This window comes from Schistocerca americana, chromosome 1 (genome assembly GCF_021461395.2).
Source record: "Schistocerca americana isolate TAMUIC-IGC-003095 chromosome 1, iqSchAmer2.1, whole genome shotgun sequence".
In the NCBI taxonomy this organism is placed as follows: domain Eukaryota; kingdom Metazoa; phylum Arthropoda; class Insecta; order Orthoptera; family Acrididae; genus Schistocerca; species Schistocerca americana.
The window spans coordinates 1074707432-1074779520 of record NC_060119.1 but is presented as its reverse complement, the minus strand read 5'-3'; the positions used below and the strand labels follow the sequence as shown (position 1 = coordinate 1074779520).

The following is a 72089-nucleotide window of genomic DNA, read 5'->3' as shown; positions in this document are numbered from 1 at the left end:
TACTAATGGTGTTTCCATATTTTTGCTCAACCCTGTACTGGTTCCATTTCATCACGGTACTTGCTGTTGATAATATTAAAGGCTCTTCACTGTCATCATCAAGCTTCCATTTCATACTTCTCTGTTCTCTCTCAGGTTTGTTTTTTGAGCAGTGGTTGTATGTTAATAGTGATACACAGTAGTGTAAATAGGTTTCTGTTATACACAGTACTTTTGAAACTGTCTGAAGGTGTTTACTTTACTCTGTGTTTTGTGTTGTACATTTTTGTGATTGCTTACAGGCCTTTTTTACTGTTGTGGAGGTATTTTCACAAATACAAAAGTAATTGGGATAACAAGCCAAATAAACAGTAATGACATTATTACTCGTAACACACCACCAGAGACCACTACCCCTAAAACTATTATACTCAAGAAGTATACTTGAAAAACCTCCAAAATTTTCTAACTGGACTTTTTAATGAATAGTTATTTTCTGTTAGCTGCTTAAATTTTATTGTTCTTTTGTATAAGGGGCATTCAAAAAGAAACGAGCTGGAGGCATAATTTCAGAAACCGATACCTATATGTTAGAAGTACTGGCTCTGGCTGTTGAGACACTTACCCCACTGTGACAAAAGGCAATGAATGACTGTCTCATAAAATTCTAGGGGCTGTGATGTTAACCAGTTCTGCACGTACAGCTGGATGTCGTCGTCCGAGGTGAATCATTATGCTGACCTCCTTTGACCAAGATGGTTCCCTTCTGATTTACTTCCTGCAGCATGGGACAATAGTGAATGCCCAGCATTACTCGCAAACCTTGACCACCCTTCGCCAAGCGATCAAATCAAAATGATCAGGCAGTCTCACCTGTGGGGTCATTCTGCTCCATGACAATGCAAAGCCTCAAATGACCAACATAGTCGCAGCACCCCTGTAGAAATTCAAATGGGAGGTTCTTGGCCACCCTCCATACAGTCCAGACCTCTCTCCCTGTGATTACGCAAGTTTTGGTCCCCTTAAAAAGGCTCTGAGGGGCAAATGATTCACCTCGCATGACGACGTCCAGCAGTATGTGCGGAACTGGTTAACATCAAAGCCCCGGGAATTTTATGAGACAGCCATTCACTGCCTTGTGTCACAATGAAACAAGTGTCTCAACAGCCAGGGTGAATACTTCTAACACACAGGTACTGGTTCTGTAATTATGCCTCCAGCTCGTTTCTGTTTGAACGCCCCTTATACTATAAGCGTATTTCAGTATTGTGGGACCGAGCGAGGTGGTGCAGTGGTTAGACACTGAACTCGCATTCGGGAGGACGACGGTTCAATCCCGCGTCCGGCCATCCTGATTTAGGTTTTCTGTGATTTCCCTAAATCGCTCCAGGCAAATGCCGGGATGGTTCCTTTCAAAGGGCACGGCCGACTTCCTTCCCCGTCCTTCCCTAATCCGATGAGACCGATGACCCAACCAACCAACCATCAGTATTGTGGGCATTTTCTAGTGCAACATTAAGTTGCTCATAATGTATGTATGGACTGCATCTGTGTCGGGTCGCTATTTTCTTCTTGTCATATAATGAACAAATGTGTGTTTTCCATAAAATTTTATAGTTGGTTGTATTTTGACAGCTTATTAACTTGATTCAGGTTTACTTGCATCAAGTTTTATAACATATTTATATACTGGATTTCTTTATGGTCATAATTTTCTTACTGTCTTATATTGTGAACAATTATGTATTTTTTGAGAGATTTGACAGCTTTATAACTTTATACAGAGATGCTGTATGGGTCAAGCTATAAAGTTGTCAGTTCTTACAAAAGATATGTAATTATTGACAACATAAGACAGAGCTCTTCCACCTACACTGTTCAATAAGGTCTCATGTTATCATCCATAAAAATGAGCACAGGACCAAATGCACCCCTGAAAAGATGCATGTGGGCAAGAAGTACAGTGTAACAGTGATGTTGACCAGTGAGTGTACCATGTTCAAAGATTTGTGATGGTGCTAAGTGCATGGGGATTGGGCCAACAAGGAGTGGGGTGCGGGATGTTCTTGAATGGGAGCAGATTCAGTCTGTATAGAAATTCTGGACTTACCCTCATACGGTGTGAGGTACCCAAGAACATTGTTGAATATTGTTGTTTAGGTGGTCCCTCATACGGTGTGAGGTGGGAACATATGATGGACCCAAGAAAATTGTAGAACATAATCGTTTTGGTGGTCCAGTTATAATGTGGGGAGGTATAACGTGCTTGGGTGTGCTTATCCCTATCAATACAAGTGGAGGGGCTCTTGGATATTCAGCAAATGGACTGACCTGCCCACCCTCTGACCTAAGTCCAATCGAACACGTGTGAGATATATTGGAAAGATATATTGCAGCAGATCCATATACACAAACAACCATTCAGAAGTTGTCAACCACATTGGTGGAGGAGTTGAATGTCTTACCACAAGAACTCCTTACCAACTTCCAGACCAGCATGGGGGCACATTCATTACACAGCTTACACTGCTGTCTGTGGTGATCAAACACACCGTATTAAGAACCACATTGCAAATTTTGTAATGTCCAGGGGACCATCATAAATCAGTGTGACTTCAGTGTAATTATTGTCTTTGAATAAAAGTGTCATTTCTGTGTGTCTCATTGTGGATTTCTTTCACTTATCTTCTGTGCTAGATGATAGCAGTTCTTACTGTGTATTGTTCAAGTTTCATGAAGCTCTGTTACATGGCAGTGACGCAAAATGTGAAATTTACTTTTGTCCTTATGTTTTGTACAGCAGTGTGCTTAGAAAATGAAAATGTTATGGCATTAACAGCAATCCTCTTTCATGGGTGGAGTCATCTCCTCATAACAAGGATCAGAGGATTAAATTGCTGATGGAGCCCCTAGAACCACTAGAACAAAACTAAACTAAGACTGGGGGAACATTAAATGCAGAGACCATCAAATTTTGATATGGATTTGGTCCTATTCCAAATCTAGATAATTTGCCTTCAGACACTTTTGAAGGGCTGTCAAAAAAACCCTAATGTTATTTAGCTGTTCCATAGGTCTGCCAAGCAATGAGCTCACCCTGCATGTAGAACATGTCAAGTAATTTTGATTATGAATGTTATAAGACCAATAAATTGCAGTTCACAATATTATTGTTACAAACATTTACTTGTACAATTCATACCAGTATCATACTTTGCCAGGCCACCAGTGAATGTACTGATGTAGCACATACACAATATTAGTAGACTAACATTATATGGAAAACAATTACAGTTGGATTTAAATTAGTTGGCATTTGACCTTCAAGGTCCAGAGTTGCAACTGAATAGTAACAAATACTGTCTGCAGTCAGCCACTGCAGTGCTCTGCTCTCCAAAGCATTAGAAAATTGCTTTTAAGTCTCATGTGTCCTTAAGGGCGGGAAAACTGGAAATTCACATACTGTATAAATCTCCATAGTTTGTGTAAGCATGTCAAAAACTTGTTCAGTTGGTGGAAATGATATCACATTCCTCAGGAGTATTAGCAGTAGGCAGACATCAATATACCCAGATTCTAAGCAGGGTCCAGTCCTCATGAACAAATAACATATTCAGTCCAAATAATATCCAGATATAATCAGTATATTGCAGGGTTGTCATCAGTACTTCAGTTGTCTGTGGAGATAAACACATTAGCTGTCAAACGGAAATGAGAATGGCACTGTGGTCACTTGGTCTTAATTGTCCATCTGACTGGCTCGTGTGACCAGCCATCCAAAGATGCTCTGCTGCTCACCCTCTGAACAAAGGTGTAATAAGGCATACTATTGATAGTATGGCATCATTCATCAGTACGTCCCTTGGGATTACAAGACTGAGAGTGACAACAACACTGAACTTACAATGAAATATGTGCATGTTCATCAGTAATTTTAAACTTTTCAAAATTTAGGAACCCACCTATGGTATTACTTCGTGCTTTGGGCTTGCAGTGGTAATACTTCCACTTTCTGTTAGCAAGTAAGTACCTTTGTATGGCCACAGTTGTGATTTTATTTCACTTTGACCAATAATTTTAAGTCTAGCCATCCTATGAACATGGAAATTTTCAAGATATTTTTTATTTCCTATGTAAATGTTTTATGTATGGAAGTATATTTTATGAAAATAGCTCTAAAACCAGTAACTTTTTTGTTACAGTTGGTACTGCATATCAGACACAGAAGTTATGGAAACATCACTGACAGAAGTTCTTCAAACATCTGCATACATGCTATTCTATAACAAGTGTCAGACGAATTAGGAATAGAATCCTGTCTACAGACATGTGTAAGATATTTATTTGTAAAGCGGAAATGTGAAAATTTTTTAAAGTGTAATTATTTGTACTTAAAATGTATTGAAAATATTTTGAAGGGTAAAATGTATGTCTTTGCTAAATATATGCCATGGCTGTGTGAATTTTGAAATGTTTGTTATTATTACCAGGGAAACTGTTAAAAAATTGCTATTAATCTACATCTACATGGATACTCTGCAAATCACATTTAAGTGCCTGGCAGAGGGTTCATCGAACCACCTTGACAATTCTCTATTATTCCAATCTCCAGTAGCGTGCGAAAAGAACGAACACCTTTATCTTTCTGTACAAGCTCTGATTTCCCTTATTTTATCATGGTGATCATTCCTCCCTATGTAGGTCGGTGTCAGCAAAATATTTTTGCATTCGGAGGAGAAAGTTGGTGATTGGAATTATGTGAGAAGATTCCGTCACAACAAAAAACGCCTTTCTTTTAATGATGTCCAGCCCAAATCCTGTATCATTTACATGACACTCTCTCCCATATTTCGTGATAATACAAAACTTGCTGCCTTTCTTTGAACTTTTTTGATGTACGCCGTCAGTCCTATCTGGTAAGGATCCCACACCGTGCAGCAGTATTCTAAAAGAGGATAGACAAGTGTACTGTAGGCAATCTCCTTAGTAGGTCTGTTACATTTTGTGTGTCCTGCCAATAAAACACAGTCTTTGGTTAGCCTTCCCGACAACATTTTCTATGTGTTCCTTCAAATGTAATTTTTTCGTAATTGTAATACCTAGGTATTTAGTTGAATTTACGGCTTTTAGATTAGACTGATTTATCATGTAACCGAAGTTTAACGCATTCCTTTTAACACTCATATGGATGACCTCACACTTTTCATTATTTAGGGTCAACTGCCACTTCTTAAACCATTCAGATATCTTTTCTAAATCGTTTTGCAGTTTGTTTTGATCTTCTTATGACTTTATTAGTCGATAAATGACAGCATCATCTGCAAACAACCAAAGACAGCTGCTCAGATTGTCTCCCAAATTGTTTATATAGATAAGGAACAGCAAAGGGCCTATAACACTACCATGGGAAACGCCAGAAATCACTTCTATTTTACTCAATGACTTTCCGTCAATTACTACGAACTGTGACATCTCTGACAGGAAATCACAAATCCAGTCACATAACTGAGACGATATTCCATAAGCACGCAATTTCACTACGAGCCGCTTGTGTGGTACAGTGTCAAAAGCCTTTCGGAAATCGAGAAATACAGAATCAATCTGAAATCCCTTGTCAGTAACACTCAACTCTTCATGTGAATTAAGAGCTAGTTGTGTTTCACAGGAACAATGTTTTCTAAACCCATGTTGACTGTGTGTCAATAGACCGTTTTCTTCAAGGTAATTCATAATGTTCGAAAACAATATATGTTCCAAAATCCTGCTGCATATCGACGTTAACAATATGGGCCTGTAATATAGTGGATTATTCCTACTACTTTTCTTGAATATTGGTGTGACCTGTGCAACTTTCTAGTCTTTGGGTACAGATCTTTTGTCGAGTGAATGGTTGTATATGATTGTTAAGTATGGAGCTAATGCATCAGCATACTCTGAAAAGAAACCAATTGGTATACAGTCTGGATCAGAAGACCTGCTTTTCTTAAGTGATTTAAGTTGCTTCACTACTCCGAGGATATTTACTTCTACATTATTCATGTTCGATTCGAATTCTGGAATATTTACTTCATCGTCTTTTGTGAAGGCATTTTGAAAGGCTGTGCATAGTAACTCTGCTTTAGCAGCACTGTCTTCGATAGTATCTCCATTGCTATCACGCAGAGAAGGCATTGATTATTTCTTGCAGCTAGCATACTCCACATGCGACCACAATTTCTTTGGATTTTTCTGCCAGGTTTCGAGACAAAGTTTCACTGTGGAAACTGTTATAAGCATCTTGCATTGAAGTCTGTGCTAAATTTCAAGCTTCTGTAAAAGATCGCCAATCTTGGGGATTTTGCATCTGTTTAAATTTGGCACATTTGTTTTGTTGTTTCTGCAACAGTGTTCTAACCCGTTTTGTGTACCAAGGAGGATCAGCTCTGTCGTTTGTTTATTTATTTGATATAAATCTCTCAATTGCTGCCAATAGTATGTCTTTGAATTTAAGCCACATCTGGTCTACACTCATATTATTAATTTGGAATGAGTGGAGATTGTCTACAGGAAGGTGTCAAGTGAATTTTTATCTGCTTTTTTGAATAGTTATATTTTTTGCTTATTTTTTGAGGATTTGGGGATTACAGTTTTTCTAGGATTTGGGGATTACAGTATTCAATCTCGCTACGACAACCCTGTGTTCACTAATCCCTGAATTGGTTTTGATGCTCGTTATTATCTCAGGATTATTTGTTGCTAAGAGGTCAAGTGTGTTTTCACAAACGTTTACTATTTGCGTGGTCTCATGGACTAACTGCTCAAAATAATTTTCAGAGAATGCATTTAGCACAATTTCAGATGATATTTTATGCGTACCTCCAGAATTAAACATGTATTTTTGCCAACATATCAAGGGTAAATTAAAGTCACCACCAACTATTATCGTATGAGTTACATACGTGTTTGAAATCAAACTCAAGTTTTGTTTGAACCATTCAGTAACTGTATCATCTGAATTGGGAGGTCGGTAAAAGGATCCAATTATTATTTTATTCCGGTTGCCAACAATGACCTCTGCGCATACTAACTCACAGGAAGTAGCTACTTCAATTTCATGACAAGTTAAACTACTGCTAACAGCAACAAACACACCACCGCCAATCATGTTTAGTGTATCCTTTTGGAACACTGTTATGTTATTCACAAAAATTTCAGCTGAGCTTATATCCAGCTTAAGCCAACTTTCAGTGCTTATAACGATTTGAGCATCAGTGCTTTCTATTAGCACTTGGAGCTCTGGTACTTTCCCAACACAGCTACGACAGTTTACAGCTGTTATACCAATGGTTCCTGTATCTACGTTCTTCCTGTGTTCAGCCTGCACCCTTTGTGACTGAAGCCCTTGTTGTGTTTTCCAAAGACCCTCTAACCTAAAAAACTGCCTAGTTCACGTCACACAGCACCTGCTACCCATGTAGCCGCCTCCTACATATAGTGGACACCTGACCTATTCAGCGGAACCTGAAACCCAACCACCCTTTGGCGCAAGTCGAGGAATTTGCAGCCTGCACAGTCGCAGAAGTGTCTGAGCCTCTGATTTAGACCCTCCACTCAGCTCTGTACCAGAGGTTCACAATCGATCGTGTCGACTATGCTGCAAATGGTCAGCTCTGGTTTCATCTTGCAAGCAAGACTGGCAGCCTTTACCACTTCTGTTAGCCACTTGAAACCAGAGAGAATCTCTTCTGATCCAAAGTGACATACATCATTGGTACCGACGTGAGCAACCACCTGCAGTTGGCTGCACCCTGTGCTCTTCATGGCATCCGGGAGGACCCTTTCCACATCTGGAATGACTCCACCCAGTATGTACACGGAGTGCACATTGGTTTTCTTACCCTTCTTGTCAGCCAAGTCCCTAAGGGGGCCCATAACGTACCTAACGCTGGAGATCCCAACTACCATTACTCCCCTCCTCTGTGACTGCCCGGATCTTGCAGGCTGAGTGGTTTCCTCTGAAACAGGACAGGCGACAGCATCTGGTTCAGCGACAGTGTCAGCCACAGACAGCACCTGGAACCTGTTTGTCAGACAAACCAGGGAGGCCTTACGTGTGGCCGCCTGGGAAGTCTTTCACCACCTGCTTCACCCCGGAGTGACCTCCCACTCGACCACATGTGAGGGGTCAGCCTCAGTGCGAGCATTAACTGGGTTGGCCACCGGTGAGGACTGATCGGAGGACTTGGACGTGCTGATGTCCGTTGGATCCCCACGGCCAGCCCACAACAGTGGTGCCCATCCACTGCAGCCTCAAACTGAGTAATCGAAGCCATCACAGCCTGAAGCTGAGAGCAAAGTGTCACCAACTCGGCTCGCACCCGCACACAACAGTCGCAGTCCCTGTCTATACTAAAGACAGTGGAAAACAAAACTATTCAGATAAATGGACTATCAGCGCGTGCTACGTAACTCTACTGTAGACCCTGACGAAAACACAGGAACTGTATCTAATAATATGCAGATATTCAAAAACCTAACTACCAAAGCACTCAGGTGAAACTAAATATTTTGCCTCTGATTAGGAACTTATAATATGTCACAAAATTGGTTTACTTTCCGACAGAAACGAAAACGCGAGAACAGTGGCTATTAGATATAAAATCTGCACGCAGAAACTCAAGAAACTAAACTATTAAAGCACACAGAAGTTAGGAACTTGTAAATGTCACAAAAGCAGTTACTTCACTGTTGCTGTGTCTGTCTCGGTCGGCTACTACTGCCTGACTGACTACTGTCTTAAGAACACTCATTGCTAACATACCAAGATGTGTGTGCTATATAGTGCATGAATGTTGCCTTTGTCCAGTTGAGACTATTCATGTAGTCTTCCGTAAAGAAAATATCGTCATATGCTACTACCAAATTGTCATTTTCTGGCGCCAATCCTCTCCCATATCAATCTTTGCCTTCCTATCAACCATGTTCTAATTACAGACAGCGTAGAAACCTTTCAATTGGACTACAGTGACAGAGAAATGGGGTGCACATTCCCATCTGATTATCCTGATATGTTTTCTAATGCTTCCTGAAATTGAATGCTTTGAATAGGACACAGATAATTTCCTTCCTCTACCTGACTTTGCCCTCTACATCTAAAGACCATTGCAATATTACACGTAGACTTACTTCCTTTTTTTCTTACCCTTACAACTGATCTCACTTCTCTGAACATCATGTGACCACTGGTATAGAACTTTTAAGTGTTACAGGGTTTAGGTTAGCATCTCACTTTTGTAGATCACAAATGGAGAAAGGAGGAGTTGCCACATTCATCAGGAACTGTCATAAATTTAAGAACATAGACATTCATAAATTTTGCCTAGAACAGTATATGGAAGTATGTGCAACAGAAGTAGAATCTAACAAAAAATCCTTCATAATATTAAGTGTATATCGAGCACCTGCAGGTAACTTTAATCTGTTCGTAAACCACCTTGAAGCTGTACTGGCCCATTTAACAACCAAAAACAAAGAAATAGTGGTTGCTGGTGATTTCAAAGTAGACTTCCTTAAAGACTCTCCAAATAAGAACTTATTTGAGTTAGTGACACTATCATTCAACTTAATTCCCTCCCCCCACTAGGGTAGCCAATTGCTCACAAACAGCCATTGATAATATCTTTATAGAAAATTCCAACGAACAAAATTATATTACAAAACCAATAGTCAATGGCCTCTCAGATCATGACAAGCAGTTGCTTCTGTTAAATGTTAACACTGAATAGGGTATAAAATCTGTTAAATCTGAGCTCAAGGGGGTAATCAATAAGCCAATAATTGATTATTTTAGGACACTCCTCAGAGACATTCACTGGACTGATGTTTACAGTGCTCTTGGCATGAATGAAAAATATAACTTTTTTGATAATAAAGTGCTTACCTTATTCGAACACTGTTTTCCCCAAAAACTTACCAAGGTTAGAGCAAAGTCTGCAAAGAAGCCATGGATTACTCAAGGAACAGGGGTATCTTGTAAAACAAAAAGAAAACTGTATCTGTCAATCCGAAACAGTTCCGATGTTGATGCTATAGCACATTACAAGAAATACTAAAGACTGTAATACGGACATCAAAGCAAATATATTACAAGGGAAAGATAGTCATATCAGATAACAAAATAAAGACAATATGGGATATAGTGAAGGAGGAGACCTGTAGAACCAGACATGAAGAGGAACAAATAGCCTTAAGAGTAAATGATACATTGGTGACGTGTGTATAGTGTTGCAGAACTTTTTAAGAAACATTTCATAACTGTTACTGAAAAGATGGAGTTGTCAGGTTCTGTAGATGCTGCCATGGAATACCTCAGACCAGACATTTCAAGTAACTTCCATAATACGAATTTGACCCTCACTACCCCAGCAGAAATAATATCCATCATAAAATCTTTAAAATCAAAAACATCTAGTGGGTACGATGAAATATCAACAAGCTAATTAAAGAATGTGATTGTGAGTTAAGTGACATATTAAGCTATCTGTGTAGCCAGTCGTTTATCAGTGGAATATTTCCTGAATGGTTAAAATATGCTGAAGTTTAGCCACTGTTTAAGAAGGTAGATAAAGAAATAGCATCAAGTTTCTGCCTAATTTCACTTTTGCCAGCATTCTCAAAATTTTTAGAAAAAGTAATGCACAATCAGCTTTATAACCATCTTATCTCAAATAAGATACTGTCAAAGTCACAGTTTGGATTTCTAAAGGGTTCTGATATTGAGAAGGCTATCTACACTTGCGTGAAAATGTGCTTTATTCATTAGATAAAAAATTGCAAGCAACTGGTATATTTTGTGATCTGTCGAAGGCATTTGACTGTAAATCACAATATCCTTTTAAGTAAATTAGAATATTATAGTGTAACAGGAAATGCTGCAAAATGGTTCAAGTCTTGTCTTTGGCAGGAAACAAAGGGTTACTAGGTTATTAGGAAAGAGACATCTATCAAGCTATCAGGCATCATCCAACTGGGAACTAATTACATGTGGGGTCCCACAAGGTTCCATTTTATGGCCCTTACTTTTTCTTGTGTTTATCAATGACCTTTCATCAGTAACATTACCAGATGCCAAGTCTGTTTTGTTTTCCGATGGTACAAACATTGCAATAAATAGCAAATCAAGTGTAGTCTTAGAAAGAAGATTAGCTAATAAAATATTTGTGGACATTAATTGCTGGTTCCTAGCCAATTCCTTGTCACAAAACTTTGAAAAAACACACTACATGCAGTTCAGAACTTGTAAGGGGTGTCACACGAGTATATGCCTAACATATGATGACACACAGATAGAAGAAGTGGACAGTGTTAAATTCTTGGGATTACAGCTTGATAATAAATTCATCTGGGAAAAGCACACCACAGAACTGCTGAAGTGTCTTAACAAATCTCTATTTGCAATGCAAATTGTGTCAGACATAGGTGATATAAAAATGAAAAAGCTGGCATACTATGCTTACTTTCATTCCATAATGTTTTATATGGGATTATTTTTTGGGGTAATTCATCAAGCCAAACTAAAGTTTTCCGGGCACAAAAACATGCAGTAAGAGTTATATGTGGTATGAACTCAAGAACATCCTGCAGAAGCCTGTTTAAGGAACTAGGGATACTAACTAAAACTGCTTCCCAATATATTTAATCTTTAATGAAATTTGTCATTAAAAATATATCACTCTTTCCAACCAACAGCTCAATTCATGGAATCAATACTAGAAATAAGAATAATCTTCACAAGGATTTAAAGTCTCTTAGTCTTGTACAAAAAGGTGTGCATTATTCAGGAACACACATTTTTCAATAACTTGTCAGCAGTAATAAAAAGCTTAACAACCAATGAAATTCAGTTTAAGAGAAGCCTAAAGGATTTATTGGTGGTCAACTCCTTCTACTCCATTGATGAATTTCTCAGTAGAACCAACTGATTTGTGTGTGTATATATATATATATATATATCAATATAATGGAAGGAAACATTCCACGTGGGAAAAATTATATATAAAAACAAAGATGAGGTGACTTACCGAACAAAAGCGCTGGCAGGTCGATAGACACACAAACAAACACAAACATACACACAAAATTCAAGCTTTCGCAACAAACTGTTGCCTCATCAGGAAAGAGGGAAGGAGAGGGGAAGACGAAAGGAAGTGGGTTTTAAGGGAGAGGGTAAGGAGTCATTCCAATCCCGGGAGCGGAAAGACTTACCTTAGGGGGAAAAAAGGGACAGGTATACACACGCACACACGCACATATCCATCCACACATACAGACACAAGCAGACATATTTAAAGACCCAATATATATAAGTACAATATAACTTCTGCACAATTTCAGTGCAGTAATGTGTTCATTGTAAATGAGTATAAGTGTGTGCGTGTGTGTGTGTGTGTGTGTGTGTGTGTGTGTGTGTGTGTAAGTACAATCTAACTTATGCACCATTTCAGTGCAGTAATGTGTTCATTGTAAATAAGTATTATAGTAGTTGTATTACATGTTCATTACCTTATAAATAAATAAATAAATAAACTTTTTTTATTTTAAATTCAGTGCATTAGTATTTGTAAAATAGTGTTCATTAAAAAATGACGATCATTTCACTTGGGACCTGTTTGAGTTGTAAATATTTGTCTTGTATTGTTGTTTTTCTGACATGTTCTACATCCTGGAGGACCTCCTCACTACGGAGCAATTGGAATGAAAGTAAATCTAATCTAATCTAATTAGAAGCTGCCATATATCCCCACCTACAACATTAAAGGTAGGGCTACACTTGTGACTCCTCACATGATATAGCAACTGGTCCTTTATTAAGTACAGTATTTTCTGCATTGGGAAGACTACCATACAACTTGTAATGCATATGGAAGAACACACATGAATGTACTGCATTGGGAATATCCAGGATGCAGTTGTGGATCAAGCACTCACGATACCTAAGTGCTTGTTACTTCACAAAGGCTCCACAAGATCATCCACAATACAGCAATTTTGTGAATTGTGGAGATAGGATCTGGCCTTCCAACATATCCTTTCAACTGTCCACCCTTCCAGACCCAGTCTAAACTTGTCTTCTACATTTCCCTTGCTTCCAGTCAGTGTTCCCAGCTTTACCCCTTTTATTTCTTTTTCTTCTGATCAGCCTCTATTTCTGTTCCATTTTGTTTTGCAACCACACTCACCCTTTTTTCTACCATCTCTGTTTTAACTCTTCTGTCACCTGAATTTCTTTTTGCTACTTTTCTCTTCTCAACTGTCGCCTCTTGCTTTTTGATTTTCCTTCCTCCTCTCTTTCCTTCTCAACATGGTCTGGCCTTTCCTCCTTTCTCCACATTTTTCCTACAAAAATAGGTTATTACTGTATAGTCTTCTGTATTCAACATTATGATTGAGTGGGCTGTGTCAATCCACAAATCCATAGGTCCAGGATCTGATCCCCAGTCAACAATATGATATTTTCTTTCCCTTATTGCTTCATTCACCTCCGGCAATGATTTGTTCATGTGAAAATTGCAAAGATGCACCACAGTTTAGAGTCTATGTTAAAGTGTAAGTCCCTCTTTAATTACCTGGGTAAGTCAGTTAAAAGGCTGGAGAAAGAAACGACATACGACTGCAAACAGGGCCATGCTGAGTAAAGCGCTATAGTGTTAAAATGACCTTCAGGTTGATGACAGCTTTATATCTCACACATTCAACACGTCAGTTCCTGAACTTCTGCTGTGCTCAAACACATTAACAACTTCCATTTTACCAGGCAATAAATTCATTAATTTTAATTGTATCAAAAGGAAAATTAACTTGCGCAAACTTTCAAATCACAAGGAGACTAAATGGGTGATCAGTATTCTCCATCAGGTGGCAAAATGCCAAGTACTGCCAATAGATACATAAGCAGAAAGAAAGCTATCCTGGCTTTTGAAACTGTCAGTTCCGTCCTCAGGGAGGAAAGAGGGAGACCAAGAGACAAATACAGTAGGTAGACTGAGAAGGATTTAGGATGCAGTAGTTACTTGAAGATGAACAGGAAAAGAGTAGCATGGAGAGCTACATCAAACTAGGCTTTTGACTGAAGACCACAACAACATTACTTTATATATATATAATAGAGGGAAAGGGAAACATTCCACGTAGGAAATATATATCTAAAAACAAAGATGATGTGACTTACCAAATGAAAATACTGGCAGGTCGACAGACACACAAACATACACACAAAATTCAAGCTTTCGCAACAAACTGTTGCCTCATGAGGAAAGAGGGAAGGAGAGGGAAAGACGAAAGGATGTGGGTTTTAAGGGAGAGGGTAAGGAGTCATTCCAATCCCGGGAGTGGAAAGACTTACCTTAGTGGGAAAAAAGGACAGGTATACACTCGCACACACACACATATCCATCCACACACATACACATATTATGTCTGCTTGTGTCTGTACATGCGTGGATGGACACGTGTGCGTGTGCGAGCGCACACTCGTCCCTTCCTCCCCCCAAGGCAAGTCTCCCCGCTCCCGGGACTGGAAAATATATATATATATATATATATATATATATATATATATATATATATATATATGATTATAATAGAGGGAAACATTCCACATAGGAAACATATATCTAAAAACAAAGATGATGTGACTTACCAAACGAAAGCGCTGGCAGGTCGACAGACACACAAACAAACACAAACATACACACAAAATTCAAGCCTTCGCAACAAACCGCCGCCCCACCAGGAAAGAGGGAAGGAGAGGGAAAGACGAAAGGATGTGGGCTTTAAGGGAGAGGGCAAGGAGTCATTCCAATCCCGGGAGTGGAAAGACCCACCTTAGGGGGAAAAAAGGACGGGTACACACTCGCACACACACACACACGTATCCATCCACACATATACAGACACAAGCAGACATATTTAAAGACAAAGAGTTTGGGCAGAGATGTCAGTCGAGACAGAAGTGCAGAGGCAGGTCTTTAAATATGTCTGCCTGCGCCCGCACATGTGCGGACGGACATGTGTGTGTGCGCGAGCACCCCCCCCCCCTCCTCCCCCCCCCTCCCCCCCCCCCTCCCCTTCCCCCAGGCAAGTCCCCCCACTCCCGGGACTGGAACAACCCCCCTTTTGGGGGGACTTGCCTTGGGAGGGGGGGGGGGGAGGGACCTAAAGTCTTTAAATGTGTCTGCTTGTGTCTGTGTACGTGTGGATGGATATGTGTGTGTGTGCGAGTGTGTACCCGTCCTTTTTTCCCCCTAAGGTGAGTCTTTCCGCTCCCAGGATTGGAATGACTCCTTACCCTCTCCCTTAAAACCCACTTCCTTTCGTCTTTCCCTCTCCTTCCCTCTTTCCTGATGAAGCAACCGTTTGTTGCGAAAGCTAGAATTTTGTGTGTATGTTTGTGTTTGTGTGTCTATCGACCTGCCAGTGCTTTCGTTCGGTAATTTTGAAAGCAATTGGTCAAGAACCTTTGGAGATTAAACATTTTGAACAAACCAGCATTTACATTTTTATAATGTTTCCCCTTTTATTACATATATACCAGGTGGTGTTTCAGTAAAGTATATTTGGTATTTTAATGCAACATAGTGTCAAAATTTCAAAGCAATCCATGAAGATCTTTCAGAGATTGCAGATTGTTCCATGTATACGTCTTCTTGGGTACACCATTTAGAAAAGTTGTTTTGACTTCAAACTGATCGAGCTTCAATTTTTCTGCCAAAAGAGTTCAAATTGTATCATAATGCATGACAGGTCTGAAAGTTTCTTCATAGTTAATTCCATGTCTTTGTGCGTGTCCTTCGGCCACAAGTCGACCCTTGAAGCAAAATTTCCTGTTTTCTGCAGTTTTCTTCTGTAAGAACCACCGATTTTGCAAAATCTGTACACCACTTGGACGCTCAACTAATATCCATGTATTATTCTCTTTCGGGGGCTTCAATCCTTCATGAATGGCCTCCAGTAATCCTTCATGAATGGCCTCCAGCCACTGATTTTTATTGCTACACTGCAAAGCTTCTGCTTATGAGCTTGGATCCTTGTCTCTGGATGATAGGAGTTCCAGCCGTGTACACATAATCTCCACTGGCCATCCATTCTTGTTTCTTCTTCTTGCTTTTGCTTCTCACTCAAAACTTTGCTTCTTCCAGAACTGGATACCATATCCAAATCTTCTTCCTCCTTATTACTTCCTCCGGAACTTGACATTGTCTCCAAGTCTTCTTCCACTTCACTTTTTTCTCTCATCATGGCTGACAGCTTCTGATTACTTTTTCTCATCAGAAGCCTGGTTAGGGTGACCCTGTTAAACAGTGTCTTTACCAGCAACTTCAAATTCAGCAGCACTGGTGTGTAGATTGCATACAACTCAAAAAAAAAAAAACCACCACCACTCTGTCTACAGGCCACAAGTGGCCCATCAGGACCATCCGACTGCCGTGTCATCCGTATCATCCTCAGAGGAGGATGCGGATAGGAGGGGCGTGGGGTCAGCACACCACTCTACCGGTCGTTACGATGGTATTCTTGACTGCAGCCGGTACTATTTGGTCGAGTAGCTCCTCAAATGACATCACGAGGCCGAGTACAACCTGGAAAATGGCAACAGCGCATGGCGGCCTGGATGGTCACCCATCCAAGTGCTGACCACGCCCGACAGTGCTTAACTTTGGTGATCTTACGGGAACCGGTGTAGCCACTGCGGCAAGGCCATTGCCCGCATACAACTCCAGGCTTGAATTTTACATCATGACTTAGTACAACTTTTGTTTGAGATGGAATGCAGACCCAAAAACCATCTCTATTATTTACGTACCCCACCAGATGTCCAAGCACAACTTTGAATGAAAATTCTTATTCACATGCACATAACGTTCTGTTCCAAAGATTCTCAGATGATCCAGGTTGCCTACTGGTCAACCATACCACAGTTCATATGGAGGTTTGCTTTCTGTAGAGAGCATCCCAGTGTGATTAAAAAGATATGCAGCAGTATTGCAAGCTTCTGGCCACAGTTGCTTTGGCAATTTACTGGGATTCAACATAAAACGTGCACACTCCAAAACAGTGTGATTTTCTCTTTCTGCAACACCATTTTACCGTGGTGTGTGTGGTGGAGTGATGCAATGCTCTATACCTCTGCTTGCCAGCAATTCTGAGACTTTCTTATTATAGAACTCTCTTCCTCCATCACACCTGAACTGGTTGACAGCATGACCATTTGTCTTGGCTTCATTCAAGAATTGTTCCAGGACTGTGCTGACTTCACCTCTTTGCTTAAGAAAGAAAATTTTATGGAACTTGCTAAAATCACCTTTGAAACATATGTAATAGCAAGCTTTTCTGAGAGACTCTGTAGACAGCATGGATTTGTTCACCTGTAACTATTGGTCAATTCATTCTATTCCTGAATGGCAGCCTATGCATATTTTTGAGTGCACATCCATCACAGAATTCTTCTTTGCACCAATCGACATTGATGTTCATCTGCTTCAAGGTACATTTTATGTGCTGTTTGTGTTGATGTCCAAATCTCTCATGGTAAACTTGCAGCATATCTGACAGTGTCACAAAATTCACTTCAGCAGGCTGTATTGATTTAATGACACATGTGTCAAGAACATAGAGACCATGGGTGACATGCCCAGTCATCACTGTTTGCCCAGTCGCTTTGTCTTCAATTTCAACACTTTTGTCACCAAGTCTAGGGCAAAAACCTCTTTGTGCAACTGCTTTGACAGAGAACAAGTGAGCACCTGCTTCAGGAACATAAAGCACATATTTCAGTGCACCATTTTTCTGGCATTATTCAATTGCATTTGGGTTTTTACAGTTCCCTGTCCACCAGCCAACATGCTCACACCTTTTTTCCCAATAGAAATCTTTTCAGGGATGGCGAATTTCGTATATGATATGAAATATCGTTTATTTGGAGTGATGTGATTTGTGGCACCACTGTCACAGGACCAACTGCCAATTCCAACACAGTTTTCGATTGAAGCACTAAAAACTTGTGACAAAAATGCAACATTATTTTCCATATTCTTTTTGGAATGATTGATGCGAAGATTATCTTTCTTTTTCGTTGGACACTCTGCTGCCCAGTGGCCTACCTGCCCACATTTGTGACAAGAAAATCTTCATTTTGCGCATTCAGTATTCTTTTTCGATTTTTCAGTACCAGTATTGTCACTTTTGTTTCACTGAATTTTCTTTTTAGGGCAACCGTGTGTAACAAACTCAACTGGTTCGACCATACTTTGATCATGCAATTCAGTTGTGCACAATTTTTAAATCAAAAGGTTCACACTTTGATTTTCAGATGGAATCGTATCCCGCAGGTCCTTGAAATTGTCATATTCTTTACCTAGTGTGGAGAGAATTTGGCCATTTAAAGTTCTTTCAGACAAAACAGTTTCATTGTGCTTCTGCAATTTGTCATTCAAATCCAAAAAAGCTTCTGCAGTTTTGCGATGCATGTGCTAATGTCCTCTTTGGCATCTCGTTGAACACAAAAAAATGCTTCTATCAACATGTTCAGACATTGTGTACTGCTTTGTTCGAATTGTGCATGTAACTTATCCCAAATTTCAGTTGCACGGGTGCATGTTAACACAAGCTTGGCAACAGATTTTCCTAACACACTCGCTAGTCAACTTTCTGCTTTGCATCATCTTTCCACCAATGCTGATGTGCCACCTTTTTCTCAGCGATTGCATCGTGTGGCAATGCAGGACACTCCTATGTACCATTTACGATGTCTTCAAGCACATACGCTCATAACAGCATCGAGATGTGCCATTTTCACTTCACCCAGTCTTCAGGTTCTTCGAATTTTTGTACTTGTATCTTGTAATGACAAAAAACGGCTGCCACTTTCGTCAAACACACAAACAGTGGGCAAAATCACATTGTTTTAGTCACGAGCAAAAAATTAGTTCATGGCTGTTCACACACAGTCTGGGCCCTTTAAGATTATTTATTTAAAACAGACTACACAGTGCATAAGATCTCTCTCTCTCTCTCTCTCTCTCTCTCTCTCTCTCTCTCTCTGACACACACACACACACACACACACACACACACACACACACACACACAATAGGTTCAGTTTTGTGACAAAGACGAGCACCCTCTGTTCTACTGTCCCAAGATTCTATTGTACACATATGACAAAGATATGAAAAACTAGCATTACACAGATGTTACAATACACTTCATTTTTCTTTTAATACTGACAGTTGGCAGCTCCCCACCTGTATATATAAGAAACTCGAGTTTACATTAAAATTACAGACAGAGTTGGTGCTCAGTACTTACCTGAAGGAAGTGACCAGTACTTACCTTAAAGAAGTGTCAAAAGATGTATTTAAAAGTGAAAAAAACTGTTCCTAGCTTTTGGTACCACTAAATCCTTCCTCAGGGAAGAAAGAAGGGTAGCTAGGGGAAGATTAGAAAGAGTAGGAAATCATTCAGATCCTAAGAAGTTAAAGCATTTCCACAAATGCTCTGCAATGAGGAGGAATATGTAAAACAAGGAAAAGGTAACCACTGACCTATAGCGGGAACACTTAGCAGAAAACAGCATTCACACTAGCTTTTGAATGCTAGCTCTTTTTCTTGCAACCCCCCCACCACACACACACACACACACACACACACATGTGGCCATGGCAAGACTATATAGCCTTGCTGTGGCCACAGAAGTGCGTGTTCAGGTGCCTGTGTGGTTGTGTGTGTGAATGTGTGTACTATTGTTAGAAAAAGAGCTAGTGCTCAAATGCTTATGTGAATGCTGTTTTCTGTTATGTGTTCCTGTGCTCCACACATTGATCTGCTTAGAATCTCTTAGCGCAACATACCTGAATACATTTACATCACAAACCATATTATCATTTGTTCAAGTCTCTTTTAGAAATTCTGATTAATTTCCTTTGCAGAATACAAGAGTAATTGTGGCTGAATGATAGCATGGTATTTTCAGTGAGTCACGTGACTTGTTACAACTGAGTCACTTCTTTGTCTTCTCATTGCTGAGTGGCGCTTACAGCTTTTTCCCCAACTGTACCTACTGGCTATTTCACTGCTGATACACTACTTATTGGTAAGTTCTTAGGTGCCAAATCAGATTTAGTTCAAGAATGTGAATATTGTTTCCATTAGACTACTTCCTCTACTTTTCTTAGTACAATATATCAAGTGTGTATCTGTGTTGAGTGGACAAACATGATGAGTCCTTGTGCGAAATGTATAGGGGTGTGTGTGTATTGATATTGTTGATAATAAAAATGCAATGAAAGGAGTCTATGAAGCTTAACTCTTGCACATAATATATGTATCTTGACTAGCACCACTCTAGCTGTCATGCTTAAAGTCTGCATCTGACAGATTTCTCTCAACAGCATTACAGTCCCCCAGTGTGTAAGATATTAAATAAAGGTTTTATATTAAACCTAAGACACTGGGATACAGTGACCAGTAACTGAAGACAAGTACCTCAACGACCTTTGTACTAAAGTAGTGGTGATGAGGATTTTCTCACCACTAGCATTCAAACTGCTACCTCCAGGTCAAGCATTGCTGCTCTAGCCGTATGGAGCGGCATTGACTAATGAAGTAAATTGGAAAAAAATAAGCACAGTAATTTGCCTTCAAAGCAATTAAATCATGCCATTGTTGTTGTTGTTGTGGTCTTCAGTCCCGAGACTGGTTTGATGCAGCTCTCCATGCTACTCTATCCTGTGCAAGCTTTTACATCTCCCAGTACCTACTGCAACCTACATCCTTCTGAATCTGCTTAGTGTATTCATCTCTTGGTCTCCCTCTACAATTTTTACCCTCCACGCTGCCCTCCAATACTAAATTGGTGATCCCTTGATGCCTCAGAACATGTCCTACCAACCGATCCCTTCTTCTGGTCAAGTTGTGCCACAAACTTCTCTTCTCCCCAATCCTATTCAATACTTCCTCATTAGTTATGTGATCTACCCATCTAATCTTCAGCATTCTTCTGTAGCACCACATTTCGAAAGCTTCTATTCTCTTCTTGTCCAAACTATTTATCGTCCATGTTTCACTTCCATACATGGCTACACTCCATACAAATACTTTCAGAAATGACTTCCTGACACTTAACTCTATACTCGATGTTAACAAATTTCTCTTCTTCAGAAACGCTTTCCTTGCCATTGCCAGCCTACATTTTATATCCTCTCTACTTCGACCATCATCAGTTATTTTGCTCCCCAAATAGCAAAACTCCTTTACTACTTTAAGTGCCTCATTTCCTAATCTAATTCCCTCAGCATCACCCGACTTAATTAGATTACATTCCATTATCCTTGTTTTGCTATTGTTGATGTTCATCTTATATCCTCCTTTCAAGACACTGTCCATTCCATTCAACTGCTCTTCCAAGTCCTTTGCTGTCTCTGACAGAATTACAGTGTCATCAGCGAACCTCAAAGTTTCTATTTCTTCTCCATGAATTTTAATACCTACTCCGAATTTTTCTTTTGTTTCCTTTACTGCTTGCTCAATATACAGATTGAACAACATCGGGGAGAGGCTACAACCCTTTCTTACTCCCTTCCCAACCACTGCTTCCCTTTCATGTCCCTCAACTCTTATAACTGCCATCTGGTTTCTGTACAAATTGTAAATAGCCTTTCGCTCCCTGTATTTTACACCTGCCACCTTTAGAATTTGAAAGAGAGTATTCCAGTCAACACTGTCAAAAGCTTTCTCTAAGTCTACAAATGCTAGAAACGTAGGTTTACCTTTCCTTAATCTTTCTTCTAAGATAAGTCGTAAGGTCAGTATTGCCTCACGTGTTCCAGTGTTTCTACGGAATCCAAACTGATCTTCCCCGAGGTTGGCTTCTACTAGTTTTTCCATTCGTCTGTAAAGAATTCGTGTTAGTATTTTGCAACTGGACTTATTAAACTGATAGTTCGGTAATTTTCACATCCGTCAACACCTGCTCTCTTTGGGATTGGAATTATTATATTCTTCTTGAAGTATGAGGGTATTTCGCCTGTTTCATACATATTGCTCACCAGATGGTAGAGTTTTGTCAGGACTGGCTCTCCCACGGCCGTCAGTAGTTCCAATAGAATATTGTCTACTCCGGGGGCCTTGTTTCGACTCAGGTCTTTCAGAGCTCTGTCAAACTCTTCACGCAGTATCACATCTCCCATTTCATCTTCATCTACATCCTCTTCCATTTCCATAATATTGTCCTCAAGTACATTGCCCTTGTATAGACCCTCTATATACTCCTTCCACCTTTCCGCTTTCCCTTCTTTGCTTAGAACTGGGTTTCCATCTGAGCTCTTGATATTCATACAAGTCGTTCTCTTATCTCCAAAGGTCTCTTTAATTTTCCTGTAGGCGGTATCTATCTTACCCCTAGTGAGATAGGCCTCTACATCCTTACATTTGTCCTCTAGCCATCCCTGCTTAGCCATTTTGCACTTCCTGTCGATCTCATTTTTGTATTCCTTTTTGCCTGTTTCACTTACTGCATTTTTATATTTTCTCCTTTCATCAATTAAATTCAATATTTCTTCTGTTACCCAAGGATTTCTACTAGCCCTTGTCTTTTTACCTACTTGATCCTCTGCTGCCTTCACTACTTCATCCCTCAAAGCTACCCATTCTTCTTCTACTGTATTTATTTCCCCCATTCCTGTCAATTGCTCCCTTATGCTCTCCCTGAATCTCTGTACAACCTCTGGTTCTTTTAGTTTATCCAGGTCCCATCTCCTTAAATTCCCACCTTTTTGCAGTTTCTTCAGTTTTAATCTACAGGTCATAACCAATAGATTGTGGTCAGAGTCCACATCTGGCCCTGGAAATGTCTTACAATTTAAAACCTGGTTCCTAAATCTCTGTCTTACCATTATATAATCTATCTGATACCTTTTAGTATCTCCAGGGTTCTTCCATGTATACAACCTTCTTTCATGATTCTTAAACCAAGTGTTAGTTATGATTATGTTGTGCTCTATGCAAAATTCTACCAGGCGGCTTCCTCTTTCATTTCTTAGCCCCAATCCATATTCACCTACTATGTTTCCTTCTCTCCCTTTTCCTACACTCGAATTCCAGTCACCCACGACTATTAAATTTTCATCTCCCTTCACAATCTGAATAATTATAATCTGAATAATAATAATCTAATCATGCCATAGTTTACAAAATTTTAAGGTAATTTATTTTTCCAGTGACAATGTGAATGCAAAACATATGAGTAAATACAAACTTTGTCATAATCAGCTTTGGTCATAATGCATTTGGTATCCACCAAGTAAATTGCACTGTACAAAAAATTAAAGGATCACTTTTTTGAAACCCTGTAATTGTCTCCTATAGTGACACATAAGTTTAAAATTTGCCTCAGTGGTGGCTACAACCTCCCTCTGTACTAGTGCAAAAGCTTTGTACCCTGCAACATCACCCTCAGGCTCAGTGATGCTTCAGGCTGCAAGATGTCGACAGATGCAAGAAAAAGTTCATTTGAGCTGTAAGGGAGGGGGGAGGGGGGGGGGGGCAGCATGAAGAGCACCCCTTTCCCTGAGACATTGATTTTCACACAGTTCACAGTTGAAAACAACATTTCGTTGTGCAATGAGGAAAAGGAAAAAGTTTTTTGACAACCTTTAACATTGTTGGCACCCTCCGTCACTGCAGCCCTTCTCTAAGGGTATTGTGGGGCTGCATCACCACTGAATGTGATTGCACCCCTTTAGAGTGCAGCAAGACCACAATTATTGCTCTTGTATACAGATAGGAATCGCAAGAGATTTTTCAAAATCATTTGATGAAATTTGAATGATATCCAAAGCAGCAAAGGGTACTTATGCTTTTTCAGCCCTTCTACTTTCCACTGTCTTGTGGCATAATCACAAAGGAATGCAACATCAACAGGTCTGTGAATAAAGTGGCAAGACCCCACAGTTTGGCAATACCCTCAGTGCCACCCACATAACTTTGTTGAGCATGCTACAAATGTCTCTGTCAGAAACTTCAACACCGATTCAGCCATGCAGGTGCTCTAGTACCTGACAATAGGGAAACCTCTCCCAAGAGGTGCCAAGTGGTTGCCTAACCCTCAGGCACTAGAGCCACCAGGCTGATTGTTGAAATGTCTGAAGGTACATTTGTTACATTCTCAACAAAGGTGCTTAGGTGCACCAAGAGTGTTTCCAAACTGGGGAGGCCCTTGAGGGAACCTCCCTGTTTTATTCACACACATGAACAATGGCGGCAAGTGTACACGTAACTTTAAACCGCTCTGCAGTTTTTGAGGACTTAATTTCAATCAAGTGTGTTGTTTGTGACGAAACAGTGCTAAATGGAGTTAGAATATGCGTGTTTAAACATAAATGGTGCCATTCACGCTGTTATGCTCAAGAAGATTTACAAATACAGTGTAAATGTGACATAGAGTGTAACGGCCGCGAGATCGCGAGTGAAAAGTGCTACGCGGGAATAGAAGATAGCGTGCATGACGAACTTCAAAAAGAACTTGACATTATAAAAAAATATATAAAAACAATGGAAAATTTGGTACTATCCATACGGGAACTGTCTGAATCGTCAAGGCAACAAGATCTCATTAATGCTAGCCATAAAATTCGTAGGTATGCACAACCAAATGTACAAAGTGTAAACAGTACGACTGTAACTAGAAATATGAACGAACTGATCACTCTAAAAGACACAAGTGAATTAAACGCAAGAAAAGAAAGTGTTAATAGTGCATCTATGGATAAAAATATGAACAAACTATCCACACAAAAATATACAAGTGGATTAAACGGAGAAAAACACAAGGTAAATATTCGTAAGGAAAAAAAAGTAAACAACCACGTTATGCATAAGCAAGGATACAAGCAACAGACATATATTTTTGCAGATAGTCATGGGAGAGGAGTTACGGAAATTATGAGAAGAAATCACCCAGACCTTAATGTAACAGGCATCATCAAACCAGGCGCGCCATTACGCGAAATTCTGAAAAACAGTGACAACATATTAACGACGGGTAACAGCTGCATCATAATAGGAGGCGCAAATGATGTTTACTGTAATGAAACTCGGCGTGCAACGAGAATCCTAAAGGAAACAATCAAAAGGATGCCTCAAGTGCATTTCTACATTGTTAGTATCCCCAGGAGGCACGATCTGATGGAAAACTCGTGCGTAAACATCGAGATTGTTACAGCAAACAGGCTATTTGAGAAAATATGTCGAGGTTTCCAGAATACGACTTTTGTAGAGATAAACAGTGTTCACAGAGAGCACTTCACAAGACATGGTCTCCACATGAACGTAAAAGGGAAAAAGATTATTAGTGCCGAAATACTTAAATTTATTAATGAGTCATCTGTAATGGAAGTGTCTCCAATCCCAATTCCGCCAAAACAAGAGTTGTCTGTAACAGTGGAACCATCATTATCTGCAGTAGAGCTACAACAAACACCAGCAGCAGCAGCAAAGGCTCAGATGTTCTCAGCAGCAGTGTCTGATAAACCAATAGCAGCAGAATCACAATCGTCATCAGAAGCAGCATCCAGAACAGCAGACCCCAAAATACTACCTCAAGGCAATGAAAATGCATGTGAGGAAAACATACGAAGGTCATTAGCTGCAGCAGCTAACGAAGAAGAGCAGTCACCAAGTCGGCGAGCACAGGAGCCACCAGCAACAGCAACCACACAGAAGAGGTGCCTGAGGCCTGGGAGATCAACAGCAGAAGCAGCTTCCAATCAAGGCAGATGCCTGAGAACTAGGAGATCTGCTACACTAAGTGAGAATTTTTTATGGTACCGAGTAAGCAGAAAGAGAACATGGAAAAAGATGTAAGTAAAACTGTCCATTTTAAATACCAGTGTGACAATAGTGAGAGGAATATAAACACCGGACAAAGATACGTTCCAGGTTTAATGACACAAACTGAAAAAAATCACTGCATAGTACCAGAAGCAAAGGGAGCAAGTGAACTGCTTAGTATATTACAGGAAGGGGAACTATTACATTTAAAGCCAACTGTTAGAATACTTCACCAAAATGTTCAATACATAAACAATAAAACAGAGGAACTAGAGGTAATATTACAGGAGTATAGGCCAAACATTCTAGTAGTTACAGAACATGGGCTAAAAGAAAATCACATAGGAATGTACAACTTGAAGAATTATGTGAAAGTAGCCAGTTTTTGCAGAACTTCCTATAAAGGTGGTGGGGTTGCTATTTTTTCTAACTATAAATCAACTAAAGCCATAAATATAACAAAATATGCTATAGAATTGAGCTTTGAAGCTACAGCACTGGAAACTAAAATTGCTGGGAATTTATGTTGTGTATTAGGTTTGTATCGATCACCAAATGGTATATTTAAAACCTTCTTTGAACAGCTGGAAGATATAATCCAACACCTCTCAAAAACATATGCTTATTTGATCATTATAGGAGATCTGAACATAGACACGAGTAAAAATACAGACAATACTAAGACCCTACTGGACTTATTGTGCATATACAATCTAAAAATAAAAATAGATAAACCAACCAGAGTAACAAAGCATAGTGAAACTATTATTGATCATGTAATAACAAATATTCCTACATGCTATTGTGACACACAGGTAATAAACTCCACATTAGCAGACCATTTTGCAATCATGATAGACATAAATATAAAGACTAGTGATTCAGTGCAGAAGGTATGGGAGATGAGAAGACAGAACTACCCACATAACATAAATCTGCTAAAAAAGATGTTAGAGGCAGAAAACTGGGAAACAATATATGCAGCTAAAGATGCAAACACCAAATGGAACCAGTTTTATTCTTTATTCAATTATTATTATGATGTTACATGTCCTGTTAGTAAAAGGCTTGTCAAACAGCAACAAAAAAAGAAAAGCTGGGTGACTGGAGAAGTAATCCATGCCAGAAATAATCTGAGAGTGTATTATGACCTCTCCAAACAAAAAAATAATGAGGCCTACAACACATTGTATAAAATAAAAAAGAAAGAGTACTGTAGTTTTATCAGAGAAACTAAAGCATCATTCATCAGGATGTCTATAGATAAGGGAAAGAACTACTCAAAAGGTTTATGGTCGTTCATTAATGGAGAGAGAGGAAAAGTAACAAATCGGGCAGAGGACATCTGCCCACTGATGAGTGGGAAAAGCAACGCAAACCCTCTAGAAGTAGCCAATACTTTTAACAGATATTATATTACTGTAGCAGACGAATTAATAAGTCAAAATAAAACAAATGCAGTAAGTAAATTGTTAAACCCCCCACATACAAATCATACTATGGTTTTCATACCTACAACAGATGCAGAAGTGTCAAACCTAATAAAACAACTTAAAATTAAACATTCTTCTGGCTTGGATGGTGTCACATCACATCTCATAAAGGAATGCAGAGAATGTATATTAAAACCATTGACACACATGCTGAATGCTGCGATAGAAGAAGGTATATTTCCAGATTCCCTGAAAGTAAGTAAAGTGAAGCCAATATTTAAGAAAGGGAACAGGGATGAATTAGGAAATTACAGGCCAATATCATTGATCTCAACATTTGCTAAAATCTATGAAATGATAATAAAGAATAGAATTGTAAGTTTTATAACAAAGTACAGTATACTGCATTCATCACAACATGGTTTCAGAGAAGGGAAGTCAACAAAAACAGCATCAACAGATATAATTGAGCACATTCTTAATTTACTTGACAGGCAACAAAAGACTTGCGGGATTTTTATGGACCTATCTAAGGCATTTGATTGTGTGAACCACTCAAAATTAATGATGAAATTATATCAGTATGGAATTAGAGGAAAATGCTATGACATACTTAAATCATACATTACAAATAGGAAACAATGTACAGAAATCAGACATACTAGTGGGGGAAACATAACAAACTACATATCAGAATTACAAACAGTTAAACACGGTGTGCCGCAAGGGTCTGTGCTTGGGCCAATACTATTTATACTCTACGTAAATGACTTCCCTAACTATATAAATCAGAAACTTATAATGTATGCTGATGACACAACAATCATTTGCACAGCTGACACAAAGGAGGAGCTTGAGAAGGAAGCACTCCTGACTATTGAAAATGCAAATAAATATTTAACACAAAACAACCTGTTTATGAATCAGTCTAAAACAATGAATGTAGTATTTCAGACCAAGCATAGTGAAAATTATAATATAAATGTTAATATAAATGGAAACACTATTAAAGAAGTAACCAGCACAAATTTTCTAGGAACTATAATAGACAAACATTTGGCATGGGGGGAGCACATAGATGCACTGTGTAAAAAGATAAACAAACAGATCTTCATCATGCATAAAACAGCTAAGACTGTGGATGATAAAGTCCTCAGATCAATGTATTATGGACTTGTCTTCCCACATTTGTCTTATTCGGTTCATGTATGGGGAAATGCACAAGCTGGCTACCTAAAAAGAATATTCACAATTCAGAAAAGGGCAGTGAGATGCATTGCAAAAATACCACCAAGACAGACCTGTAGGCAAGCTTTTGTACACTATAATATTATGACAGTATATTCACTGTATATATACCAAAGCATAATGGTGGTAAGGTCAAGTGATAAACACCTCCTAAATAAAGATGTACACAAACACGGTACAAGAGGAAATGAAAATTACTACATGATAAACAGAAATCTAAAACTGTCTATGACTGCCCCAGAAGAAGCAGGCAAAAGGTTTTTTAATAAACTCCCCAAAATCATTAAAAAAGAAACAGATCTAAAATGTTTTAAAAATCATTTGAAACTATATCTCACAGAGAAATGTATATACAGTTTGAGTGAATACTAGGATGTGTTTAAATATATCATTACTGAAATGTACCTGTAAAAATTATCATTTCTGTATGTTTTTTTGATTTGTGTGTACATATAATGTGAAACATGTAAAACCTTTGTATGATTATGGACTATTTCTGTTTAATCATTTGTTTCATTTATATATATATTGAAATCAAGTTTGATGTTAATAGGCTATTGTATGACACACCCAATACTCTCAGCTGGATTTTCAGCTGGAGTCCATGGGCAAAGAATAAATAAATAAATAAATAAATAAATGATAAAGTTGCATTCCTGTGTGGTCATGCCACAGGGTGCCAGAAAACAGGATAGCTGAAAAACCATAAGTACCCTCGACTGCTTCAGATCACATTCAAATTTTGTTGAATAGTTTTGAATGGTCCCTACACCTGAATAGGTCGGGTGTCCACTATATGCAAGAGGCGGCTACATGGGTGGCAGGGGCTGTGTGGCATGGACTGGGTGGTTTTTTGGGTTAGAGGGTCTCGGGAAAACACAACAAGGGCTTCAGTTACAAAGGGTGTAGGCCGAACACAGGACGAATGTAGATACAGGAACCATTGGTAAAACAGTTGTAAATTGTCGTAGCTGTGATGGGAAAGTACCAGAGTGCCAAGCACTAATAGAAAGCACTGCTACTCAAATTGTTATAATCACTGAAAGCTGACTAAAGCCAGAAATAAGCTCAGCCGAAACTTTTGTCAAGAACGTAATGGTGTTGCAAAAGGATAGGCTAAACACGATTGGCGGTAGTGTGTCTGTTGCTGTTAGAAGTAGTTTATCTTGTCGCGAAATTGAAGTAGGTAGTTCCTGTGAGTTATAATGGGCAGAGCTCATTGTTAGCAACCAGAATAAAATAATAGTTGGATCCTTTTACCGACCTCACAATTCAGATGATACAGTTGCTGAAAGGTTCAAAGAAAACTTGAGTTTGATTTCAAACATGTACCCGACTCATACAGTTATATTTGGTGGTGACTTTAATTATTTACTGTTGGTGAGAATACATGTTTAATTCTGAAGGTATGCATAAAACATCATCTAAAATTGTGCTAAATGAATTCTCTGAAAATTATTTCAAGCAGTTAGTTCATGAGCCCACGTGAATAGTAAACGGTTGTGAAAACACACTTCACCTCTTAGCAACAAAGAATCCTGAGTTAATAATGAGCATCAGAATGGATAGAGCGATTATTGAACACAGAGTTGTCATAATGAGACTGATTATTGTAATTTACAAATCCTCCAAAATTAAATGAAAAATATACCTATTCAAAAAAGCAGATAAAAATTCGCTTGACACCTTCCTGAGAGACAATCTCCTCTCTTTCCAAATCAATAATATAAATGTAGACCAGATGTGGCTTGAATCCAAAGAAATAGTATTGGCAGCAATTGAGAGATTTATACCAAATAAACAAACGACAGAACTGATCCTCCTTGGTACAGAAAATGTGTCAGAACACTGTTGCAGAAACAACGAAACAAACATGCCAAATTTAAACATACGCAAAATCCCCAAGATTGGCAATCTTCTACAGAAGCTTGAAATTTAGCGCAGACTTCAATGTGAGATGCTTCCAATAGTTTCCACAATGAAATTTTGTCTCAAAAGCTGGCAGAAAATACAAAGAGATTATGGTTGTATGTGAAGTATGTTAGCGGCAAGAAACAATCAATGCCTTCTCTGCACAATAGCAGTGGAGATACTATCAAAGACAGTGCTGCCAAAGCTGTGTTACTAAACACAGCCTTCTGAAAAGCCGTCACAAAAGAAGATGAAGTAAATATTCCAGAATTCGAATCAAGAACAGCTGCCAGCATGAGTAACGTAGAAGTAAATATCCTCAGAGTAGTGAAGCAACTTAAATCACTTAAGAAAAGCAAGTCTTCTTGTCCAGACTGTATACCAATTAGATTCCTTTGGGAGTATGCTGATGCATTAGCTCCATACTTAACAATGATTTATAACCATTCACTCAATGAAAGATCCGTACCCAAAGACTGGACTGTCGCACAGGTCACACCACTATTCAAGAAAGGTAGTAGGAGTAATCCACTAAATTATAGGCCCATATTCTTAACGTCAATATGCAGCAGGATTTTGGATATTGTGTTCGAACATTATGAATTACCTCAAAGAAAACAGTCTATTGACACACAGTCAACTTGGATTTAGAAAACATTGTTCTTGTTAAATGTAGCTAGCTCTTTATTCGCATGAAATGTTGTGTGCTATTGACAAGGGATTTCAGAGTGATTCTGTATTCTGGATTTCCAGAAGGCTTTTGACATTGTTCCATACTTCCATACAAGTGGCTTGTAGTGAAATTGTGTGCTTATGGAATATCATCTCAGTTATGTGACTGTATTTGTGATTTCCTGTAAGAGAGGTCACAGTTCATAGTTGATAGAAAGTCATCGAGTATAACAGAAGTAATTTCTGGAGTTCCCCAAGGTAGTGTTATAGGCCATTTGCTGTTCCTTATCTATATAAACGATTTGGGAGCAGCCGTCTTAGGTTGTTTGCAGATGATGCTGTCATTTATCGACTAATAAAGTCACAGAAGATCAAAACAAAATGCAAAATGATTTAGAGAAGATATCTGAATGGTGTGAAAATTGGCAGTTGACCCTAAATAACGAAAAATGTGATGTCATCCACATGAGTGCTAAAAGGAATCCATTAAACTTCAGTTACACGATAAATCAGTCAAATCTAAAGGCTGTAAATTCAACTAAATACCTAAGAGTTACAATTATAAGCAACTTAAATTGGAAGGAACACGCAGAATATGTTGTGGGGAAGGCTAATCAAAGACTGCGTTTTATTGGCAGGACACTTAGAAAATGTAACAGATCTACCAAGGAGACTGCCTACACTCTGCTCGTCCGTCCTCTTTTAGAATACTGCTGTGCAGTGTGGGATCCTTACCAGATAGGATTGATGGAGTACATCGAAAAAGTTCAAAGAAGGGCAACATGTTTTGTATTATCGCGAAATATGGGAGAGATTGTCACTGAAATGATACAGGATTTGGCTGGACATCATTAAAACAAAGATGTTTTTCGTTGCGATGGAAATCTTTTCAAGAAATTCCAACCACCAACTTTCCCCTCCAAATGCGAAAATATTTTTTTGACACCAACCTACATAGGAAGAAAGGATCACCACAGTAAAATAAGGGAAATCAGAGCTCATATGGAAAGATATAGGTGTTCGTTCTTTCTGCGTGCTATACAAGATTGGAATAATAGAGAATTGTGAAGGTGGTTCAATGAACCCTCTGCCAGGCAGTTAAATGTGATTTGCAGAGTATCCATGTAGATGTAGATGTACTAGTTTCAAGCTGTACATGAGAGCAAAAAGTAGGGTCGCATTGCACTCCAAAGGGATGTGGTCATGTTTGTTGGTGCTGCAGCCCCACAATGTCCTTATGGAAGAGTTGAAACATCCAAGGGTGTCAGCAGTGTCAAAGCTTGTCAAGAAACCGTTGCTCATTCGAATTGTGAACTGTCATTTTTGATCACAAAATGAGTGTGAATCTATGCCCAGAGAAAGGGTGGTTTCATTGACATTTATGCCACCCCCAGAGGCCTTTTTGCATTGGTTCTGAGCGGCCACTCATAAGAAAATCACATAATTTCAATGCTTGATTTCATGGTTCTGATGTCCATCACAGAGAATTCAAAAGGTGGGGTGAAATGTGGATAAGAGGGGGCTGTGATGACCACCTCGCCATGTGACATGTCCATGGTGGCATTGGCCAGAATTGTGGAGAAATGCACCAATGTGACATCATTAATTCACGTAACAGTTTACATGAACTTCTGAGCCATGGCCTGTGGCGTGTATCGGTACCTTGCTGTTTGAAGTGTCGCCAAGTCCGAGGGTGACGTCGCAGGGCATCATCATTACAGAGGAAAGTTGTAGGTGCCTTGGAGCCAATGGGACCTTTGTACCACAATGGGAGGCAATTATGGGGTTTCTAAAAAGTGATCCTTTAATTCTATTGCGCAGTGTAGTTTTGAAAATGTATCACTTGCTATTTTTCAGTACAGTGGTACAGTTTTCGGACCTTCTGTAAATCAATATCTGTAGGGGCCTTTCGTTGTCCCAGTTCCAAGTCTTCATTATGCTGCACAGAAGAAAATAGCTTTAATTAATAACTGGTCATGAAAAACTGTTCTGTTCTGATATGGATATAATTTATAATTTTCTTATAAGTTCACAAATAATGGAAGGAGCAAAGGTAGAAATTTACTCTATAGTAGTTGAGTGGCACATGAACAAGACTGAAAATGTTGCTAGGCTTCCAGATAATGACCTCTTTCAGAGCTAACTGGTACCAAATACACAAAGACATGGCTACATTTTCCCAGCTGAGTACATTGTAGCAGCCCTTCAATTTGACTGGGTGAGGAGTAGGGTTAGGTAGATTGGTTGAGGGGAGAACGGAGGGGGAGGGGGAAGGGTGGAGAGGGGCTAGGAGGGGGAAGGGTGGAGTGGGGCTAGGAAGATAAAGGTTGCCTTATGACTGGGAGGAAAAGGCTGCTAGCAGATGGTATAGGAATTTGGTATCAATGGGCTCACCTTCGTGTGGAAAGGAGAGTTGTGTGTGACACACATTGATATTTAAGAATGAACTGGGAATGGGAGATAGAACAGAGAGAGAGAGATTGCAAAGGGGAGGCTGCGAGTGATAGCGAATGGTGGTGGAGGTGGGTGTGAAGCAAAAGCTACAGGAAACTGAAGGCAAGAGGAGTGTGGGATAGAAAGATGTGTTTATGGACAAACCATATTCCCATGGACTGGTATTGGTGATGGTGGTGGTGGTGGTGGTGGTGGTGGTGGTGGTGGTGATGGGGGGGGGGGGTCACCTATGCTAGGATTACGATGTGCCTTGACGGCAATGGAAAAGGATAGGTATTGCATCTGGGCATAGGTGTGATTTAATGACTGCCCAGGATATTTTGTACATAACACAGGACTGCTCCTTTGCAGCTGGTTTGTAAGGGAGGTGAGAGGGTTAGGGGCATATGGGCATACATGGGTATGGTATGGGAGCTCTAGGATTAGGTCTGAATGGTAATACCTGTACGTTAAGGCCTTAGCAAGATAGCCAGCATACTGGGCAAGGGGATGGTCATCACTGCAGACATGCCATTCATGGATGGCTAGGCGGTATGTGAGTGACTTTGTAGTATGGAAGGGATAACTTTGTCCAAATGCAGATACTATTGATGATTCTTGAACTTGGTGTGGACAAAAGTTTTTATACGAGAACTGGAAATGTGGAGGTCAACTTCCAGGAAAATGGTATGCTGGGTTGAAGAGCACGAGACCATAGAGATATGAGAATAGGGTGTCTTGGCTCTGGGTCAAGATTATGAAGATATCATGAATCAACCTGGAGCAGACAAAGGGTTTAGGATCTCAAGTGGCAAGGAAAGTCATCTCTAGATAAACAGGTAGGCATAGGTGGGTGTCCAAGACCATCCTGCAGGGTTGTTTTTAAATCTTCCCCCAAAAGAGTAGTAGATCATCAGGGTGGGGAAGGTTTATTATTGGTAGGACTTTGGGAGGTAAGACATTGGGAGATATTTTTTCCAATAGTAACATCGCCATTCACAGGGTGAAGGTGTGTAAAGAAGTGGTGTCAACATTAATGTGCAGGCATCCAGCTAGTAGAGGGGTTGTGTATGGTTGAGAAGCAGTGAAGGAAGTGGTTTGCATTTTTGCTGTGGGAGGCTAGGCAATTGGTTGGAGATGTTTGTCAACAAGGTTTGGAAGCACAGTAACCAGCAATAATGGGGTTCCTGGGGTTGTTAGGTTTATGGATTTTGGAAAGCATGCAGAATATGGGTATGCAGGAAGCAGTTAAAGCGAGGAGGGAGATGGATTTGGGAGGGGGATGGGGTGGGAGAGATTTTCTGGGATTGGCCTAAGGATTTGAGTTGAGCTTGGAGGTTATGTCAGACTTCTCGGATGAGATCACTGCAGCAGGATTTGCAGGTGAAAGGATATCTCATGTCAGGTAATCACTGTGCGTGATAGAGTTGGTGCCTTTGTCTGCCAGAAGAATGATAAAATCAAGGTGTGTCTTACGGTTATGGGTAGTTGTTTTTTCCTCTGCTGAGAGAACTGTATTTTGGGGAAGGATCCTAGGCAAGGAGGGTGAGGCCAGGTTGTGGAAATAAGGAATTTCTGGACGGGAACCTTACCCATTTTTCTCCAGAACAGCTTATTTTCCCACCCAGCAGACAGATCACTTTTAAATTGTCTATTTCCTCATTCCACGAGCTACTATGAAGAGTCTAAGAGAGTATAATTTAACCTGAGATGTTGGCAGATAACCTGTTGGTCAGGACATGTTCACTGCTATATCTCTCATCTTGCTGGCCAACTTTTTCTACTCATCATCATCAGTTATCTGCTCTCCATTTTCTGCGATCCATTGCTTCCTTCTTAAGGCTGCTGTATGTTGCACTGTCCATCATGTCATCCAGTATCTGGAATCTCTTCCTTCCTCGCTTCCTTTTCCCTTCTACATAACCTTCTAAAACTGTTTTTATCAGTCTGTCATTCTTTCTTAATATATGCCCAATCCAATTTCTTTTTCTTCTCTTTATTACATCTAGTAACTATCTTTTCTCTCCCACTCTTCTCAGTACCTCTTCATTTTTTACTCTGTCCATCCAACTTATTCTTTCCATCTTCTGCCATGTCCAGATCTCAAAAGCCTTCAGCCTTTCTCTGTCTTTTTTCCTCATAGTCCACGTTTTAGCGCCATATAGAAGAACACTCCATACAAGACATTTTATGAGTCTCTTTCTGAGTTCTCTGTCCAGACCGCTGCAGAAGACTCTCCTTTTCTTATAAAACGCCTCTTTCGCCATTGCTATCCTTGTTTTAATTTCCGTGGTGCACTTCCAGTCGGTGTCTATCCTGCTTCCAAGATTCTTAAAATTTTGCACCTGTTCTAGTATTCCTCCATTCAGCATAATTTTTATTTCCTTATTTCCTCCTAGTGCCAATACTTTTGTTTTATTCGTGTTAATTTTCATTCCATATTTTTTTCCGTTAGTTGCAATGGTGTCCATGCAGTCTCCATTTTTCTACTATTCATATTCAAAGTACAACCCCCATGGTTGAATAAACTGATTACATTGATGTAGTGACCACTGTCACAAATAACATTCACTCCAAGTTTTTGACATATCTCTTTCTTCAGTAATACAGTAACGCAGTCATCTTTGCAATTCACTATGCTAAATATTTCAAAGTGAATATGGCATCCCTTTGAAATTCAGAAAATTAAGTAGAGCTACACAAAAAGATTGTAAACATATTTTGACTATATAATTATGTATAATAACAATAATGGAAGTTCTTGGATGGAAAAATATGTAAAATAATGGAAAGATAACCACTTACCAACAGAGGATTTGGGTATGACACTCAAGAACATGTAATAAAAAACAGTTAACACTATCTTTCAAACACTTGCTCTTTTTCTAATAAGACTACACACATTAACACAAAAATGTACACATTGGGTGTCTGTGTGGTTGTGTGTGTGGATGCATCTACTCTTATTAAAAGAAAAGAGCAAGATCTTGAAACTAGTGTTAATTGTTTTCTATTATGCTTTTCTGTGCGCCACATATGAATCCTCGACAAGTAAGAGTTTACCTTTCCCATATTTTGTGCAATTATAAATTACATTATGAGATTTAAATTGAAAACATAACAATAAAAATTATTGTAAAAATTACATGAAAGAAAAGACTAACATCTAATTACCATCTGCTGAAATGGAAAAATCTGATGTAAGGAAATAGATTTGGAAAATTTACATAGTTTCTTTGTGAAAAGAAACAATCACATTGGAAACAGGAAAAACAGTAAAGAGAAGGAATTCCAGTTCTGGAGGAAAGAGCAAGTTGCTCCAGGCCCTGAACCAGAAGTAAAGTGCATGAATGGAGCTGGTAGTAACATAACTGCTGTTGTCTCCCTACTCTGAAATTTGAATTTTGATTGTTATATATTACAGTTGCTTCATATCTGGTTTCAAGATAGAACTTATTTTCTCTTACATAGATGTACATCTCCCACTTAATTTTTCCAATTTTCCAACTGATTAAGATGCTGGCTGAAAGTTACACGGGCTTTATTTTTATGCCAGGACAATGAGGCTATAGGCTTTATTTTTGTGCTAGGACAATGAGGCTGTGTGTGTGTGTGTGTGTGTGTGTGTGTGTGTGTGTGTGTGTGTGTGTGTGAGTGTGAGTGTGAGTGTGTGTTGTAATTAGTTAGCTACAATATAGAGTGTCTTACACTTCATTTAAGTGTCTGTTGACCCTTCAGTGCCTCAGTCATGTCTTGAATGGTTGCCTTTACACCTAGCATTATTTATTTTATTTTATTTTATTCATTTTATTTTATTCATTCTGTATACCTGCTTCATTTGCTGCTGTTTTGGCAATTGGTAAGGGTGCTCCTGTTTCACACTACATAATAGTATAGAATTTGTACAACCTGAGCAGGAATCACTTCAGTTATGTAAAGCATGCTATAATCAGGTTACAGTACCTTAGCAACAATTGTTGGTAACTTTCCATCCTTTGAGAATGCAGTACGAGGATAATGCATGATGCTGTTGTAGTCATATGGTAACCCAAAAGTTGTAAACTCAGGTTCTTTAGCCTTTATAAAATCGGGATGGTAAGCTGTAACAAAATTAATATTTTCTAATAGTTTTTTGAACAGTTCTAATCTATTACATTTGGATGAGCTCAATCATTTTTGCAAATGTGTGAAAAATAAACAGTTCAGCAAATAAGTAGTTCATTCACATATGAATATTTCATCAGTGGTATTATGCTGAAGAAATTCAGCCCTACACTTCATGGAAAAGAATGATTGGATCAGCCAGATGAGTACACCGCCAGCCTAATAATAATACATTGTTTCCCTTTTGACTTACATGATTGCACCATATTGTCACAGCATAGATTTTACACATCTTTTACAGCCACTCAGAGGTGAACATTACCAGATTATCATGTACAGTTAGACAGTCCTAAAGCTTATGAGCTGACAGCCTTTGAGATATGAATGTTGCTCAGTGTGTTTGATAAAGTTAACAACAGACAAATGTGAGTGGCGGGATAAGGACATTAACTAGAATTCATCAGCAAGCTGTGAAAATCCTGTAGCATGATTCCGGCCTTGTTATATCAAGAGCTGTCCTACTGTACAGTGCAAAGTACAGTGGGGAAGACCATTTGTCATGAATGGCCATCACTAATACTGATGCACTTCACAAATTTTATGGTCCTATCTGTAAGACCAAGGCAGATCATTTTACCATAATACTGTCACTAGAATTGGTACAAGCTGCATTCTATTTTTATATAACCAAGAAGGTGAAATTGTTCCTTGATTTCCTGTAATATTACTGCACTCACAAGTACAAATTAAAAACTTTTTGGACCAACAGTCATGCACACATACACAGTTTTGTAACAACATAACAAAAAATTATTTGCAGCAAAATGTAACAGCTCATTCTTCATATGATAGCTTATCTTTCAAATGACACTAAAGCTAATTCAGGTTGCTTAATTAACAGTTATATTATCAGGTAGTACCCATGTAGATAATTTCACCTTTTGAACACTAAAATTTAATTTTCAATAACATCATGTCCAAGTATTCATCAATATTACTTTCATCCATTGCTAGAAACATATATAATCAGTTTGTTTAGATACAATTGCAACCGTTCAGTTATGAAGGGGGGAGGGGGGGGGGGGGGAGGGAAGAAGGGACTGTTGCTGTCAGCTGCATCGGGACTGTATGTGGAATCAGCGGCGACAAGTGAAAAATCTGTGACAGACCTGGACTCGAACCTGGAATCTCCTGTTTACTAGGCTGTTGCGTTAACCACTGTGCCACCTGGACACAGTGTTTATCAGGAAAGCGTAGACTATTTTGGCACACCTCTTAGCCGACCCACACTCCCATCTAGCACCATCTATCCACAGTCCCTGTCCATGCCCTCCATGCTCATATTTTGAAATTCTCACAGGACATTAGATGTAACTGTGCATCCACACTGAAGGTGGTAGATTTATTACCCATCAACAAAATCAATTATATGAATGTGAGGTGTCTGTTCTTTGGGGCACATCCAAAAGAACAGATGTCACACATTCATATACCAAGTTACCCCCACCCCCAAATTGCAAGAACTTTGTTTTTCAGCAGTCATTAACATTATTAAAAGATGACGAACTTTCGGTTTATTTTCTTTTTTGTGGCAACATTCTCTTACCCCATGCGTTGCAGATACACTGCAGCAGCAATGTGCAATGAATGGTGTGATCTGAAGAGACCTGGTATCTCTTACTGTATATTACTCCAGCAACTGCACTCTAAATTACCATCTGTTCTACTATATAGCATGGACAAGCTTCTAATGTTCACAATATGTGATGTGGTATGGATATACAGGGCTTATTGTTGTCTAACAATAATGGAAATTCCCTGATAGAAAAATACATAAAACAAAGGGAAGGGCAACCACTCACCTATAGAGGACCATTGTGTGAAATATAAAAGCACATAACAGGAAATACTATTCACACCGTAATGTGAACAGGGTTGCCTGTTACATGTTTCTATCTTTACACATCAGTCCACTATAGATGAGTTAATAACCTTTTCATTCTTTTAGACAATGGTGTTTATCACTGTACCCATCACTGTTTGTTTATTTTCAATACATATTTATAATAGTTGCAACAAATCATTTGAAGAATGACAGCATTTTCATGCTATTCTTTCCCAGATATCAGGTTATCACAAGCTGTCCTTTGTCCAAATTTAATAAATCAGGCTTACTCTCTGCTAAGCTATTCACAGTGGTTTCCACAGTGTAGATGTAGTTGTTGATGTGCTAGCATGTCACACATGGATGTAGTTGTTTCTGCAAATCATGTGGTAAGAATTTTCTAATAACCAGAGAGAATCCAAGAAAATCATGGTTTTTGAGCCCAAGGAAGCCAGCAATTTAGCTTAATTTGCAAGTTTCATGAACCAGACTTGTGAGCACTCCAATGTGAAACATGTCAATTAGTTTGTAAACATAATGCATTTTCTCAGTGAAATATTTAGCTCAAGCCAATCATTTTACACGATTGGGCTGTAAATTAATCTTCACTAATTTATTATGCACCACTGGAAGTTAAATACAAGCTGTTGGGCTTATCAAATGTTTGTTGAAGGACATTTACAGTATGAGAAAGTGTAACACACTGCATATTTGATGAAGACATCACAGAAAAAGTTTTATTAATTTGGTTTACAAAAAAATTCGTAAAAATAGTGACAAGATGATTAAATAGAACTAGTGAAGCCCTTCTAACAGAAGAACAATGTGGTTCATGTTCTGATTACATGTTTGTGCTAGAGCAGTTGATTTAACAAAGAAATTAATATACCTAATAACATCCTTGTTAGTCATAGAATATGAAAGGCACTTGATTGTATTATCAGTACTAAATTATGGAAATTAATGGAAGTTAAAAGATATCCCCAATATTTGATAAAGTAATCCTATATAGTAAAAGTTGGGACCAGTCAAGTTAACCGCAAGAGCAAAGTGGTCATAAATCAGAAAGTAAAACAAGAATGCTCCAATAATATTTAATAGACAGGGCAGAGAAAAACTGTGTCATGAAATTTTAACCCTGGATAGCTGATGCCAGTAGGAAGCAAAATTACTAATGTTGTGTAGGCCAATAACACACCATTTTTAAACTATAGAAACTTGGCACCACACAACCCAATTAGAAATGGGATTGCCCTGTTGCCATTCGTTGGTTGACAAGCAGCGCTATGGTTGTCAGTTCACACACACAAACGTCCCTCCATTGTCACTATCCCAATGTGATATGCTCACGTGCTGAATAGGTCTTGCTGTTTGTCTCCACCTCACGTCAGAGCCATTCACACATAAGCTTCGCTTTGGAGCACACACACATCACCTGCAATTTAGTCACACAGTAAGCATGGCAGCACAGTATTCATTTGAACTACAATGAGATACGGTTTTTGTTTATGGACTAGCCAATGGTAATGCGCATGAAGCTCAACGGTTGTATGAGGAACGGTACCCCAAGATGCCACCCACACCCACAAACGTTTACAGCAATTCACCAGCGACTTGGTGAAACAGGCTCTTTACCAGGATATCATGGTCATGCTGACCTTGAACACGACGGGATGCTGCACTTGAAGAGACTGTTCTCGAGTGCTTTGAGGAAGAACCTATGGCAAGTACTCGAGCGGCTGGACACGACTTGGGGGTCACTCATCGGTAAGTCTGGAAGGTTTTGAGGGATGGCAGCCAGCACCCATTTAGTTTCCGGCCTGTCCAAGACATACATCCTGTGGCATACTATGAACACAGGCTAGGGTTTTTCCAGTGGTTTCTGCGACATGCTGTATGAGATCCCAACCTCCCCATCATTGTGTTGCTTACTGATGAGTGCACCTTCCATCGGGATGGCCTTTACAACACTTGAAACGTTCATCACTGGGCAAGGGGAAAACCTCACATCACGTACATCCACAGACACTAGGAATGATTTTTGCTCAACATTTGGGAAGGTATTGTGGGTGAACATCTGATTGGGCTGGTCCGTCTATCCCCTCGCTTACCGGGGAAAATTAGCTTCACTTTTTGCAAGAAACTCTACCCGGTCTGCTGGAAGATGTTCCCCTGGACATACGGCTACACATGTGGTTGCAGCATGATGGAGCACACGCACGTAACAGTCTTGCTGTGTGTGGTTATTTAAAGGAACTCTTCGACGGCCGGGTAATTGGCAGAGATGCTCGTAGGACGTGGCCCCCATGATCACCAGACATGACGCCATCGGACTTTTCCTATGGGGATTCTTCAAGTTTCTAGTTCAACCAACCGAATGCAAACCACCTAGAAACAAAGACGAATTAATGGGTTGCATTCAACATGCTGCAAAATCACATCATGGCAATGCCAGGAATCTTTGAAAGAGTTTAGAAAACCACCGTTCGACATTACCGAGCTTGTGGCATGTGAAAGGGTCGCCAGTTACATCACCTGTTTTAAGTAAAAAATGTCCTAGCTACAAAAAAGGTCCTTTTCAGGGCCTACACAATTTGCAAAAGCCTTTCTGTTCTCAAACTAACAGCTGTTGATGGGTTTGTTCCCAGTACATCTTATCATGAAACTACAATGAATGTGTCAAGACCCTGGTGGATTCACCCACAGGCCCCCAGTGTGGAAGGCTGGTGAGCTACCACCGAGCATGCGGGCGTCCTTCGATATGTCATGATCTCAGGCAGGCAAAGCATTCATGGTCATACATTGTCCAGAGAATCAGGTAACAGGCCAATCCTGTGGCCAATCGGAGCACGTGGCGATAAGTTTCTGTAGTTTTAAAATTGTGCATTCTCCACCTATACAACATTCGTAGTTTTGGTTCCTACTGGCATCAGTTATCTAGGGTTAAAATTTGTAACACAATTTTTCTCCAGCCTGTAGACATAGATGCAGTCACATAGGAGTAGGAAATTACTCTGATAAATAATTCCCAAGGTTTCTAGTGTTCAAGGAGGGTTCTCATGATGAAACAAAGCAAATTGTAACTGGTTCCAAATATGTTCAATTAGGTTTGGTCACCAGATGCAGCAGACCATTCAGTTTGGTTGATTTCTGGATCCTGGAGAAATGTTTTTGTGAGGTGGTTGTGGTGTGTTTATGCATTATTGTTGCGAAAGATAAACATGTCATTGAAATGTTGACTGTACGGCTGAAAAACTAAGTTAAAAGATCCTGTCTTGAGACTGTAAGGTTTCAAATTACTTTTAATAGTGGTGAGAGACATGTACATTTGTACATGATACTGGCCAAAAACATGACTGAGCCACCTCCCTGCTGAACCTATGGGACTGCATGCTTGAGACATGCAATGATACCTGGCTACCTCTACACTCTTCTACAATGATCATCAGACAAATCCTAGAATCACCAATAAGAGAATCTCATGGCATTGTTCCAGGGTCCATTCCGTGCTTTCCCTTGGCCACCTCCTCCAAGCATCAGCAAGTCAGGGGTTTTGTGTTATTTCTATTGGATGCCTATGGGCCAAACTGCTCATGTGGAGATGGATGCATACTGTATGGGCAGACACAGCTTTTCGAGTTGTCTCCTAAAAGGCGATCTGCACTCTCCTTGGGGTACCTATGCACCAAGATTCGTAAGTAGCAGTCATCAGTTAGTGTTATTGACACAAGTCAACCTATATGAGGCACACATTCAATGAACCGTCCGGACAGCTGAGTGCGCCATTTTGGAACATGGGGAGGTTAGCCTAACTCAGACTGAGTTCGCCTCATGTATTAATGATGAGCTGGTGAGCTAACCAATACGGATGTAGTTTTTGGGCAGTTTTCCACATTCAAATATATGAATATTGGGATAGTACCCACATCTGGCCTCAGATACATGCTATACAAACATTTAGAAAATGTTCTCACATTTGTACATAAGGTTTACTCTAGCTGCACAGAGATGGGCTACACAAATTCCATTCTGAGTGATGAATAACAGACTGATTATCATTGGTGATTAGTCTCTTCAAACGCACATTGTTTGTGGGTTTGCATATCATGATAGTAGTTAGTTGTTCTTATATGTAATGATCTATTGTGAAAGAGGTTTCTGACCAGCAGAAACATACACTGTCCATGCATACAGTTCAAATACTGATTTTATTGCGGCATTTAAGTGGTTTCAGCACAGTAATTACAGTGGCAGCTTGAACAAACTACTATAAAGAACAGATGTGGATTTGATCAGTCAGTTGTGAGCCGGCAATGTTAAGTAGTAGGCACTAGACATGCAGTTGTAGTGTGTCAGTGTTGTTGTGGCACAAATCGCAATGAAACAACATCTCTAAATCAAGTATTCAAGACATCCTCCAGAATGTTTTGAGAACATAAAAGTTTGCGCAAAATTTGTGCCACAAACCTTGACTCCCAGAGGGGTGTCGTGTGAGGGGGGGAGGGAGGGGGGGGGGGGACCGAATGCTGCCACAAAAGTCAGACAATTCTTTAAAAAAGTTATCATGGGTGATGCGATTAGTGGTTATCAGTATTGCTGCAACCCGGGGAGTGGGAGTCACTTAGTGTGTGTGTGTGTGTGTGTGTGTGTGTGTGTGTGTGTGTGTGTGTGTGTGTGTAGGAGGCCAGGCACAGAGTGTGAGGAGTGGTCCAGGATGCCTGGAGCTGCAATAACATTTATTTTCCAGGATGAGTTTACAAAATAACAAAGTATCTCTGTGCATCGGACAGTTGACAGGAGTAAGAGTGAACTGCGAAGAAGTGCTGATGAGACATGACATTGAAGCCACAGGCCAGTGGCTGCAGCTGTGTGCTGTGCCAGCCGTAGTGTGGGGATGGGTAGGCATTGCCTCTCCAGACTTTTTGTGGTGCAGTATGACACTCACCTCAGTGCTCTCATAGACAGCCCATCACACAATCAGGTGAGAACAGCCAACTGTGCATAGTCCAGGACATCGGGTTTCGTGAAGACTAGGCTCTGGTCATCCACCTTGGAATGACCATGACTGCAGTAGATTTTCGCAAGTCAGCTAGAAGGCTATGCAAGTGCTCAGTGCCTGGACAGTATGGATATGACAGCATACAGACCACCCACAATTGACCCTCAGTGGGCAGCAACAGTGGACCACAGCTGTGGTTTGCATTAGGTTGGCTGTGTCTTGGTGTTGAAGTCTGCAAGTGGGTATCGGGCAGACCACCATTGATCAGCTTGTCATGGTTTCACTGAAACTCAATAGACCATCACTCTCTCTGGTTCTAATGAAATGGACAGAATGGCAGCAGGACTGGATGTGTTTTTGAGCTCTGAAAGCCTCATTATTTAAAGAGCTGAGCCTGCACCTATGACACAGTGGTTCTGGCTACATGATTAAATTTGCACTCATTTATTGGTACTTGTCAGCACTCCTTGCCTAACTATGGCAAGTCAGTAATTAATCTGGTTTGAAGAGCTTGAGTCTTTCAGCAACATTTGGCTACTGCAGTGGTGTCCTAGTGCTGAAGTTATGGCATGTTGCTTCATACTACCCTGTTGTGTAGCACAGAAGCGTTTGCACTTCTGCTTCCATTGCTCAGAGATTATGTGGCAATGCCCATCTGGTGCCCAACCTTCCACTACATTGGCAAAATGCCTTGTTGACGTACCAACTGACTCACCGCCCCGAGCTAGCCCCCTCACCTCTGAGCTGGCCGGGTAGAACTTCAAAAAATTTAGGCATGTACAATGAAATTATTCAGCAGCATAACAATACAAACCTACCACAAAATGACAGATTGCAGAAATTTGCACAAAGGGTGAACACTTTCGTGACATAACTAACATTTAAGCCAATGTGATATGTGAGTTGAAAAATATCCCAAAGAAGGATTTATCTGACAGTTTCATCTGGTTGTATGAATGTTCTATGCATTAGATTCAAGTGGGGGAGACTATTTAGAACATGTGAAGCATCAAAGTCACCATCTTAACTTTCTCCTTCTTTTTTGAGCAGTTTAGTAACCTAAAGGCTATATGTTCTTCTTAACAAGTGGCACATAGCTTTAGACTGGGATGACAATGACTGTAATGCTAGCACATACAAATGGCTTATCATTACTAAACATTATTCATGTTTTGCTTAGTCACTCAATCTGGAATGTACTGGTTGTTGAAAATTTCATTGTTTCCAGACAACAAAGGGCTAGTTGTGAATGTTCCAAAAATGTATGATTTGGTACAACAGTCCTATGTGAATGAAGGTGTCATTCAAAACAAAAAATAATATGAAAAAGATATGCAAACATTACATGTGTTACAAGTAATTTTAACAAAGTCATTTACAGAGCATTGTCTGCAACTAATCAGATCATGTAAAAAAAAGGTTGCAGCATTTATGAAATGATAAACTGAAATCCTTTCACATGAAAAAGCTTCAGCAATCCAAACATGGTAACTTACAAGCTCAAAATGTAGCAAAGAAAACAGTTATTACTGACTGTACTGATCTGTTTTAGCAAAAATATGCAAATTCATTCAGTATGAAATTAATTTTCATAAAAATGTAGGTGTATCTGTAAAGAAAAGTAATCAGTTACAGTTCTCTCATAGATTCCGCAAGAGATAAATGCATAACTTCATGCTTCGCAGAATATTATGTCACTACCACCATCAGTTTCCTCCACACTGATAATAATACCATGGCAGTTTTGTGTTTGGGGGAAAGGGGGGGGGGGAGAGAAAATCCATAAAATTCTGTTTATGTAAAGTCGTGTTACATTGAATATTTTCAATTTGAAACTTCTGCCATGCAAGTGTCTCATGTTTTTCTCAGCAGTTATTGTTATTGTGAAACAGATTATTTGTGGCCCAAAAATACTCTCCTTCTTCCATTGTGGTGCAGGTTATCAAAAAGATTGGACACCCCTGCTGCATACATTCAATATCCCTTGTTAGTCATGTTTTACCTTTATTTGAACCACTTTGAAATCTTATTAAGCTCTACCTACACATTAGTGCAGACTTTTTAAGATAGTACTTTCCTATATGTAACTGAATCATCTACAAAAAGTCTGAGGTTACTTTGGGGAAAAAATCATATTTGTGCTGTCAGCTTTAAAATTACATGTTTATTCTCTACCACTTTTGATTATTACAATCATCTTCACAGGAGAAAAACAGTGTTCCTCCATCATACATTTTTGTCAAATATAACCCAGCCTTCCTGTAAAGGTGATTGTAACAATCAAAACCAGTAGATAATAAACATACAGTTGTATAGCTGATAGTACAAATATGCTTTCATCATATTATTTAACAGCTGTAGAGAGTCACCTATGAAAAGCTCTGAGGTTACTGTTAATATTGTCTGACAGGTCACCCAGAGTGCCAATATACTTTCCTGGAGCAAGCCTAAAGTTACTTCTATATCTGTTGATGATTCACCATCCCAGATAACATGCTGCATCTTCCCTACCAAGAGAGCTTGAATTCATTCAACCTCCTATATTCACTATATTGACTAATTACCATACTAATGTTTATTTTCAATAATAAACATTAGTATGGTAATTAGTCAATTAATTACCATACTAATGTTTCTTTTCAATAATAAACATTAGTATGGTAATTAGTCAATTGCTTTTTGGAAGTCAAGAAATATGGCATGCACCTGATTGCATAAATCCATAGCCTTCACAAAGTCATGTGAAAAAAGTGAGAGTTTGGTTTTGTATGAACAATTTTTTTCAAAATCCAAGCTGGGTAGCAAGGATGGAATCATTCTGTTCTAGATAACTAATCGCATTTGAGCTCCAAATATTTTTTAAGATTCAAAACTGAGGTGCAAAAGTCATGGGATAGGGATAAACACACATACAGATGGCAGTAGTATTGCATACAAAAGGTATAAAAGGGCAGTGCATTGGTGGAGCTGTCCTTTGTAATCACGTGATTTGTATGAAAAGTTGTCTGACTTGATCACAGCCACACGATGGGAATTAACAGACGTTGAATGTGGGACACTCCATTTTGGAACTCATTAGGGACTTCAATATTCCAAGATCCACAGTGTAAAGAGAGTGCCAAGAACACCAAATTTCAGGCATTACTTCTCACCATAGACAACAAAGTAACCAATGGCCTTCACCTAACGACCAAGAGCAATGGCATTTACATAGAGTTGCCAAAGCAAACATACAAGTAACAATGAGTGAAATAAAAGCATAAATCAATGTGGGACATATGACAAACATATCTGTGAATACAGTGTTGTGGAATTTGGCATTAATGGGCTATGGCAGCAGATGAATGATGCAGGCACTTTTGTTAACAACACGACATCGTCTGCAGCACCTCTCCTGGGCTCATGACCGTATCAGTTGGATCCTAGCTGAGTAGAATACAATGGCCTGGTGGAATGAGTCCCAATTGTGGTTGGTAAGAGCTGATGATAAGATTCAAGTGTGGCGCAGATTCCACAAAGCCATAAACCCAAGTTGTCTACAACGTGCTGAGCAAGCTGGTGGTGGCCCCATAATGGTGAGTGCTGTGTTTACGTGAAATGGTCTAGGTCCTCTGCCCTGTTCAGTTACTTGGAGACCATTTGCAGCCATTCATGGACTCCATTTTCACAAATAATGGTGGAATTTTTATGAATGACAATGCACAATTTAACCGGGCCACAGCTGTTTGTGACTGGTTTGAAGAACATACTGGACAGTTCAAGCAAACGATTTGGCCACCCAGATTGCCTAACATGAATCCCATCGAATATTATGGGACATAATCAAGAGGTTATATTATGCACAGAATCCTGCACCAGCAACTCTCTCACATTTGTGGGTGACTTTAGAGGCAGCATGGCTCAATATTTCTGCAGAAGACTTCCAGTGCCTTGTTGAGTCCATGCCGCATCAAGTTGCTGCAGTATGTTGGGAAAAAGGAAGTCAGACACAATATGAGGAGGTATCCCATGACTTTTGTCATCACTCTGACATGATAATAGGAGGTATTCCATGACTTTTGTCACCACAGTGTATAGCAGATCAATCTCAAGCATTCTGGGTGGTAGTTTTTGAATCTCTGCCGCTTCCCTTCTTTTGACAGATGTGACCTGTGCTTTCTTCCAATGTTGGGAACACTTTTTTGTGCAAATTATTTACTGTCGATATAACAGTATATGTGGGCTAACTAAGCTGTAAATTCTGTATTGTACTTAACAGGGATTACATTAGGCCTTGGTGTTATGTTTAGTTTACGTGGTTCAGCAGTTTTCAATGCCACTGACAGTGTTATCTATTCCACTTGTCTTTCCAGTTGTATTATAATTATATTTGGAAAGTGCTTCCATACTGTCCTTTTCAAAGGAACCATGTAAACAGAGTTCAGCATTTCTGCTTTTGTTTTATTACCCAATATTTCAGTTCCTATGTCGTCTATGTGCACCTGGACAATTTGTTGTGTCTGTAAGGAGTAATGAGGAAGAGTTTTAGCAGCTAAATTAGAGTATAACTATTCCATAATATGTTACAGATAAAATTTCAGGACACATTTATGTGTGACAGTTTTGTAATAAATTTTGCTAACTGTGCAATAGTTTAGTATAACAATTTTAAACCTTACCCTTATCCATATTGTCCCAGTAAATCTTCACAAAATCATCTCTGTCAGGTCTTGCTTGCTCATGAAGTAAACCCAGTACATGTAGAAGTTCATGCTGAATTGTTCCCACCTGATCAAAACATTCTGGGGACTGTAAATTCAATGTATGAGCTTGAGCTGTTGCACGATAGCCAACCATTGAATAACACCCATCTCTCTTTTTCGTCAAGAAAATATATTGCTTCTGCTTCTCCTGCTTTGTGAATTTGACACATGTTTTATTTTCAATACCCTCCATGGCTTCAGTAACCATATTTTCTTCCTTCTTTGCTAAAACAAAGTATTACATTTAATTTATTATTTAGTTTTGTGATGAGCACGAGTAAATTCAAAAGAGAATAATTTTGTAGAAGAGTTCTGGTATAAGGTAAATACTCTGGATTAAAGGAGGCCACTCACAAAAAAGCAGAAGTGTTGAGCAGTTGAGAGGCACACACAAAAAAGACAGAAAACCCACATGGTGCTAGTTGTACACACAATGTCAGAGCTGGAGTTGAGCAGGTGGAATACAATGGGTGCGGATTGTTTTGGGTAGGAAATGTGGAGGGAGTGAGCTGGGAGGCAGGCAGAAAGGTTGGGGGTGAGTGGCTAATGGCTTGGAGGGAGATAGTCAATTTACCGACTGGGAATGTGTGAGGTGCTCAGGCTCACAGGCTAGGCACATGATGCACAGTTGTCAGAGCCGGGAGGGGGGCACATGCTGAAGGTGATGTATGAAGGAAGGGGAAACTGTTAGGTGGAGGGTGTGGAGACAGTGTTCTACTGTTGCAAGTATAACTCTCATCTGCATAGTTCAGAGAAGCTGGTAGTGGTATGAAGGATCCAGATTGCCCAGGTTATGAAGCAGCCACTGAAATTGAGCATGTTATGTTTACCTGGATGTTGTGCTACCAGGTGGTCAATTCTGTTATTGGCAACAGTTTGGTGGCGGCCACTCATTCTGGTGGACAGCAGGTTGGTAGCCATACCGACACAGCACAGTTGGTATATGACATGGCTGCTTTCACCCAGCCTATGATGAGGTAGGATAAGCCTGTGACAGGACTGGAATAGAAAGCATTGGGTGGGTGAACTGGGCAGGTCTTGCACCTTTGTCTTCCACAGGGATATGATCCCTGTGACAATGGGTTGGGAGTGGAAGTGACATAGGAATGGACTAAGATGTTAGGATGTTATGTAGGTTGTGTGGGCAGTGGAACACCAGTTTAGGAGGGGTGGGAAGGAACTTGGGTAGAATGTCCCTCATTTCAGGGCATGATGAGAGATAATGAAAGCCCTGACGAAGGATGTGGTTCAGTTTTTCCAGTTCTGGGTGATACTGGGTGATAAGGGAAGCACTCCTTTGTAGCTGATTATTGAGGGTGGTGGGAGATTGGGAGTGTGAGGATAAAATATGGGAAATCTGATTTTGGACTAGGTTTGGGGGATAGTGCCTGTCTGTGAAGGCCTTCAGAAGTCTTTGAGCATACTGGACAAAGGAATTCTCGTCACTGCAGACACATTGTCAAGGATGACCAGGCCATATGGGAAGGACTTTTTGGTGTGGAAGGGATGTCAGTTGTTGAAATGCAGATACTGTTGGCGTTCAGTGTGTTTAATGTTGACGGATGTGGGGGTGGAGCCATCATGGAGATGAAGGTCAACATCCAGGAAGGTGGCAAGTTGGGTTGAGGAGGATCTTGTGAAGTGGATGGAGAAGGTGCTGAGGTTTCCCTTTCCTCCATTCTGTCACCTCCCGCCAAATCACATCCCCACGAAATTTTCAGCATGCACCACTGCCCCACTGGCTGTGACAATTGTGCTTCACATGCCTAGCTGCCTAGCCTGTGCACCTCCCCCCCCCCTCCCCCCCCTCTCCTACTTGCATTCTTGCATTCCCAGCTGGCAAACTGGATGCCTCCCTCTGAGCCACCAGCTCCCCCCCCCCCCCCCTCCCCTCAGCACACCATCCAACACAACCCAAACTCCAGTCTAGCCCACCTGCCATAATGCAGCACTGGCACTGTGTGCACAGCCGGTGCCCCACGTAGGGGCATAGGTGTGTGAGTGTGGGGAGGTGAGGTACGTGTGCTTTTTCTTTGTGTATTTGTACTTTTGCTCAAAAGCTAGCAAGTTTTCTTTCTTTTTTGTGTATGCTTGTTGATGACTCAATGCTTCTGATTTCTGGTGAGTGGTCTCCTTTCCTCAAAATAATTACAACTGAATTCAAAGAGAGTGAGGTCAGTTTTATTGCTCTTGTGACCTAAGTATATTGAGTTCTCATGTTGGATCGAGTATGTGTGATGAATATGGGAAAGTGAGGGAGAGGTAAGCACTGAGAAAGAGAGGTAGTACAGGATGTGGATAGGAATATGACAAAGGAAAAGTTCACTCTGCTGCTGATACAACATTGACGCACACTGTAATTTAACAGGACTAGATTTTCACACGGGAGTAGATGATAAATGCATATACTAAAGTACTCAACGAACTGCAATTTTTTATGTTGTATATTGATGGTTTTACTTTTGTGCCACATACATTAATCACTGTTTAACATCACCTGAGAAATTTAATGACCTGCAGTACAAAGTTCATCATTTCGTTCCTTATGAAAAATTATGATTCTGAACAGATTGTAACTTTGTGTATATATATGTTCCTCTTCAGTCATTTCAATATTTTTAAATTTGGGAAGACAGAAGTTTGTTTTGCTGATGCAATTTTTGTATAAAATACTCAGAACACTCAAATGGAAGTTTCTGAAAACCATTATGAAATGATGTTGTCAAATGTAATGAAACAATAGGTAACCAGTTGCATAGTGAAAATGTAATTTCTTTGCCACTTTTGGGCACTTAGTGCCTTTCCTCTGAAGGCTGTACAGGAAAATACACCACAAATAAGTAGGACTCAGATAATAATATTAAAATTAGAGACAAAAAGATTAAAAATTTAAAGGTAAAAAATGGTACATGCATTACATGCAAGTGTCAATATTAAGAATGTATAGAAAGTTTGTTTTTTTTCCGTTTAGTAACTAATTATTTAGGAATGAAGGAGATGACTCACTGAAAGGCAGAAGTGACACACACACACACACACACACACACACCGTCTCCCTGTACTCAACTGAGCACAGAAAAAGCTAGCAAAGCTCTGTACCTTATGTTTGTGTACCTATCAACAACATAGCGCTTCTGCCTTTCAGTGTGTCATCTTCTTTGTCAACAATAACATGCATACAGCAAAATGCCATGGTTCTAAAAAATATACAGGAGCAGTAAGTAATACAATACTGAATATGTTAATACAATAATAGCTCTTAGGTGCTTACATGTGGTTCATACTGTCTGTACAAAATTAGTATAAAGAAATGAAATAACAAGTGCCAGCACAGGAGCTTATCAGCCAATGACATGCATATCTTGAAGTTGGGGGTGAAAGTATGATAAAATAATATAATAAGGTAACTATAGTTGTCCTAATGCTTACACAAAATTGTAAGTAAGTGGATATAAGAAGTATATTGAGTAATATAGAAACCTAATGATAAATCAAATAAGTTAATATTGACAACAAGTGGCACTATGGATGGGGAATTTGGGAACTAATCTCCATACAGCTGTAGTGAGGTCAGTAGCATGCTTATAGGGAACCTTTCAACAAAAGCAAAGTGCAAAGGGCGTCATGGGGTGGAGCTTGCACCTGGAGTAGGTGGAGAGACTATTCTCCATCGTTAGCTAATATTAAGTATCAGAAAGTGACTGTAGAGGAAAAGAAGCATGGGCACAGTTATATAATAATGAAATAACTAGTAATGGAAGATATGCATGTTGCAAGTACGTTTTGTGAAAGAATTGTATTTATCAGCGTATAAGACACAGGACTTTCAGAGGCAAACATACTAATACCAAATGTACACAGAGCAGTACTGAACAGAAGATATCCACAATCTTCTCTTCAGTACTGCTCTGTGCACATTTGGTCTTAGTATGTTTGCATCTAAAAGATCTATGTCATATATTGATATTCATGACATGCTCTACACATTATTTAAAAAATGACAAATGTAATGTTGTAGCTTAAAGCATTTTAACCCTTGTCTTGAAGATGGTCCATGACTGAAACTGGTCAATATTTGGATTTAAAATGAAAGCAGCTGATAGTCAAATGTGTGTTTTATACATTAATAAAAATTGTATGATACTGTAAGTTTCAGAACATATCAGTGAGTTGGTGTAGAGATGTTAATAGCTTGGCAGCAGGAGATACACCAACACAAACAGCGCACAAGATGCATCAAGGAGAGAGAAGGAGCAATTAGTGCACATGGAGAAACAATTCCTAGTCAATAGGTAAAACGAAGACTCAAAATAAACTATAGGTAAAAGGAAACATGGGCATTGTTGTACACTTTTGATACAGTGGAATAACTAGTTCAGAAATGTATACAAACTAAGAAATACATTCTTGAAGTTAATATAACTAGTGATATTCGCATAAGGTGTCTGGAATAATCACAATAGGTTTAGTTATCTGACCAGGGATCAATAAAAGTGCTTATTGGATTTAATCATTAACTGTAACTGCAGAGCAAAGCATCTCTAACTTTAAGAATAGATTGTCTATAGATCATTTGCAATAATAAATGGTAAACTACCTGACAATGTAAGTGGCTAACCACTTAGAATGGGAAATGTTTCACTACTTACAACTGCATATGTCTAATAATCTGTAGCTATATATGATCAACTCACTGCATAAAAAAAGCTGCAAAACTAACTACCTGCAACAAATGTACTGATAATAAAAAGTGGACTATTCATAGATGTAAGCAGTTTTTTCATTGTGACTGTATATAGCTAACAGCAAATAAATGCAACAGTGTATGGCCAAGCTATGTGTGTAAAATACTACAAAAAATTCATTGGTTATGAATAGAAAATTAGTGACTATCTGCATACAGCCACTTCTGAGAATTACCAAACTAGCATACTGATCACAACCTAATGATTGCAGCTTACTAAATATAGCTACAAACAAATAGCTGTAGTAGCAACTGTAACTTACATATGGGCAAAATTCTAACTATGAAAATTAATAGGCTCATATAATTAACTATCTACACCTAGGGAATCCAATTATACACAAGATTCTGCTTGTACAGCACTGCAATCATAAGAGACCAACAATAGGACCAATAACAAGAAAAATGTAAGGGGGGCAGGGGCGAAGGGAGGCAGATGGGTCTTTGGGAGGGTAGGGGTGGAATTGGGGAAGGGGCAAATTAGTTTCAAATATACAAAAGAGGGGGAGGAGAGAGAGAGAGAGAGAGAGAGAGAGAGAGAAAAGTTAAACTATATATGCAAAACTGTGTGAGCTAACTTAACTGTGTGAGCTAACTTGGGAGTTGGAAGGGGGGGGGGGGGGGGGGGGAGAGAGTGTGTGGCAGGCTGGGAGGAAGAGGTGTGATGAGATGATAAACCATGTGGGAAATGGAAATGGATGGTGGAGTGGGATGGAAAACAACTAAGATAATACATGCCCATATCAGAACCTTAGAACACAAAGACAAAAAAAGGAGTTAAAAGTGACTACATATTAAATCAAATCAATGGATGGAAAGACAGCCAAAAACATGACTCCCTCTTGGAGAAAGGTCCATAAAATACGCCGTAGAGGAAACAGAGGTCCTGAACTAAAGATTAAATGTCCTTCACCATATTGCTGCAACAGATAAAAAGTAAAATGCAGTCGACAGCCTGTGCATCGTACACTAAAATGGCTGATAACTCAGACAGCAAACATAAATTAGAACACAAGTGATTAAAAAAATGGCATTCAGTCAGGAAATGGTGAACCAGTGAAGGTCAACAACAATGAGCATGAAGTGGTGAGGGATCACCACTTAACAAAAGGCAATGGCTAAAACAATAGTGTCCAATATGCAACCTAGCTAAAATGATCTCCTCATGGCGAAAGGACCAAGAGGAGGTCAGCAAAGCTGCTGGAAGAGGTTTAGTTCCCCAGAGGTTGTTCCCATGAAGGGAAAACCAGTTGTGATGCCAAAGGGACACCATCTGCTGACAGACATCAACACAGAGATCATCAGAGGGAAGGGAAGAACTAATGGGTCAGGGTAGGAGGAATGCAGCCTCATTTCCCATCAGACCAATGTGACCAGGGAACCACATAAGCACCACAGAGGCTAGATCAAGAGTGAGCAAATGGAAACTTTCTTGGACCCATTGCACTAAAGGATGGACTGTGTACAGCATACAAGAGGCTCTGAAGGGCACTGAGACAGCCAGAGCAAATGATACAATTGAAAAACCTGTGTCACTGCATGGCTTGATACAGGGCAAAGGGCTCTGCTGCAAATACTGAGCAGTGTTCCAGAAGATGATACCAAAAATTATCAGTGCCAAAGACGAAGGCACACCTGACCCCACAATCACTCCAAGAAACAGCAGCATACACAAATGTACTATCGTGAAGCTGTGTGTGAAAGTCAAGAAACTTATGGTGATAGAGTGAGTCTGGAGTAGTGTCCTTAGCAAATGAAGTCCAAGTTGAACACGGGCCACCACATGAAGCTAAGGGAAAGTGGCAGGTACCGTGAAGTTAAACTGCCAGAGCAACAACCAAAAGTGAACTACAGGATGTAACATAAAAGAGGGAAGCACCCCATACTGGCAATCAAAAGAGTCATCAAAGACTGAGGCATAGGATAGGTGGCCAGGCATAGCAGACAAACGGCGTGCTTACCTGCTGATGAGAATATCATGTCAGTATGACAGCAGTAGTTTGGACAGCTTCTGCATGCAGACTCTCAACTCAGCTGTAAAAGGTGGTGGCCGAACAGATGCCACAAAGGTGGATTCTTTTTAAATGGCGAAAGATGGACAGATGTGCAGATCCATAGAAGAAACACCCACAGTCTATTTTCGAACAGACAAGGAATTGGTACAAACAGAGGACGGTGGTCTGATCAACTCCGCAGGATCTACCACTGAGGAAACACAGGATATTGAGGGACCGGGTACAGTGGACGGCCAGGTAAGACATGTGGGAGGTCTAAGAAAGTTTCCTATCGAACATGAACTGCAGGAATTTCACGGTCTCAGTGAATGAAAGGACAGCAGGCCCAAGATGTAATGGTGGCATAAGAAACTCATTGTGGAGCTATAAATTCATACGAACAGTTTTGTCAGTGGAAAAGCCATTGTCGATGCTCCATGAGTAAAGATGATCAAGACATGGCTGAAGACAGCACTCAAGGAGACAAGTCCATGAAGAACTGCAATAGATTGCAAAAATCGTCAACAATAATGGAGTCAGAGATGCCCAGTGGGAGACAGGCCATAATAGGGTTAATGGGGATTGCAAAGAGGACAATGCTCAGGACAGAACCCTGAGGCACACTGTTTTCCTGGATAAAGGTGTCTGCCAAGGCAGAACCCACACGTACCTTGAAAACTCTATCTTTTAAAAATTCCTGAAGGAAACGGTTCAGGTGGCCTCGGAAGCCCACATGTAGAGTGTCCTCCAGCAAGTGTCATATGCTTTCTCCAAACAGAAAGACACAGACACAGTCTGGTTCTGGTATTTCCACAGAAAACCATTCATGACATGGATTGACAACATGACGAGATGGCCATGTGCAGAACAGCGCATTCAAAATCCACATTGTGCAATGGTTAGTAGACTGCGAGACTTAAGCCACCATACCAGACAGGCATGAATCATGTGTTCCATCACCTTGCAAACACAGATGGTGAGTGAAATGGGGAAGTAGCTAAAAGGAAGGTGTTTGTCCTTACCCGGTTTAGGTATGGGTATGACAGTGGCTTCACACCAGCATCTGGAACATGTGCCATCTGCCCAGATGCGATTGTACGTATGAAGGAGAAGGTGCTTGCCCACAAGAGAAAGGTGCTGTCACATCTGAATGTGAACATCATCCGGTCGTGGGGCAGAAGGTCAGAAGAAGTGAGAGCATGATCTAGCTCCCACTTAGTAAAGGAGACAGTGTGGCATTCATGAATCTGAGAGTAAAAAGGCGTCACCCAAGCCTCCTCCAATGGAAGAAAGTGGGAGATAGGGGGTGAAGCTCAAAATCTTCACAAAATATCAGCGCTATTGGAGACAGCAATAGGGTCCACTATTACATCGTCTTCTATGGTCAGGCTGAAAATTGGGGACTGGGCCTCGGTTCCAGAGAGCTGACAGAGGTTGGCACATACAATGGAGGAGGGAGTGGAACTGTTAAAGGTACTAGTAAATTAAATCCAGCTAGCTTTTTTACTATCTGAATAATGTGACGATACTGTGCACACAAACATTGAATGCACTTTGGCATCATAGGGTGATGGTTAAAAACATGGAGAGCACGTCTCCATGTGGAATTGCATCACGGTACACCTCAGTTAATAGCGACACCGTGTGGTAAAGATGAAGTGTGAGGATTGCAACATTCTGCAGCAGTAAGAATAACATTTCTGAGGTATTCTACCTGGTCATGGCAACTGGGGAAATGTTCATCGAAGGTTGCCAGGGAGGGGTAAAGCCACCAGTCAGCCCTAGAAAGCTGCCAGTTGGGTTTGCATGTGGGGGGAGGAGGGGGGAGGGGGGGGGGGGGGGGGAAGAGTAGGAGTCAGCAAACAGATAGCATATGAAAAATGGTTGCTCGAGTATGTGTCAGAGAGAATGGACCATTCGAGATGACAGGCTAGCTGGGAAGTGCAGAACGAGAGGTCCAAATGGGAATAGGTATGTGTGGGGTCTGAAAGGAATGTGGGTGCTCCAGTGTTAAGGCAAATGAAACTGAGTTTATTGAGAAGGTCAGCCAAGAATGCATCTTTTGGACAGGTTCTGGGACACGCCCAAAGGGGATGGTGTGCATTAAAGTCACCCAGCAGCAAAAAGGGGTGAGAGGAGTTGCCCAATAAGCTGAAGGAAGTCTGTCCTAGTGACACTGAATGACAGAGGGATGTAGATGGTACAATCAGAAAAGGTGAAGCGAGGAAGGAGATGCAGACTGCAAGAGCTTGCAGCCATGTGTTCAGTGAGATGGTTTGACTGTGAACATCATCCTGGATTAGCAGCATGACTCCCCCCATGAGACAGAATGCCGTCCTCAGGGGGAAGGTCAAAGTAGACCAGAAAGCAATGCAAGAGGTCAGAGCAGTCGAGAGGATGCAATTTTGTTTCCTGGAGGTAGAGAACAAGTGCATGCTGCAATTACAAAAGCAGAAATAATTTCTCCTTGTTGGAACTAATTCCATGGATGTTCTATTGGAGGAGAGTCATGATGGGGAAAGGGGAGGAGGGAAAAAATGAATGGTTGTCAACTTGGTGGCTGCTGAGTGCCAGCCTACAAAGACTCTCTCCTACAGGGCACAGAGTCTGGAGGATCCTGTTCCATTAGATCTACAGAGGCATCAGCATTCTCCCTTGGTCAGTCTGCAGATTCCAGGGTAGAAAAATGGTTGGCGCTGCACACTGGCAACACGGACGTCGGGCAGGTGGTGGTATCATGCAGCGACACTGTTGAGGAGGTTCTCCGAGTTGGCGAAGGAGAAAACCATTAGATTTTGTTCGATTTCTTGAAGCCTTTGCAGTTGGTAGATGAAGATTTAGTTTTTTTGGCTGGAAAGACATAAAAAGTCTTCGCAGGAGTATTCTTTCTGTCCTGTTCGGCCTGCTGGTTGTGGAGCAGGTGATTTCGCTGCAGGACATGAAAATTTGATGGCTTGTTGCATAGCTGGAGGAGACAGGGATGCTACCATGACACTGGGTGGTTTTACAACCACAGAGCAGAATTTGAGGTCGCAAGTCTGGGTGACCATGTCCGTCATGGCAGGAATGGTACCATAAGTGCGGACACTTCAAGAAAGGCGTTACGCAATACGGAGAGGTTTATTATCGAAATTACGAGAGAGCACATTCCGGGAAGAGATGGGCAACATATTACTACCGCCCACATATATCTCGCGTAATGATCACAACGAAAAGATCCGAGAAATTAGAGCAAATACGGAGACTTACAAGCAGTCGTTCTTCCCACGCACAATTCGTGAATGGAACAGGGAAGGGGGGATCAGATAGTGGTACAATAAGTACCCTCCGCCACACACCGTAAGGTGGCTCGCGGAGTATAGATGTAGATGTAGATGGTAAATTGCAGGGCTTTCTACTAGCCAACAACTTGGGAGCAACAGGGAAGAACTTTTTGCTTCACTCATATCTCCTGGATGGCCCACTTATCAAGATACACAGGACATTCTCAGGATGAGGTTGCATTGACGCCATTGCAATTGATACAGCGAGGAGGAGGAGGAGGTGGGCAATCACCCTTGTGAGCATCCCTACCACAAGTTACACATTTGTCTGGGTTTTGACAGGGCAGTTGAGTGTGGCAGTAATGTTGACACTGGTAGCAGTGCATCATCTTTTGAATGCATGGTCAGATTGTGATGACTTCATAGCCTGCTTTGATCCTTGATGCAAGTACTACTCTACTGAACATGAAAAAAAGTGCGCATGTAGGCAGTAAGGATGCATCAACCTTTCTCATTACCCAACAGACTGCAGTGATGACCTGATCAGAGAGAGAAGTTTGGATTTCTCCCTCAGTCAGACCACTGAGAAGCCTAGTGTAAATAACACCAGGTGAAGAATTCAGCTTTCGACAGGCCTCAATATGAACAGATAGCTACGGAAGAGAGAAGCTGCAGGCAGTTGTTGTGCCTGAGAATCATAATTAGTCTGCAAAATCAAAGTGGCATTATGGAAGTGAGACTAAGATTTCACAGGGCCTGCAATTGCAACAACACCTTTTTGAATAATAGACAGATTAACCTTAGCAAGGGACCGACCATCTTCAGTATGTGAAACCACGAGGAATTGAAATGCAGATGGGAGAGTCTTTGAATCATTAGCGTCATTCCATTTACATTTAGTAGATGTAGACTGAGAAGAAGATGACTGACTCATTATGATAAAATCCCTTGTGACTTCTAGCGTATCTGTTGGTGTACTTCTTCCAACTGGTGGGCCCCCTCAGATAGGGGCTCACCCACCTTAGGTGATCGTTCACACCTCAGGTCACACTTCCTGAACGGGCAATGTTGGAAAACATCAGTTCAGGCAATCATCCCTCTCTGGGGCTGGCCTGTACCAGAACCTCACACACTTAGGCAGAGGAATGATAGGAGAAGGGGAGCAAAGAAAGAGAGAAAAAAACAGTGGAAGGACTGTTCTGATAAAAGGCTACTGAAAATTCACACCATATTTCCAAAAATTTCCCAGGCAAGTTCCCCAAGGGAGGGGTGAAAGAATAGCAGGAGGACAGACATGCAGCATGGAAGGGAAAATCTGCTCCGAAAGTTGTGGCCCTGTGGCAGCCATGCACGAACTCGCCAAAGAGTTGTTAGCCCCCTGGGGGAGGTGGGAGAGAGAGATGGGGGGATGTATTGAATAGGAACAAAATAGGCTTATCACAGCTAAATTGTTACAATTGACAAGGCATGGCAATTGTGATAATTGGTTGCTACATGATTGTACCAACATTCTGCAAACTGCTGAAAATAACATACTAATTGTAACTTATGGAGTGTAATCAAGTGATTATAACTGTAATGGAATGATTGTGGCACTGCTAGTAGCTTACTAAATAATTACATTCTACCTATGAGAGCTGATAGGTTCCCAGAACTAATTATATACAGGAGTGGGGCTGATTGTATATCAGGAACCAATAATAAACCATTCCCATTACAGCAGAACAATTATGGGAAGCTGACCTGTGTGGGTTGACAGCAGGTATGGGGTTTGGGGAGTAGTGTAATAATGTAGTAAACCGGGCTGGAGGGGGGGGGGTGTAGAGAGTTGTTGGAATGGTGGAGGCAGAAGGGGGAGAAGTGATAAACAAGAACAAGTGAAAAGAATTAGCTTGTAACAGCTAGAGTCTTATGATCGATAAAGTGGTAGCTAGCAGACTAAGTCATTGCTACCTAATTATACTAACTTTCAGCTGTCTATTGAAGCTAACACAGTAACTGCAAAACACTGAGTAGAGCCCACTAAGTATTACTGCAGTAGCACCAATTTTGGCTTACTGTATGGGAAGATTTTACTCATGAAAGATAAACAGTCCTTATAAATCATCATATGTATCTCAGGAAGAGAATTAATTATACATTAGGCAGATTATGAAGCACTGTAGTAATCATAGCAGAACACTGAAAGGGGTGGGGGGAGCAGTGGGGGAGATGGGAGAGGAAACAGGGAAGTGTCAAACTAAACAGAAAGGGTGTAGGGGGAAGAAAAGAGGGAAAAGTTTAACTGCATGAGCATATCATACCATGTGGGGAGGGTGGAAGACAGTGGGGGCATTTGGGTGTGGTGGGTGGAATTGTGTGAATAACTAGGAGAAATAGTAATATTAATGCAAGTGATGTCTGCACATGATATTTTACAAAAACCAGTTACAGTTAGGAATAAATAAGTTGCAGTTTCAACCAATGTTGCTGTAAAGTAACACAAGGAAAACCCCAGGTAGGAATATCAACAATATAGGAAAAGACAGATTGCTACTTATCGTAAAGAAGATACATTAAGTTGCAAACAGGCACAATTAAAAAACACTTACATAAAGCTTTTGGCCACAATCTTCATCAGTAAAAAAAAAAAAAAAAAAAAAAAAAAAAAAAAAAAAAAAAAAAAAAAAAAAAACACACACACACACACACACACACACACACACACACACACACACACACACACACAGCTGTTGTTGTTTGGTAAGCATTTCACAAAAACCAGTAACACTCAGGAAGAATGAAGTTGCAGTGTCAAGCAATTTCACTGTTTAGGAAGTATAATAAATTTAAAATGGTAAATTAAGAGTCTCCTAGGAGTGTAGATACACAATCAAAAAAATTGTTTTTTAAAGGAGTTTGTTCATTCAATAAATGACACTCTTATAGCTTGGATTTCTTGTATATTTCTATTTCTTCTAGGAAATTCATTTGATAAGTGCCAGGTTTATTTAATGCATTACTTATTGGTTGCTCATTGTGAACAAGTAATTGGGTGATTTTACTATCAGTAGAAAAGGCTGCTGTAATATCTCACTTTTAAGCAGGTTGGTATTTGATAAGATATATTGCCAAGAAAAGGAATAGTTGCATAATTTGGTTTCTCTGTGTTGTGGAGTGAAGTATGTGATGTTCACCTGCTTTATTTCTTCATTGATGGTCCTTGGTGTTGACATATTGCTTTGTGATACTGGCTGAAAAATGGGGGGTGGAAGTTCAACACTGACTACTGTAAATGATGTATCCAACAGATGCACAGTTATATAATAATAATAATAATAACAATAATGGATATAGTTAGTCAGTACATACATGAACATTAATAATAGTTTAGTGGTAGAAATAAAGTACATACAACATTAAAAATCCTTGATGGAGTACAAACATTTAGCAATTAACAGCTGTTTCCTTTTAACATTTTTATGGTATTTGGCAGTCTGTTGTAAAAAAATCTTCCAGCAGAAAATGGATTATGATCGGTTGCTTTTTTATTTCTGAATTTTATGTGGTAATCCTCTTTCTTCCTTGTATTATAACTATGGATATCACTATGTATTATACTGTGCTCCATATTTTATTTTACAAACAGTATAGTCCTTAGAACATATAATGAATACACTGTTAGTATATTATACTTAATGAAGTATTCTCTACAGGATTGACATTTACTAATATTTGCTATTATCCTAATTGCTCTCTTCTGGGCTCTAAAAGCCCTATCCATGTATACCATTGGTGCCCCGCCCCAAATCTCAATACTGTATTGTAGGTGAGAGTGTACAGTACCAAAATAGATTTGTCTTAAGACTGGTGATGCTATTATGCTAGAAAGGTGTTTAAGCAGGTAGGTATTACACGAGATTTTTTTACACATGTAGCTGATGTGCTCCTTCCATGTAAGATGTTCATCAACTATAATACCCAGGAATTTATGTTTATCACTTGTTTCAATTGATAACTCTGGCTCAGTATCCACTTGTCTCGATTTGTAGTTTAGCATAAACTCCATTAGAATTGTCTTTTCCTTATTTAATGTCAATTTATTTTTAGTCATATATTCTGTGTTTAGGCTAGTGTTATTCATATTATTTTGCACTACTAGCTGTTTTGTAGGACCCCAGCTGATGAAGGAGGTGTCGTCGGCATAATTCACAAGGTCTGCATTTTTTGGAATTATTATATCATTGATGTACACAATGAACAGAAAAGGCCCAATAATACTTCCCTGAGGGACTCCACAGTTAAGAATTTTATAAAATGATGTTACTGTTTGTATAAGTCCCCTGGTTGTATGATACAACTTAACACATTGCCCCCAATATACACAGTTAATATGGCCAGTCCACTATTGGTTAACTTTCGATAAGCTTCATTAATAGTTAGCAGGCAAACATCAGCATACTGCTGCAATATTTTACTGTTGTATATCTGTGAGCAGTAAAATTCTAACCATACAGTTCACAGTCTTTCAAATAAATTGAACAGACACTGTCATTGTTTTAACACACAGCCTAATGGTGTTACACTTATTTCGCAGTTAAGTTGATGCATTGTTGTTAACCCAACCAATACAGGTCCCTCATCTGAAAATCAGCTGTGGACTGACTGTCTCAGGACCGAAAATCAAGCTTTTATATATCATCACAATCATAGGTACTGAAACTATACATCATTTGATGTTTAATTTACAGAAATTATAATTAAAGCATAATTTATTCAATTAAATGAATACATCAAAAAATTCCTTCATTTTACCAGTTTCTTCTGTTACAAGGGTTAGGCTGAATTATTTGTTTAAATGTTGAAATTAACAGATATAGTTATACAAACAATACTTTCGACAAAACTGGTCATTGCTTTGGAATTAATTAAGGGCTGGCTTTGCTAACATGATTCCGAATAGAGCCAAATTGATACTTTTAGAATACTAGTACTACTTCTTCCAAATGTTTATCATTAGTACAGAATTAGACCTGGTGATATATTCTTAATGCTGAGGGCCAAACTTTCTCTTCCATGGAAACACAGATTATACACTCCTGGAAATGGAAAAAAGAACACATTGACACCGGTGTGTCAGACCCACCATACTTGCTCCGGACACTGCGAGAGGACTCTACAAGCAATGATCACACGCACGGCACAGCGGACACACCAGGAACCGCGGTGTTGGCCGTCGAATGGCGCTAGCTGCGCAGCATTTGTGCACCGCCGCCGTCAGTGTCAGCCAGTTTGCCGTGGCATACGGAGTCCATCGCAGTCTTTAACACTGGTAGCATGCCGCGACAGCGTGGACGTGAACCGTATGTGCAGTTGACGGACTTTGAGCGAGGGCGTATAGTGGGCATGCGGGAGGCCGGGTGGACGTACCGCCGAATTGCTCAACACGTGGGGCGTGAGGTCTCCACAGTACATCGATGTTGTCGCCAGTGGTCGGCGGAAGGTGCACGTGCCCGTCGACCTGGGACCGGACCGCAGCGACGCACGGATGCACGCCAAGACCGTAGGATCCTACGCAGTGCCGTAGGGGACCGCACCGCCACTTCCCAGCAAATTAGGGACACTGTTGCTCCTGGGGTATCGGCGAGGACCATTCGCAACCGTCTCCATGAAGCTGGGCTACGGTCCCACACACCGTTAGGCCGTCTTCCGCTCACGCCCCAACATCGTGCAGCCCGCCTCCAGTGGTGTCGCGACAGGCGTGAATGGAGGGACGAATGGAGACGTGTCGTCTTCAGCGATGAGAGTCGCTTCTGCCTTGGTGCCAATGATGGTCGTATGCGTGTTTGGCGCCGTGCAGGTGAGCGCCACAATCAGGACTGCATACGACCGAGGCACACAGGGCCAACACCCGGCATCATGGTGTGGGGAGCGATCTCCTACACTGGCCGTACACCACTGGTGATCGTCGAGGGGACACTGAATAGTGCATGGTACATCCAAACCGTCATCGAACCCATCGTTCTACCATTCCTAGACCTGCAAGGGAACTTGCAGTTCCAACAGGACAATGCACGTCCGCATGTATCCCGTGCCACCCAACGTGCTCTAGAAGGTGTAAGTCAACTACCCTGGCCAGCAAGATCTCCGGATCTGTCCGCCATTGAGCATGTTTGGGACTGGATGAAGCGTCGTCTCACGCGGTCTGCACGTCCAGCACGAACGCTGGTCCAACTGAGGCGCCAGGTGGAAATGGCATGGCAAGCCGTTCCACAGGACTACATCCAGCATCTCTACGATCGTCTCCATGGGAGAATAGCAGCCTGCATTGCTGCGAAAGGTGGATATACACTTTACTAGTGCCGACATTGTGCATGCTCTGTTGCCTGTGTCTATGTGCCTGTGGGTCTGTCAGTGTGATCATGTGATGTATCTGACCCCAGGAATGTGTCAATAAAGTTTCCCCTTCCTGGGGCAATGAATTCACGGTGTTCTTATTTCAATTTCCAGGAGTGTATTTATGTATGTCAATGGTAATTAGTAAAATGAAAAAATGAATTTAAGGAGGTAGGTGTCAAAACAAGAGAGGAAGTAACAAGATCCCAGCTTGCTTCATCACAAGTACCATGTTTAGAAGTACGTGTTCTCTGTTTGAATCATTTCTGTATTAAACTGGAATCATAACCATTGTTCGCTGCCACATGGTCCAAATTCTGCAACTCTTTCTGAACAGCATTGACAGTGAGCATTGACAGTGGAACTTCAATAATTCTATCAATCGTAGAGTTGAAATAGATAATTTTGTAACTTTCTGGATGACAAGAGGTACTGTGAACAATACTATTGGTAGTATTAAGTTTCCTAAATATATCAAGATTAATGTTATTGTCTTTGATCTTGATGGACAAATATAAATAATTAATACTGCCTGTATCATCTTGTAATTCACAGGAGAAATTGCTATTATTATACAGACTATTTAAAGTTTCCTTAATGTATGGAATATCTGCTGGTCGCCCTTGGTATACAAGAAAGATATCACCAACATATCGTTTATACAAGATAATGTTTGTTTTTTTAATATACATTAGGAAACTGGTTACAAATTTATTTTCCAAGGTATTAATGAAGATATCAGCCATACACCCAGTTAGGTAGTTGCCCATAGCTAATTCCTCTTGCTGTTGATATAGTTCCTTATTTGCCATACACTAAATAAATAAATAAATAAATAAATAAATAAATAAATAATAGCTCCTTATTAAAGGAGAAAATATTGTATTTAAGTGCAGTGTGCAATAAACTAATAAATTCATCTGTTTCATCATTTGTGAGAATATTTTGTGCTCTAAAATTATTCTCAATGATTTGGATGATTTCCACAACAGGTGCATTGGTATACATGTTTTCAATATCAAATGATACTAAGATAGAGTTGTTGGGCTTTATGATTTTTGATTGAATAGTTATTTTTGTATTTATAAAATCTGTTTAATAAAGCTTTTAGTTTTTTTACATAGCTGATAATCAGATTTGCCAATAGAATTAACTGTTCATCAAATGGGTCAATGTTGTTTATGAATCTTGACTTGGACTCTAAGTGACGGAATTTTAGCATTCACATAAATAAGTTTATGTTTATCTTTAGGGTAAAATAGATGTTTACTAGTATTAATTACTTTCCTAATTTCTTTGTTACAAGCATACACTAAATGTTGTTAGCATTAAAAATTTCTGTTTTTTGTACATAGCTCTTTTTATATGAGGTCTGTTCAAAAAATTCTGGAACATTCGTAATTTCATGCCAATGGTGTGTTGGTGCAAAATGTTGTTGGCATCCCTGCACATGCCTCTGGGTTAATGTGTAACTGCCGGAAGTTTCGTTGTTGTATGTCTGTCAGTTATTGTTCAGTGCTGTATTAAGTAGAACGTAGTGTCGCATAGTTGGCAAATTAGGAGATTGCAGAGATAGAGGAGTAACAGTTCTGCATTAAATTTTGCATGAAACTCAAGAAAACCTTTACAGTGATGCACCAATGATGCAGGAAGCCTACAGTGATGATTGCTTAAGCCATACCCAGAGTTTTGACTGGTTCACATGGTTTAAAAATGACCAGGCGGAAGTCAAAAATGATCTTCATTCAGGACACCCTTCGATGTCTCCCAATAACACTCATGTCAGGGATTTCAATGAAACTGTGCATCCCAATTGAAGACTGACTGTCCAGATATTGCAGAATTGTATAACATTTCAATTTGATAATGTCATGAAATCCTGTCACATCATCTTGGAATCACTGTGTTGCCACCAAGTTAATCCCATAGCTCATAAGCCAAGACCAGAAAGACTGTCACCTAGCAATCTGTAAAAAGTGTTTGGATCTTGCAAATGAGAACTAAATGTTTTTTAACAGAATCATAACTGGTGATGAGACATGGGTCTATGGTTATGATGTCGAGACCCTTTCACAATGGGTCGGGAAAGGTTCACCAAGACCAAGAACAGCTTCTCAGGTCAGGTCAAATGTCAAATCCATGCTGATAGTTTTCTTTGACTTTCAAGGATTAGTTCATCATGAATTCCTGCCGTGGTGACAAACTGTTAATTGATGGTATTATCAGGAGGCGCTGCAACGCTTGTGAGAAAATGTGAGAAGGAAATGTACTGAAATGTGGTGAGACAATTCATGGCTTTACATCATGATAAGACACTCGCATATTCATCCCTGTTGGTGCATGACTATTGCACAAATAACAAAATCACTGTGCTGCTTGCTTCATCCTCTGTACTCTCCAAACCTGGCCCCTGCAGAATTTTTTTTATTTCCAAAGTAGCCAAAGTAGAAAATCCTGTTGAAAGGACAAAGATTTGCACCAATAGATGAGATGACAGAAAATTCGCAGAAGCCACTTTGTCTGATACAGCAAGAGGCATACCAAGACTGTTTCCAGAAATGGAAACGGCATTGGAAGCAGTGTATCAACTGTGGAGGAGAGTATTTCAAAGGAGACCATGCACAATAAGTAAAAGGTAATCACAGAAAAATTTTGTAGATAAAGTTTTGAATTTTCTGAACAGACCTAGTACATAATCACTGCTGTGTTGCTTTGATTACCAGTGCATTCAAAATCTTTTTGTCAGTAGTGGTATTCTTACTCCTGGAATCCACAATCCTATAACAATATCATCATTTTGTGTGCCACTTTAGTTAGTTGTTTTCTGTCTGTTTTAAGTGAATCTAGCCCTAGTTTAAAATATAAATCAGTTCTGCAACACTGTTTTAATCAAATGCTGGTCTGATATTACATTTCAAACCTTTATCAAGCAATTCAGTTTTCTATCATTAAATAAAAAGTCAGTTTTATTAATAGTTATACTATAAAATTCAAAGTTCAGTGCAAGTACTTAAGCACGATTTGGTTTCAACTGCTTAGACAGAAGGCACTATAACTTTTTATTGGGTCTTTTCTGGATCAAAACCTTTTTTTTTTAATAGCCATTCATCAATATGAGTAAAAACACTGTCTAATTGTAAATTATGTAACACACACGTTATATCGTTGTATAAACTGAAAGTATTAATATTCGGTTCGTCTGTTTCAAATGTTCAGTGTTCAAAATATCAACATTTAGCATTTTAACAACCTTCAGTGTGGTTCTACATGTAGTTCTTTGTATACAATAATAAAACATTAGCACTGGAAACTCTGTAACTGAAAGCAGTTAAAATACTTTCTTTATATTAGTGCAATTTGATGCTTTAGAACCTGTTTTTAAAATGTAACAGTGTTAGATTTAACAAAAATATGTATTTCAAATTTTACTAAAATTGTAGTAATATAAAAAATAACTACAATATTATGAAAGGGATAGATTGCCACTCACCACACAGAGGAGATGTTGAGTAGCAAACAGCTATGACAAAAAGATTGCTATACATTTCAGCTTTTGGCCAAAAGGCCTTCTTCTGAAGTAGAGAAAAAATACACACTCACACACACACACACACACACACACACACACACACACACACACACACACACACACACACAAGCATGACTCTCACACAGATGACCACTGTCACTGGCCACTGTGACTGGACAGCATACAGCATCTGTGCCTGAGGGGAAAATCATTCTGTGAGTGGTAGGGACAAGGAAACACTGGGGCAAAGATGGAAAGGGATAGCAGGGTAGGGGTGGAGGAAGGTGCAGAGCTGCTTGTGGGAGCATGCAAGGATGTGGTGGGGACAGGGTAGGACTGCTAGGTGCATTCGGGAGTTTGGAGGGGTGGAGGAGGAGGGAAAGGGGAGTAGAAAAGGAGAGAAGTAGGGGAGGGGAAAATAGTAGTGAGTGCATTGATGAGATAGAAGACTGCATAGTGCTGGAGTGGTAGCAGGAAAGGAGATAGTTTCGTGGAGGATAGGGACTAGCAAAGGTAGAGGTCAAGAGGATTACAGGAATGTAGAATATATTGCAGGGAAAATTCCCACCTGCACAATACAGAAAATATGGTGTTAGTAGGAAGGGTCCACATGGCACAAGCTGTGAAACAGTCACCAAAGTGAAGCACATTGTGTTGGGTTGAATGCTCAGCAACTGGGTGTTTGAGTTGTCACTTAGCCACAATTTGTTAGTGGCCATTCATGCAGACAGACAGACAGCTTGTTGGCTCTCATGCCCACATAGAAAGCAGCACTGTGGTTGCAACTTAATTTGTAGGCAGGGTCCATGGGGCAGACCTTGCAGCTAGGTCTATTGCCATGAGGTGAGGAGCTGGAACAGAGGCAGAGTAGGGATGGACAAAGATATTGTATAAATTCAGTGGACAGCAGAATATCACTGTGAGAGGGTTGGAAAGGATAGTGGGTAGTATATTCCTCACTTCAGGGCACAACAAGAGGTACTCAGAACCCTGGCAGAAAATCTCTCATCAAGCCCTGAAATTAGGAACATTCTACCATTATTCTTCCCGTCCCAGCCACAGTGGTATCCCACTGCCCACCAAACCTACGTATTATCCTTGTCTATCCCAACTCCATCCCTTCCCCCAGCCCCTTGCCTCTTGGCTTATATCCCTGCAACAGACCTAGATGCAAAACCTGTCCCAGACATAGTGCCACCACCACCTACTCAAGTTCTGTCACAGACATCTCCTACCCCATCAAAGTCAGGGCTACATGTGAGAGAAGTTATGTGATCTACAAACTAATCTGCAACCACTGTGCTGTTTTCTATGAGGGCATGAAAACCAACAAGCTGTCTGTCTGCATGAATGGCCAATGACAAATTCCTCAGTAGTATTTTTCTTTCAATCTACACACTTTGAAACACGACTGTAAAAGAGAAACTCTGAATTCATTTAAGTAGGAGAACCCTATAACTTATTATTGAAATTCCTCATGTTAAAAGCAATGCTCTTTTATTAACTGTAAACTGCATCATATTAATGACATGTGAATAGCTACAATGGAATTAATGGCATCGTATGCCAAAGTACAGGTGCCACACTGAATATGCAGCACAAGAAAGAGAGAGACAGTGATAGTGAGTGATTGAGTGAGTGAGAGAGAGAGAGAGAGAGAGAGAGAGAGAGAGAGAGATTGCCTACAACAATTTCTTTTATATTCTTTGAACAAATTCATTACATTAAGTAACTTACTGTAACTTGGATCAAACTTATAAGGAATTATTCCTTTAGGCCACAGCAAAGAAGGTATAGCAAGTGCATTTCTGGAACCAGTAGGAAATATAATGTCTCCTTGGTAAAATTTTCCAAGCTCTGGGTAACTATTTGTGCCTACAAAGAAACAACAGATTTCTTGTATAAGCTTAGCATACAAACTGAAGTTATTAACATATTCCAAGACAGAAGGATGGAGAATGAGTCATGTTATAGATTTTGTAGAAATACATTTACCATACATAGTGTGTTTGTGCTTCAATTACAAACAAAAATCAAATGCAAATACTGTTTCAAACAAAACGTAAGAAAAGATACAAAAGATTTGGCAAACTATGTAAATAACTACTTTAGCAGTATTAGAATAAAATTACAGCATGCAAAAAAATTTCAAACAGTCCCTTATGTCAGAAAGCTAAATAAATGTGTAATGCATTCAAAGTTATTATTGACTATAACACAGGAGGAAATCTACAGAGCACTTTGAAAACTGAAAAATAATGTTTCAGGGGGTTTGGATGAAGTACCAACTCGTCCGATTAAGGAGTCTAACTCACCACTATTTCATATTATAAACCAGTCATTCATGTGTAGTTCCTTTCCTGACTACTTTAAATGTACTAAATAACTGCCTCTCTTCAAAGCGGAAGGCATGGAAAATAGAGAACATTGTAAGCCACTCTCACTAATCTAGTGCTTTGGAAAAATAATAGAAGCTATTGTGAAAGACAGACTTATGAACTATTTAAATAAATATCAGGTGATTAAGCAATTATCATATGGCAATGAAACTTGGTATATATGCCAATGCATTAATCCAGAACTGATTTTCACTTAAACAAATAAATAAAATAAAAAAATAAAAAAAATTAGTTCCAAGTTTGGCCACCAGTTACAAACGTGGTACTGTACATCATCTCATCAATGTTTCTGCTGCTCATATTGAACAAATTGCATAAGTGGCAGTTAATAACAAAAACAAATTATGTCTTTCTCACTTGTTTGACCTTTTCTGCCCACATTATACACCTAAACCCATTACACATGAAAACATTTCTAGGCATCTTTCTTGCAATCACAATGCCAGATTTGTAACTTATGACAAAAATTGGACCTAACTTTTTTCCAGTGCAGATCAGTTGTGCATTAATGCATAT

General features: G+C 39.9%; 2 protein-coding genes and 1 pseudogene across 2 annotated transcripts in view; 1 reads left to right on the top strand and 2 right to left on the bottom strand.

The window, feature by feature from the left end:
• LOC124617433 (ubiquitin carboxyl-terminal hydrolase 30) overlaps window positions 1–4450 on the top strand; it is a 115284-nt gene extending 110834 nt beyond the window's left edge. The window contains exon 9 of the mRNA XM_047145263.1: window positions 4182–4450. Within this exon, the coding sequence (XP_047001219.1) occupies window positions 4182–4284 (103 nt within the window). The 3' untranslated portion in view covers window positions 4285–4450. The remainder of the gene's footprint in view (window positions 1–4181) is intronic.
• A 12153-nt stretch (window positions 4451–16603) lies between these two features.
• On the bottom strand, window positions 16604–16721 carry LOC124559293 (annotated as a pseudogene).
• A 30045-nt stretch (window positions 16722–46766) lies between these two features.
• LOC124596386 (seminal metalloprotease 1-like) lies at window positions 46767–59057 on the bottom strand. The gene is made up of 6 exons (XM_047135512.1): window positions 58995–59057; window positions 54190–54294; window positions 53964–53992; window positions 51784–51965; window positions 49186–49494; window positions 46767–46786 (listed from the first exon to the last, which is right to left on the bottom strand). Exons 1-6 carry the CDS (start codon window positions 59055–59057, stop codon window positions 46767–46769), a joined length of 708 nt encoding a protein of 235 aa, XP_046991468.1.
• Window positions 59058–72089: the final 13032 nt, after the last annotated feature.

Coding starts and splice junctions, on each gene's coding strand:
- LOC124596386 (XM_047135512.1), bottom strand. CDS start 59,057: ATGGTCACCCAGACTTGCGACCTCAAATTCTGCTCTGTGGTTGTAAAA. Junction 53,993..54,189: donor GTGATCAGTATGCTAGTTTG/GTAATTCTCAGA, acceptor CATTTGTTGCAG/GTAGTTAGTTTTGCAGCTTT. Junction 46,787..49,185: donor CTGGGACAATATGGATAAGG/GTAAGGTTTAAA, acceptor TCACCTTTACAG/GAAGGCTGGGTTATATTTGA.